The 72,089-nt window shown below is 45.0% G+C and overlaps 3 protein-coding genes, 1 long non-coding RNA gene and 1 pseudogene across 4 annotated transcripts; 2 read left to right on the forward strand and 3 right to left on the reverse strand.

The window, feature by feature from the left end:
- Positions 1-1,700: 1,700 nt before the first annotated feature.
- Positions 1,701-4,217, reverse strand: LOC127326334 (acetylajmalan esterase). Its single transcript, XM_051353209.2, has 5 exons — positions 3,867-4,217; positions 3,556-3,768; positions 3,305-3,453; positions 2,218-2,491; positions 1,701-2,131 (listed from the first exon to the last, which is right to left on the reverse strand). The coding sequence occupies exons 1-5, from the start codon at positions 4,117-4,119 to the stop codon at positions 1,896-1,898; spliced, it is 1,125 nt and encodes a 374-aa protein (XP_051209169.1). The 5' UTR covers positions 4,120-4,217; the 3' UTR covers positions 1,701-1,895.
- Positions 4,218-11,360: 7,143 nt separating this feature from the next.
- Positions 11,361-14,119, forward strand: LOC127326384 (uncharacterized). The gene is made up of 2 exons (XM_051353252.2): positions 11,361-12,419; positions 12,494-14,119. The coding sequence occupies exons 1-2, from the start codon at positions 11,426-11,428 to the stop codon at positions 14,077-14,079; spliced, it is 2,580 nt and encodes an 859-aa protein (XP_051209212.1). The 5' UTR covers positions 11,361-11,425; the 3' UTR covers positions 14,080-14,119.
- A 1,480-nt stretch (positions 14,120-15,599) lies between these two features.
- LOC127326370 (uncharacterized) lies at positions 15,600-25,031 on the reverse strand. Its single transcript, XR_011744531.1, has 3 exons — positions 24,502-25,031; positions 23,495-23,717; positions 15,600-15,769 (listed from the first exon to the last, which is right to left on the reverse strand). It is a non-coding gene; the product is annotated as an uncharacterized lncRNA (long non-coding RNA).
- Positions 25,032-28,993: 3,962 nt separating this feature from the next.
- Positions 28,994-33,509, forward strand: LOC127326362 (uncharacterized). The gene is made up of 7 exons (XM_051353235.1): positions 28,994-29,150; positions 30,764-30,885; positions 31,550-31,589; positions 31,691-31,786; positions 31,884-32,104; positions 32,188-32,277; positions 32,908-33,509. Exons 2-7 carry the CDS (start codon positions 30,770-30,772, stop codon positions 33,269-33,271), a joined length of 927 nt encoding a protein of 308 aa, XP_051209195.1. The 5' UTR covers positions 28,994-29,150; positions 30,764-30,769; the 3' UTR covers positions 33,272-33,509.
- Positions 33,510-36,784: 3,275 nt separating this feature from the next.
- Positions 36,785-42,968, reverse strand: LOC139831390 (late blight resistance protein R1-A-like; annotated as a pseudogene).
- Between the last annotated feature and the right edge of the window lie 29,121 nt (positions 42,969-72,089).

The following is a 72,089-nucleotide window of genomic DNA, read 5'->3' on the forward strand; positions in this document are numbered from 1 at the left end:
GCAACCGGATGCTAATGGTTGCTCAGGACTTTTTTTCAGGCTACTGGATGGCGATATGCTAATAGAATAGCAAATGGATAGCTTTTCTACGTGTTGCATTTTTTTATGGTTGATTCATGTGTCGACCTTAGCTTTTCCTTGATTGTAATAATGGGTATTCTGTAAATTCGTACTCGTTTTAAATAAAGAAAGCCGTGTGCATGTATTGATGCAGAGGCTAGGATGATGCTCCCATATCTAAAAAAACCAATCCTAAACAGGAACAAAAAAACCTAGAAAGTACCAATCTGAATTGCACCATCTATCAGCTAGAGCTGAACCTAAACATCATCATTAGTATGAGTGACTATAAAATCACCCTTTGTTCCCTGAGTATATGACACAACCTTCTCCCCTAATGACCATCTTTCATGTAGTGAATTTGGTCAAGCTCCCTAAACAACATATTCAGATCAGTTGGACCCTCTATCCCTAAGGGTACCCAATTATGGACCCTCTGGAAGGGGAAAAAGCGAGACAGAAAACAAATCCCCCCTCCTCCTCCCGTGTCGCCCCCTAATTAGGACTGAATCAGTCTTTTAGTGATGTTTTATTAAGTCAAAAGTAGTTTTTTTAAGAGTACTGCATATTTTGAGATCACTACTTGATAAACATTTTTGGGTTCATTTTTTTCTGCAGGTTTTTCCTGCTTCTTACGATGTCAAGCATTTTAGACTTGCTACAATATATATGCAGGACAATTTTCCTTGGGAGCGTACTCTAGACAAGCATTATGTATATTTATCTATAGTAGTGAATCCTCTCCTCAAATATGGTTGTAGCTCTTATTTCTAGTGGTCCCTTTGACATTGCATTTTGTAAAGGATTACATCTGACAATGAGGTGAAGGACCTGCAATAACTGAGTTGGTGATATGTTTGAATTTGGCAGGAGTTTGCAACCATGGCTTCCACTAATAATGCATCAGCTCTTGGTTCAAGATCAGTTAGGACTGTGGCGTTGTCAACCCCGATGGTATCATTGTTACTTGCTACTACTTGTTTACTCCTATTATTTTGGCGTTCCAATTTGCGTTGTGGACACCGACGAGTGGGAGTTTCAGAAGTATGGTAACTAAGACCGTCTTTTTTTGCAAATTTGATCAAGTTAGCATTAGTTATATGTTATACAAATTATATCATTAGAAAGTTCAGATGTTCTATTTTCTAACGATATAATTTTTGTATTATATATTTTAAATTATATAGGTTAAATTGATGATCTAGGGGTACGTGCGCGCCTAATAAACTGTGAAGGAGGGAGTAACTGAGACAGTCATGGCCAGGGGGAAGTTACTTCATGGTTTTCGTACTTAATGCTAGCTGTGTGTGCGAGAGAGAATCCAATTGTAATTGCTGCCATTGTAATTGTGATGACATTGCTGTCATAGTTGGTTGATTGATCATTGTGTTGTCATTGTGGTGAGGAATACATTGTAATATTACTTCCTGTAATATTTGTACCTCAATAATTTCTTGCATACATTATTTTCATTTGAGGCAAGTTTGAGTTCCTCCGAAGGTTTAGATTTGAGGCACTATCAAAAGTGTCTTAAAAGCTTCTCGTTTGAGGCACTATAAAAAAATTATCTGCGGGAAGCGGAGCACTTTACAAAAGTGCCTCGAATGTAAATAGAGGCACTCATGAATACGGCATCAAAATAAACGGCATTATAGAAAAGTACCTCAAAATCAAAAATAGATGCAGTTTTTGAAGTGCCAACATGTACATTTCCTGGTAGTATCTCAAAAGTGCCTCAAAATACATTCTTGACACGACTAAATGCAGCACTTTCTATTATGCCTCGATGCGCCGACACTTTTTGGAGGGTTAGCGGCAGTATGGAGTGCATCCAATCAACAACTCCATATCTCCTGAACGCTCTCGCTAGGCTGCGCGAACCCCTCCATGAGGAGCGACAGCGCCATGGCCCTGTAGGCCTGCTGGGTAAGGTGGATGCCATCCCAGCTCACGTGTTGGGCCGGGTCTGCACACGTGCTGGATCCCAGCCCGCCGCACATCAAGTCCATGTTGAAGTTGTACTCCCCGCTCGACCCGCAGCATGCTTTGAGCAGTGATCCCTCGTTAAACCCTGCCATGGAAAACAAGGGCACGCGGCATAAGCTTTTAGATTCGGGCTCATAGATAATGGTTAACTATGCGTCTGAAAATGCCTACCAAGGACTGATGCGTGGTCGAGGAGGTGCAGGAAGGCGCTGTAGTAGTCGGCGTAGACGATGGAGATGTCAGCATTGGTCTTCCGGAGGTTGTCGATGGCTTCCTGGAGCTGCTCGTTGTGGTACGCGGCGAAAGAGTTGTAGCTAGTGAGGCAGCCCCTCTCGTCGTGGTCCGCTGAGCCGGCAACAGAGAAGAGGGACAAATAGCTCGGCGAGCACCCGATGGGGAAATTCCCAGGGATGATGATCTGTGTCGCTCCTAGCTTGATCACCTCCTGATTAATTAGTCATGAAATGTAAATCAAATGCCCATACGAGCGGGTTATATCTATTAATCTTTTCTTAGGGGTGTTGGGTCTGCTCACCAACTCCCATAAAAATCATTGTTCAGTTAAGCTACTTATCATATATGTCACACATTTTTAGTGACGTGATCAGCTAGTAATGAGGGTTGACTGATCACTAAAATACTTACTACTTCGTATGATCCAAATAAGTGTCGCGGCTCAAATTGAAACTAAAGCCAAGACTAGGCGCGCAGCTACAGTATTTGCTTGGGGTCACTTGACCCTCATGGATTTGGCCCAAACAGCTATGCAAATAGTCCAGTACAGAAAAATGATCCCAATGATAAAACAATTTTAACCCAGCGCACATCCTATCAGCTTATGCGCAAGTGCAAATGTGAAATCTTTTGAGCCACTGCTTTGTCTAGGCCCACAAAATGCAACTAATTAGCCAAAAAGTAAATAGCTCCATCGATGTCGGTTCACCATGTTGCATCTTTGCCTGTTAGTGTGAACTGCCCGATCTCTCATCGACCGTCCGCCTGTCCATCGCTGTCACTCGCCACTCTCTATATCTACAAAATCTTAATTGATGAATCTGTCTGCAGCATCTAAATCCGATCTATTGATCTAATTGATCCAAATAAGAGATTTAATATTCAAAATTTAAAATTCTCCTATTATCGTAGGGTTTATGGATGTGTTGATTTTTTCATATAACTTATAATGTATCTGAAGGAGTACTAGATGTTGTTGGTTAGTGCGCGACCATTTTGGAAGCAGAGTACTAATTATACTTGCCTTTGTGAAGTCCATAATGCTCTTCACCACCTGTGGCACGTACGCCTTCACGGCCTCAATGGACCTCTTCTGAAAAAACGCGTAGTTGTAGTCGTTCCCGCCGATCTCCCCCACCAAGAACAAGGCTCCGCCCAGCTTCTTGGCACAGTCTGTAGTTTTAAAAGGAAGGTTATTGCTGAACACCGCTATTCCATCCTTCAGCTGCATCGATCTTGCCTATTTACTCATTCTGTTCTGGCCTGTTCAGTTACCTTCTTGCGAAGGGCATGTGGCGTTGAGGTGCGCCTTGAACCAGTCGAGCTGGGAGCTGAGCGGCATGTTCCCCGGCGGCATAATGATGGCCTTCTGCAGGAGGTACGTCCGGTCGAGCGCCGTCGCGCCCGCTACCGCGAAGTTGACGCCGCTGCTGAAGTCGGCGGTCTTATCCAGGTACGGGTTGATCAGAGGCAGCTTGAGCGCCATCGCTGCTCGCGCGCGCCACAGAATACAGTCATATCAACACAGAGCACAGAAAGCATGAGGGCCGTTACTTACATTAACTGGCAAGATCAAGTTGGCTTACCCAGGTAGTCGATGATGAGGAGGCCGTCGGAGCAGCGGCCGGTGGGCTTCTCGTAGGTCTGGCCGTAGGGGAAGCTGCCGATGGAGGAGAAGAAGCCAACGGGGCCCTCTCGGAGCAGGTTGCCGGTGTCGGCAATGGAGTCGCCAAAGCTGTAGATGGCGTCGACGGAGCAGGCCGGCGCGGCGGAGTCCATGAGAGCCTGCAATAGCACCAAGGTGAGGAGGAGCTTGGCATTCGAAGAAGCAGCTGCCATGCTCGATCGACTGCTGCAGCTTCTATCTATCTGGCTGTGTTGTCAGCTGAGAATGCGGTCGGTTTCGAAGCAGCATGCTTGCTTCTTGTGGTAAGTAATAAGCTTCAGTTGCATCAGGTTCTGGTGGACTGCTTGTCTACTTGGTTGGACGGCTGAGGTCATGCCTGAGCTTGTTGGTGAGCATTTGGTCAACCTAACAAACTAACAATGGAGGCTGGAGGGTAATTAAGACATTTTGGCATGCCACGAGTCAAAATAATGACAAGCTGCCATGAGGGTTAGGTTAGTTTGGATGAAACGTGACTAGACAGATGTTGTATTATCTGTTCGCTCTTGTTCATGAGGTAGTTTTTTGTAGGGCAGTTCATGCGGTAGTTGGCTGCTCCTTTCCTCATGCGTTGGGCTTGTATGAAATTTTTTGTGGAACTCGGCTGCAACCAGCGGCGGGTCCAGGGGTGGACAAGTTGGTCTATGATTTCCTTGTTGCCTACACTAGATGAATACCCGGGAATTGCGGCATGAAATTTAAACATGATTTTACATACGGGTCCATATAAACAATAAATAGATTCAAAAGTATCACTTGTATGACATTATTTTTTCCCTTGAACTATTATGTACATAGTCATAGAAACAACAATAAGGTATGAGATATCAATCGGGTACATATAAAGTTGTCGGATGAAAATATAATTCAGTAAGATTTGGTATGCATTATGTACTAAGAAATTGACTAAGTGGAAGGTAAGGGCAAACCTATCAACAAAGTAGAAAGCAGAAAGTGAAGCACACTGACAAACACAAAATTGCGTAAACAAATGCTGCTATATATTCAAGAAATGTTTAAAACAAATTGGAATAGGTAACCTGTAGTATACCTCTAAACCATACACACCTTTTTTCTACTGGTGTTCCTTCCATTAGGTTATAAATGTACACTTTCTACTAAACATTTAATGTGTTTTCTCGATGATGAGTTGAGATTTTAGAAGAAACTGAAGGATGAAGTGGACAATTGCCAATGCCTCCCTCGTTCCCTGTTCATTGCAAAGCCAAGAATATTTGACTGGAAAATATGCTGCTGCAAATCAATCGTTCATATACATGAACCATGACATTCAAACTATTCATTTGGAGTGAAGGTTGACCCTTTTTTTTAGTGAGGGTGAAGGCTAGCTGTCCTTGCAGTGAACAATGTATTTCTGTTGTTACACAAAATCTCCATGCCGAGAGCATGAGTGAATGAAGCAGATTGAGCCTGGAAAGGCTAAACAAAATATTAGTCATGTATAGTTGCCTTTTTTATATCTTACTTTATTTCTTTTCTCTTTTTGTAGGTTTGGTATGTGTTGTACTCTGTCCGCTGCCTTTGCGGTTTTCTTCTAATATATACAAAGGTACAGACTTTGGCGTGCATTGGCAGAGCCCGCGGTCAGATAATGGGTGTGCATAGTCTCCCAGATATCAATTTTTATATGGATTTTATGATTTATTTAAGATATATTACTCTAAATTTAGCAAATCAAGTCGTTTTGTCAAAAAAATATTGGGACTCCCCAAGTAGATCCGCCTTTTTTTCGAACATAAGTAGCTCCGCCTATGTTGGCGTGTGTTCAAGATAAACCACGAATGAATGACCAATTTCAAAAAAAAAATGTCAGTAGTGTGGGCTCTCCGGCTACCACACAAATAACTTCTAAGTATACCATAGGAGCATTTGCACATACTTGTCTAGTTCTCACTGTTTTGCATTATATTTCTTAACCAAAAGCGTTTTGGGGAACGTCAGATTATATCGTCGCGCACAGCCTCTGCTCGGACCTCCTCGAAGATCATGGCATCGCCCCTACTAGCGCTGCCTCTCCAAGCACGAGCCGCAGCCATTCCAGCGATGACCCGGTGGAGGACATGTGGAGCTCTGCCAGCATGGGGACCCTCGTAATCCTCTCCCACGAAGAAATGATCCTCTGCACCTCTTCGCTTCTCGTCGTCTTAGCCTCTGGTGCGTGCGCGCAGGTCCTGTCGTCGTCAGCATGTGAGGTGAAAGATAGAGATGTTGCGGCGCCGGTGACCGGGTCGGGGGATGGCGAGCTCCCTTGCGTCGATGGTGGCCTGTCGTCCTCCTGTTCACCTGTATCAATAAGCACAATATGAATGGAAGGTGGACATGAGAGAATTCATGGAGCGGCGAAGAAGAAGCGGAGCAAGCGGTGCTTACAGCTGCATGCTATGCGTGGGAGACGACGATTCCTCGTCGGCGTAGTGCCGCAGCACGTCTAGGAAGGGCACAGGGCAGAGCCGCATACCACCATCGTCGAATTCGGTGGCGGCGTCGTCGTAGTGGCCGCCGCCAGTGTCACTGGGGCGCGGCAGCCGCTGGAAGAAGCTCCCGTGAGCTCCCGCAAGAGAAGCAGCCGACGAGGCGCACCACCCTCCTGATAATGCCCCTGCCAAACGCAGACCTCATCCGTGCAGCACTGTCGTTCTTGCAGGAGCTATAGACGGAGCAGCGCGGCGGGGCAGCCTCCTTGGCGCCATAGTTGAGGAGGAGGAACAGCTCCGGCTGCTCCTCGAGGAGCTCACAGAGCCTCCTGCCACCGCACCAGCTGCCGGACATTAACGACGATTCCGCAAACTGCCAAGAAAACGAAGCAGAGAGAGTGTGCACTGTGCTAGCTCTTCTTGCAGCTGTCAGGTGAACAACTCAGGTGTGTGTTCTTTTGTGATCTTGCAGTGGCTGAGGCTCTAATTGAAGCTCCCATGGAGACAATTGATTGAAAATGGCATGCTCAGGATGGCGATTGATCCTCATGTAAAGTTCAGGACTGTCTCTTCTCCTTCTTCACTTTCTAGACAACATGTAAAGCAAAATGGTCTTGGCCTGGCAAAAGTGTGTTCTAGAGAAACAGAGAGAGGGTCTTTTTGTCTAAAATGTGGTCACTAAAACAAGGTCCCCTATTAGGGAACTGTGCTGCAAAGGTGGGTACAAGTTGTTCAATAGTAGGAAGATAAAATACTACTCCATGTTGTTTGCTGATGAGCAGCTTTTTAGAACGATCCATGTGTGCATATAGGCAAGCAAAGGCCAAGATGGATTCAGGCACTTGCTAGCCTTGTTTGGGACAGTCAACCTTCTGGGAAAGAGATGAACTGCACAGAGACCTATAAATGATTCATGTGGAAACAGAAGTCGTGTTCAAATAAACAAATCTCCTGCTGATATGAGAGATAAGAGGCCCATGTGTCATTGTTTAGAAAATCGACATCAGGCCCATGTAAATAAACATGCATCCATCGAGCAGCCTCACCGCGAAATCGTGAATGACCGGCAGAGGTTTTGTAGGAGTGGTAAAAGACCACATGTGAGCCCTTGCATTTCATGTACCTGCACTGGTTGCCTTTCTGTTTTGCAGTCAGTGGTTGCCAGCAGCAGCTTGCCATAGGCAAGCAAGGTACCCATGGATTCATGCCCTTGCTTGCTTTGGGACAGTCAACTTTCACGAGATGAACTTCACAGAAACATATGACAATACAGGGACAAGCACAAGGCTCTGGGCTGAAGTTAATGAAATGAAAATGCCCACAGACACGCACACAGGTGCAGAAGGTTCAAGCAAATCGATCCAAGTGTCTGTAACAGAGTATTAGAAGTGCAGGTAGGCTTCTCGCAGATTTGGAACAGAGTACTAGCAGGCAATGCAACTGCAGGTTTGTGAAATCAATACCATGTCATATTGCCATGCATATATATAAGTGCCACTCATCCACAGCATTCACTCATTCATCAGCTGGGGACGTTCTGTTTGTATGTATGTAGGGAGCATGCACTCCCTGCCAGCAGATGGGGCTCCATGGCACCTCCCTTTGGCTTGCATTACAACGCAGACTCATGGACCTTTTTCCCCTGCTAAGATTAAAAATCAGAGATGCATCAAGCAGCCTCACAGTAGATGACAAAGGTCTATAACTCTATATCAGTAGTAAAAGGCCAAGTGTGAGTCCTTGCATGTCCCTCCACTGGGTGTGAGCTGTGCATTCAGCAGCTGCTGCCCGGACATTCAAGGACAGAGTCACATGAAGCAGAGGATGGTAGATGTTGGTCTTTGCATATCTGCATTTCTTTTAACATGTTGGTGTTTGCAGTTTCGAAATTCACTACGTCGTCATTTTTCTCTTGCAATATATCAAGAATCATTTGCTACTAGTACTTTTTTCGCGAAAACGCAAAAGGTTTGCGTTTCGATTCATTGATAGAAAGGAAGTTTACATTACAAGCCTAAGAAAAGGCCGAACACCCACAGTACACACCCGACACTCAAACTAGACTACGACAAAAAGGCCGAAATCCGTCGAGTGCTCCTCCGGGACACTACAGAGTGAGCTCCTCCGCAAGACAGAACCCTTGCCGATGAAAGTCGCAGTGCTCGCGCATCGTCGAAATTACCAAGAACCTGCCAGCTGCAGCCAAGACGCGTACCACCTGAATCCCGCGAGCCCACCACGGCTCAGCTGGGAGCAATTGCTGCTCCGGCCTCGACCCAAATCCGAGGAACGCCGTCGGCGCAGCGGCTAGCTCCCGGCAACCTTGACAGACGTGCAAGCGTGCAGTCTTCAGCAGCCCGCCAACAAACACAGAGGCCAGCCCACCACTGCTCATCCAGAGGCATGCTCGCGCTGATCGAGGAAGATCCTCATCGCGCAAGCCACCGCGATACTACTCGAGAGGCTAGCGCGCTACCTGCATCGCAAGACACCTCCCATGTGGTCAGCGCTAAGATCCACGAGGAAGACGTACGGCCCGAACTCAAGTTCCCAAGACGACGCCTCCAAGGAGGGTACGACGTCCAAGACGCCGTCGTCGCCCGATTTGGCTAGCCAAATCTGAGGTTTTCACCCGAAACATGAGACCCTAGGCAAGGGAGGTGCCGAAACTCCTCGGTGACGCCACAAGAGGAAAACGGCGCCCTCAGGCGTCGCCGTCACCGGCCCCGAAAGGCAGGGCTTTCGCCCAGAGCATGGTTCCTCACCACTGCAGGCACTATCATCCTTCGCCAAGACCTCCTGTGCTAACCCTTTTCTCTCAAAGCGCTAGCTTTGGCAGCGCAACCCACCGGCAGCACGTCCAGCGCGCCAGGTCGGGGGCAGCCATGCCCACAAAGGGATAGGCTGCCTAAGAGGGGCACTACTGAGCCGCAAGCGGCGCAGTGCCACCATGGGGTGGGTCGCCGCGGACTGCGGGACCGCACACATCCACCTCGTAGAGCATCGCCGGCCACCCGGCATCGTCCACCTTGTCACCGGCGCCGCGCGGACGCCGTGAGCCGCCACGCCAAGATGGCGTAGGGTTCCGCCCAACCCGGCCGCAGCAAGAAGACATGCGCTCGGAGCCGAGAAGGACTCGACAAGGAGGAGGTGCTCGGCCGCACCTGTGCGCCGGAGGGCGGGACGGCCGGGGCCCGCCAAACCCCAGATCGGGCCCAAAGGGCCCGGATCCGAGCCGGCAAGCCCGCGCCGCCATGATGCCAACTCCGGCCGCCCGGACAACTGTCGCCGCCGCCGTCGCCGTTTCCCCGGCCGCCGTCGCTGCCATCCCCCAGCCGCCGTCGCCGTCGCTGGCCACCCCTGCGCCGCCGCCCGCGGACTTGGTGGCCGCCCGAGGGCAGCCGCCGCCTCCGAAGACGGGGTCGCCGCCACGCCACGAAGCTTCCACGCCGCTGCTAAGGCAGCCGCGCCGCCGCGCCCTCGTCGAGCGCGCCGCCCTCACCGGCCGCGTCGGCCCGCGCCCGAGCTTCCGCGCGAGGGGGAGAGGAATCCCCGCCGCCGCCAGCGCCCGGGCTTTGCCCAGCGACGCCCTCCGGCGGCGGCGAGGGGAGGGAGGAGCAGGGGGAGGGGCCTGGGCCGGTGGCGGCTAGGGTTCCCTCCCGTCGCCCACGGGAGCGACGAGGGGGAACGAGCGGCTCTCCTCGTCTGTTTTTCTGTCGATTGCTACTAGTACTTGAAACTGTACTTTCTTACATACAAACGAGGTTTCATGAACATGACAAGTAAAGACTAAAGCTAGAATCGCCCTATGACTCCACGGAACTGGTTCTCAACCCGTCAGCATACTACATCTGTGACAAATGTTTTTATTTTCTCACAGAAAATCTATCTTTCTAACCCAGTTGTTTTAGAAGTAATATAGACGGTCGGAGCGATGTTTTGGAACATGGGTCCATATGTTCTCTATATTTCGAAATGCATCTTACATATATTTTAAATTTTAAAAAAATTGAAACTAAAAGTTTGCACGTACATCTTCACGTGCTACGTGCTCACAAAGTCGTTTCATAAAAAATCGACTTATCATGTGACGTGTGTAAAAAAGACAAAATTCAGTGCTAAAAATAATGCTTTCACAAGATAAACTTTCTCTTTTTTATATAGACCACACAAAATATTAGTTTTTCGTGAAACTTGACGAACGCACGTATATTATGAAGATCTACATGTAGAATTTTTTGTCCAAATTTTTTGACATTTCGAAATATAATTTTTTAGTAGAGGGAGCATACGCACCCGGGAGCCGAATTGAATTTCCGAGGTCTCATATCTTATAAAAGTAGCACACAACAGAATTGGAGGTACTAATGGGACACGGACCAGCCCATCCTTCATTATGTGGCCCAATTTTTTCCCAGGCCATGAAGTTTGCTGGAATCTTCATGGTAGGTATTTAAGAGCAATTCTCAATGTCACAAAATAAAAGAACATGTTCAAGCAGCATCATGAACCATCATGGACAAAACGATACGAGATAATTGTAAAACCAGGAAAGTGTCTTAAGATGTACCTGAGGTAGGTATTCTACTGAAACACAGATGGGCACGATCCTGATCTGCACTTGCACAAGACTCCTGAAAGCAGAGCCTCCAAGAGGCATTTCACCGAAAACCACCACCTGTGCAGCCATCCAGGGCAGTTCAACACTGGACAGGTGAGCACTGACAATTTCAAGTCGCACTGACAACTTCAAGTCCTCAACTGACAAATGTTTGTTCAGCAGTACAAGCTTGAGAAAGACAAAGGGCTACAAAATTAATACAGATGGAGCCATGCCATGATTAGCAGCCAGAGATGCAGATGCCAGGGAAACATCATGCCAAACAACCTGCCAGGTGTGGGGACCCTATGTGCTCCTGCACTGATAAAATCAAGAGATCATCTCAGTACATCCTCACATCGTCTCAAGGGACCTTATTCATGTTCCATACCACCACCAGTTGTGCAAATATCACCAAGCAACCAAGTACCATCCCACAGTCCAATGGAGCCAGACCACAAAAGGCCTTCAGGTTCAACAGAGTACCAGCTGAAGAAGTATCTTCTTCTGCTAGCCACTCTGGTAGCAACGGTGACATATGCGGCAGGGCTCAACCCTCCAGGGGGGGTCTGGCAGGACACACAGGATGGACACCTTGCCGGCGACCTAATCCTTCGTGATACCCACTACCACCGTTACCTTGCGTTCTACTACTGCAATGCGACTGCATTCGCCGCGTCACTTGTGGTATGTCTCCTCCTCCTTGTCCTGGGCAGCAAGACCAAGGCCTGGGCAGCTGCGCTGCGGGTGGTCATGGTTCTCGATTTACTTGGCCTCATGGGGGCTTATGCTGCTGGCAGCTGCCGTGATGTATTCACAAACATCTACTCCTCAGTGATAATGTCAGCCATCTTCACCTACATCGCGATTGCTATCTTCGTCTATGTCTACTCCGTGAAGCAAGACGAGGATACTGCCAAACACAAACGTGATGATCAGCACGAGGTCTTGATGCTACTCGCAACCTTTGTCGCTACCATCACATATGTGGCTGGGCTGAACCCACCAGGTGGCTTCTGGAGCAACGCTGAGTATGGCCACCATGTCAGTGACCCAATTCTGCAGGACCACAACTCCAGCCGCTATCAGGCGTTCTTTGTCTGCAACACCACCGTATTTGTTTCATCCCTTCTTATTATCATGTTGCTCCTTGACAAGAACTTGATAATATCTTTACCTGCAAAGAAGCTCAAGTCTGTACGGTTTGTTGCATTGTATGGGTTTATCGTCGTCGCACTATTTGGCCTTGTTGGTGCCTATGCTGCTGGGAGCTGCAGGGAGCTTGACACCACCACCTATGTTGTTTGTCTGATTGGCGCAGTTCTTGCATACATCTTCCTTCAAGTGGCTATTACGAGAGCCATAACTGAAAATGCTCCAGCCTGGCTGCAAAAAATAAGGAAATTATTCGTTGAGCCAAAAAGGTATGTAAGCACTAGTTATCTCCACCTTTCTATCCACCAACATGACTATGTTTAAATCTGTACTGTGAAATTACCAGGGACAACGAAGCCAAGGCCGCAGCACAAAAGAAACCCAGGGCCAACGACGCACTGGAAAAAGCACGCAATCTTGTAATATTGCTTGCTACTCTCGTCGCGAGCATCACTTACCAAGCTGGGCTAGATCCACCAGGTGGCCTCTGGCCAGATGACCAGGATGGGCATAAGGCTGGTGACCCAGTACTGCTCACAACGCACCCGACGCGGTACAAGGTTTTTTTCTACAGCAACTCAGCAGCTTTTGTGGCATCATTAATTGTCATCACAATGGTCCGGAGTAGTTCCCTTCTTAAGCGGCATACACTGGAGGCAGCCATGTTATTGGATTTATTCCGTCTTATAGGTGCTTATGCCACTGGGCGTTGCAGGGACGTAAGCACCTCTATATACGTTGTCGCCTTGGCTGGAGCTATCTTTGTCTATGTGGTGATCCATATAGTTTTCTTCACATTAGACTACAACGACAAACAGGAAGATGCTAATCTTTTGGATAGTAGGCGTGAGGTGTTGCTTCTCTTGGCAATCTTGGTTGCTACACTCACTTATCAAGCTGGTTTGACTCCACCTGGCGGCTTCTGGTCAGCAGACGACAACTTGGGACACCAAGCAGGATTCCCGGTCCTCCTAGATAACTGCCCTCAGCATTACAGGGCATTCTTCTACTGCAATGCTATTAGCTTCATGTCATCCGTAGCTCTAATTGTCCTACTTGTGAACCCAAATCTATACAGGCCAGCCATACGGTGCTATGCACTCTACGTATGCATGGTGGCGGGCATGTTTGGGCTCATGGGTGCCTATGCTGCTGGAAGCTCCCGCCAACTACGAACTTCCATCTATGTATTAACATTGGTTGCAGCAGTGTTTGCTGTTGTAATCTTGCAAGTGGTCATCTTCTGGATTCGCAACTCGAAAAATAAGACCCCTGGACAAGTTGGCAGCAGCAGCAGCAATGTGTCCCCTGATCCAGCAAATGGGCCCTATGAGCAAGGAGTCGGCAGTGTTGAGTCTTCTGAAATAAGATCCCACAACACAGATATTGAATCTGCTGAACACCTCAAACAGAAAATGGAGAAGGAACTCCAAGACGAAGAGGAAAATGGTGAAGTAAAAAGAAAAAAGGACATGCGGGAGTACTTGATGCTGCTAGGAGTCTTGGCCGCGAGTGTGACCTATCAAACTGGTCTTAAACCACCAGGCGGTCTCTGGCAAGAGAACAACAATGGACACTCTTCTTCCGGCAACTCAGTACTGCACGACATCAACAAACGCCGGTACCACGCTTTCTTCTATAGCAACTCCACTTCGTTTATGGCCTCTATCGTCGTCGTTGTCTTGCTTCTTCCAAGGACCCTGCACAACCACAAGTTGCTACTCTGGCCAATGCACACAGCAATTTTGCTAAACATGCTCGGTCTCCTGGGTGCATACGCAGCAGGCAGCACAAGGGACTTGGCGACATCCAGGAATGTCATCTGTCTAGTCATCCCTGTGCTAGTGTATATTGCAGCCTATGAAGCCTGGTCATTCTATCAAAGAAACACCAAGGTCACAAAGGAGATTCTGCATCAACCAATTAGTGATGAGCAAAGTTAAGGCATCAATTCATTTTTTGTCTGCCTTTTATTTGATTAAAATGCACGAGCTGTATGTGTATTTTGTATATAAGTTCCTAGTTCACATGTATTTTCAATATGGTACTCTACAAAATTTTATAGTTACTTTGTTGTGTTTTTGTATAATTGGGGGAAAAGTACCTTCTAGTTTCTGAATTGCTATTGTGTAAGACTAAGAGCATATAAGTTTTACTGATGCAAAGTTGTGATTTCGAGAGTCTTCATTGGTTCCCCTCTGTGAAAGGCACTTCATGGAATTTTTCAGTTATAAAGACCCCAAAAGGTCATATAGTTGTACAAGGTCAAGGTGGGAGAGAAAAAGAAACATGTTGTGAGAGTTAGAAATGTCTAGCCCTCGCCGAAGCAGAGCAGCTAGACATCAGCATCTTGGACACGATCGGGGGGCATCCAAATCTTCCATACTTTACGGCCTTATATAGAAATTGGATGCATTCTGCTCCCTTGCAGCATTATTAGTTCCAAGGTATGTTATATACCTGGCTGTGTGTATAACTGCGTACTAGGCTCAAGTCTTTGGAATTGTATGTACAGTAAGAAGGAAGGGAAATTTATATGTAGGCACCCCTCCCCCCACGTGATAATCAGCCCGGGAGGCATTATCACCCAAACGCGCAAGACGGCACCCGCAGGTACTCGCCACTAAAGACTGTTGCACACATCATCTTCCAGATCCACCAAACAGAGAGCATGACCAGAGAAGACATGCCCGTGTTCTGCTGTTTTGTAGCAGATTTCATGGTTTCTGACCGCCGCTCGACCAGGTCATCCCAAATAGCTGGAGGTTTTCCTCGTCCAGGGTAACACCTCATACGTACCATCACGAGCTAGAGAAAAAGCACTCCACAAGCAGACGGCACAAAAGCCCTTATCGAGCGAGCAAGAGCAGCAGCGTTGGTGGAATAAATGTGGGACGATTTTAGTTTCTTTGCGTTTCTGTAGCAGCCAAGGGTTGTTTGAAGTTCATGTTCAGCTCAAACTGCACATGCTCAAGCAATCTCATTAACACAAGCCAAGCAGCAATTGAAGCCGATGCCTAAGGAACATACCTGGACTCAGAGTCTGGTAGCGGTAGGTATCACTGTCACAATGGAGCATGGTCCTTGTATGACCTCACCGTTGTGAAGTTAGTTCCCAAAATTCCATCCCAAATTCTTCAACCTCCGTTAAGTAGCCTGTGAGAGGAAATTTTGGCACACACCGGACATGCGGTCCCGGTCGGGCATTTCGCCGAGCGTCTGCCTGTCAATTCGACGGGCAGAGCAGCCAGCTGTGCTAGCCTCATGAGTGCAGGTTCCATGCCAATTTCGAGTCGATGATTCAAGCGCCTCCGGCCTTGTGGGAAGCAGTTAAGTGATCGATCGATTCCGGTGGACTGCGGGAATGTGGTGGGTGCAGAGATTCAGTGCAGCAATTCGGAGAAAATGCAGGCAGGGGGATATACATCGGCTGGTTCAGGGAGGAATCAGGAATGCGTTCATTTGTCCAGGTAGCAGAGAACATCCGGCGGCGGCTTCCAAGCTCGTGTCCAGATTTTTTTAATGATCCATGTGTGCAGATAGGCAAGCAAAGGCCAAGATGGACTCAAGCACTTGCTCGCGCTCTGTTTGGGACAGTCAGCCTTCTGGGAAGGAGATGAACTGCACGGAGACCTATAAATGATTCATGTGGAAGGAGAAGTCATGTTCAAATAAACAAATGGAATCACAATGCTCTAGCTAAAGTGTATGAAATTAAAATGCCCACAAAGACACACAGGTTTAGAAAAGCTTCAATGTATATAAACGAATGGCGTTACTAGCAGAAGAAACCTGAGTGGATATTTTCTTGCGCATCAGTACTACTAACTCAGGTTACTCATTCATTCATCAACAGGGACCGTCATTCTGTAGTTATCCATAATCTCCTGCTGATATGAGAGCTAAGAGGCCCATGTGTCATTGTTTAGAAAATCGACATCAGGACCATGTAAATAAACATGCATCCATCGAGCAGCCTCACTGCGAAATCGTGAATGACTGACAGAGGTTTTGTAGGAGTGGTAAAAGACCACATGTGAGCCCTTGCATTTCATGTTCCTGCACTGGTTGCCTTTCTGTTTTGCAGTCAGCGGTTGCCAGCAGCAGCTTGCCTGGCAAGCAAGGTACCCATGGATTCATGCCCTTGCTTGCTTTGGGACAGTCAACCCGCACGAGATGAACTGCACAGAATACGGGGACAAGCACAAGGCTCTGGGCTGAAGTTAATGAAATGAAAATGCTCACAGACACGCACACAGGTGCAGCAGGTTCAAGCAAATCGATCCAAGTGTCTGTAACAGAGTATTAGCAGTGCAGGTAGGCTTCTCGCAGATATGGAACAGAGTACTAGCAGGCAATGCAACTGCAGGTTTGTGAAATCAAAACCATGTCATATTGCCCATGCATATAAGTGCTACACACTCACATCACCCATTCATTCATCAGCTGGGGACGTTCTGTCTATATGTATACTAGATGGGTAAGCGTGCTTATAATCCTTTTGTGCATTGTATGGTAGGTATGATGGATTTGCATTTCCTTTTTTCGTGCGACCGTGGGTTGTAACACAATGAGTGTCACACGTAATTCTTGTGGTATATGGAGACGAGGGTTATCTACAAAATGGCCAGGTGCAGGCTACATCACTTATTCCTGCCGAGAGAAGTAATAAATAATAATTAGGTATGCATGAAAATCCAACCTTGACACTACCAGAATCAATTCATGGACTGAAATCGAGTGCCTGGCTTAAGGCAAGGTAGGCAGCGCCTTGAGGCCCAATATCCGCCATTCACCTCCATCCTACGACCAGCAACAGTCAATGTCAAAATATTTGGTCCATCCTCACGCGGGCAACGCAAGATAGATTATTGAACTTGGTGTTGCACAATGATTACATAGATGAGGTCAGATAGACTAAACCTTTAGTTTGAGACTTGTGGTGGCCAACTCTTATTTAGTTACCACTACTAGGAAAAGGGCTATAGCTGCACGCAAGTGGTGCCGGCGCACCACCATAGGCATGCGCCGGTGGAACATGTTGCCGGCGCACCAAATAAGCGCCGCGCCGGCGATGGACCTATACTGCCGGCGCACAAAAAAAATTAGTGCGCCGGGGATAAAATTCGAAGAGATCTGGCTGAACAGTAAAAATCTGGGGACCTTACCCCCGGCGCACCTCTATGGTGGTGCGCCGGTGGTAGACAATTTACCACCAGCGCACCACCATAGAGGTGCGCCGGGGGTAAGCTGCCTAGATTTTTCTCTCCACCCCCCCCCCCCGGGAATCGCCTTTTCAGTTTTCGAAAAAATAATAGAAAATGATAGAAAATTCAAAAAATAAAATCCTTTGAAATGCCCATGTAATATGTGATCTAGTTTTAGTAAAAATTTGAAAATTTGAATTTCGATGTATTATGCAAAATGGCGTCATCTTTCGGTAAAACGGGATTTCTGGTTGCATACGACCTCCGATGAAAAACTTTTTTATATCAAAATCGATCTACTCGAAATTTCCTACGGCTGTTTGGAGAAAAAATGGATTCGTCAAATTCAAAACAGAAACAGGACTTTTTTCAGATTTAAGATTTGGGAGAAAAAAAGAAAAAAAATACCCCCGGCGCACCACCCTACTTGGTGCGCCGGCAGTAACCTATGGTATATATATACTCCACACCTGCCTGTGCTCCTCACTTTCACATTTTCCTTCTCTTTTCCTCCTCCTCCTCCTCCTCATCTACTACATCGAGCTACTGCAGCGAGCTACTCCGGCGACCTTTACTGCACCGACGGCCACAACGTCCTCCGGCCTCCTCCAACACCTCCGGCCTCCTCCACCACCTCCGGCCTCCTCCACCACGTCCGGCCTCCGCCACCACGTCCAGCCTCCTCCACCACCTCCGGCCTCCTCCACCAACTCCGGCCACCTCCATCAACTCCGGGCTCCCCCACCTACTCCGGGCTCCTCCACCTCCGGCCTACTCCGGGCTCCTCCACCTCCGGCCTACTCCTCCTCCTCCTACACCGACGCGATGACCTCGGGAGCTTCCGCCATCATCCTGCACCTCCTGTACCTCCTACACCGGCGCAGAGACGACAACCACTGATTAGCTAGATCTAGATCTAGATCTAGATCTAGATTTGATTTTTTTTGTTTTCTTGTATAACCTACCGCCGGCGAACAAGACAGGTGCGCCGGGGATAACGCGAGTTACCACCGGCGCACCAACAGGTGCGCCGGCAATAAGCGATTATCACCGGCCTGTTCCCACCGGCGGGCTCTAAGTGCGCCGGCAATAGGCTTTTTTGGTGCGCCGGCAATAGGCCTTTTCCTTGTAGTGTACCCTCCTCCATGGATTTCATTTGACCAAGTCATAGGTAGTTATGTGTGAGTGGACTGGGTTAGCCGAGTCACTTGTTGAGGTTGTTGATTGCATGTGTGCTTATGCTAATCCAGCCTGTATTGGTTGTTGGTGCATGTGTGTACATCTATTTAAGGAATTGTAATATCATTTGTAGCCAAGGTCGGAAGAGCTGAGAGGAAGAACAAGAAGACGAGCTGAGTAGCAGTTGAACATTTGATCAATCTATTACATCATCACCTCGATCGTCGCAAAGAGAGTAAACTAATGTGTCGTTTATAGCCAAGGACTGCGGATCCACCTTTTTTTTGCATAGGTACGCCATGCTCAGAAGTACATATATTTCCAATGGTACATCGTGATTTTTTTGATAGATCAACTCGAGGTTGGAACTATCTTTTCATATATTAAAATCTGAAAGTTGTATTCTATAGCTGTTACACAAATTCTTATACGGAAATTGTGCTACAATTTTTTCCTTTTCTGCCACACCAGGATCATGGAATATAGTAGATGCAGACAAATGGCGCAATCAGTTATACAATGGTTTCCGAAACTAATTATATACACTTCTTTTACATGAACAAACATGGATGTCGACGATGTCTTCAATTTACCAAATGGCGCAACCACGGGTATTATTGTGTAGATAAAATATATACATGACTACATTACATCGATTAGGTGTTGACTAATTTCTTTATGTAATAGTAACATATTGTATCAATTATAGATATCGCGGGTGTTATCATGTATGTTAGCCCACTGGATCACGAGACATATTTCCCGGTAGGAATGAGAGAGATAGCAATGGTGGACTCCAGTAATCACATTGTGTTATTCCGCATTTTTTATGAACTTGCTGACCACCATAGAGAACAACTATTGATTGGTGAAAGGCATAATTCATTCGTCATGGCAACCTTTATGGATGTTGACCAAACCTCAAGTAAGTCTAAACTATAAAAAGTGATATACCAAATACATAAAGGTATAGCACTTTTTCAGCAACTAAATCTAAACCAAATCCATTTCGCACTATTACTTACTCAATCTTTTTATAAACAGGAGAAGATGAACTTGTTGGATAGTTTAGACTTAGTTGAGGCATGATATAGCACTTTTTATAGTTTAGATTTACTTGAGGCTTGGTCAACTTCCATAAAAGTTGCCATGACTAATGAATTATGCCTTGCACCAATCGATAGTTGTTCTCTATGGCGCTCAGCAAGTCCATCGAAAATGCGGAAGAACACAATGTGATTACTAGAATCCACCACTGCTATCTCCCTCATTCCTACCGGGAAATATGTCTCGTGGTCTAGTGGGCTAACATACATGATAACGCCCGCGATATCTATAATTGATACAATATGTTATTACAAAAAAAAATCAACACCCAATAATGTAACGTAGTCATGTATAAATATTTTATCTACACAATAATACCCGTGGTTGCGCCATTTGGTAAAATAAATTGAAGACATCGTCGACATCCATATATGTTCATGTAAAATAAGTGTACATAATTAGTTTCGGAAACCATTGTACCAGTGATTGCGCCATTTGCATGCATCTACTATATTCTATGATCCTGGTGTGGCAGAAAAGGAAAAAACGTAGCTACCATGTAATGGTGGCATGGGGACCATTGTTATATATAGATATAAGAATTTGTCTAACAACTACAAAATATAATTTTCAGATTTCAATATATGAAAAGATAGTTCTAACCTCGAGTTGATCTATCAAGAAAAATCACAATGTACCATTGAAAATATATGTACTTCAGAGCATAGCGTACCTATGCAAAAATCGGTGGATCTACAATCCTTGGCTATAAACGACACAGTAGTTTACTCTCCTTGTGACAACCGAGGCGACGATGGAATATATCGATCAAATGTTCGAGTTGTTACTCAGCTCGTCTTCTTGTTCTTTCTCTCAGCTTTTCCGGCCTTGGCTACAAATGATGTTACAATCCCTTAAATAGACGTACACACATGCACCAGCGGCCAATACACGCATGCAGTAGCCCAGTCCACTCACAGATTGCTGGATTAGCACAAGCACACATGCAGCCAACAACCTCAACAAGTGACTCGGCTAACCTAGTCCACTCATACATAACTACCTATGACTTGGCCAAATTAAATCTGTGGAGGAGCGTAACTAAATAGGAGTTGGCCACCACAGGTCTCAAATTAAAGGTTTAGTCTGTCTAACCGCATCTATGTAATCATTCTGCAACACCAAATTCAATAATTTATCATAATATGTACTCAGTTTAGAACACATAACGGTCCATCTAGTATTACAAAAACATGGAATACAAATGTTATCAATTTAGAACACATGACCTGCAGGGTCCATGTTTTCATCATTCATACGGACCCTTGACTACTTTTTGAACTCCCGTGATTGACGGCGGCGCTTTAAAAAGTCATTTATTTTTGCATACCGTTCTCTACCACCTAAAAAACAAAACTTGTTTGTGTACACATCTGAGGTTTACGGATCAATAATTACTCTTCAGTGAATAGTGGCCGAGCTAAAGGTATATACATGTTAGAAAAAAAACATAGGTTCCTACATGTGTGGGACTGATCGGCTACTCGAACAAGTAGAACATGGACAGCTGGCCCCCTTTAGGGTTGGCTGGGTAAGGCCCACTCCCCCCACCCCACCTCAAACCCTAGCCCCCCCCCTCCCCCCCTCCCCCCATAAAACCTTAGGGGGTGGCCGCCCACTTAGTGGGATGCACCCTTTTATTAATAAATGAATATATATTTAATATAAATTCATTAAACTAATATATAATACATATTATTTAACTCCTGATGATCCGAGATACCTCTTGTATCACTCCGAACTTCTCCCGGAACACTTTCTGGTTCTCTCTTCTCTATTCTCCGATGTTTCCGATGAATTCAAAACCATCTTAAATTTTGTTGAACCCTTAAGTGTGTTTCCCGACGGTTCGAGAATGATGCAGACATGATCGAGACACTCTCCGATCAATGATCACCATGATGTTTTGGAGAACAATAGTGACCCTGTGTATTCTATGAAGATGTGATCGTCGTTTGAATCATTACGCCGTATCCCATTCCCTTTGTTACTTTGATAGCGGCACTCGTCCAAGACTTGATCATCGGTATCACCATACCTAGTTCGATCTCGTTATCGACAAGGCTATTCAACTCGTTCCCGTGCAACTCTATCCTCGTGACCTAGCCATGTGTTGCAACCTGAATGTAATCTCACCGAGTGGGCCCAGAGTATCTTCCATCACGCGGATGAACAAATCCCACTGTTGACACATATGCCTCAAGTCATCCCATTGGAATACCTAACTACACCTTTATGACCACCCCGCTATGGTGTGGCGGTTGATGCAACCAAAGCAACCGCCGGTGACGGTGATTAGATATGATCTCACAGTCTAAGGATTAGGTTACTACGCTTTCATAAATATCGTAACGTGAACTTCGTGACTTGATCGTGTTACAATACTTATATTTGGGAATGTCCATCATATCATTCACCCAATGATATGACCCCACTGTGAATGATGTGTATGTCTATAATCGGGAAACCTCGATCATCGAATCACAACGAGCTAGCTAGCATATATGCTCACTAGGGACACTGGTTTGTTTACAATACCATAGGTGTATCAATGTTTCCGATTGATAGAGTTATAGCATGGCACAAAACTACTATGAACTATTGATATATAATAATAAGCACTATTTATTATATGCCTCTAGGGCACTATATCCAACATAATAATAATATATTATCATAAAAGCTTGTTGGAAAAGAAAAGAAGATGCACTACTATTAAGTTTCTTATTCCTCTAATCAAAGAGACAAAGAAAGTGAGCCAGAATTGCAAATTAAATACTAAATATAGTTATAGAAGATAGTCAGAGAAACATTTAAAGTGATCACATTGCAGCACTAATTAGAGATGCTTAGTAGTTTGCCACATAACATGATAAGACTCTTTTCAAAACTACAAGCTCATTGATTTGAATCTCCGAAAATAAATAATCATATATAAGTAAACAACAGAAAAAAGAGCAACAATAGGCACCCCCTTACTGAAGTAAAACTCTCCGCAACAATATATTTTATCTAACCGGATGCTAATCTTGTTTTTATGCATTATCAATCATAAATAGTTTTTGCTAAGAAAGAAATAGAAATTCTTGGTATGGAGAAAAAAAGGTAGTTAGTACTTCATGGCTATCATATATGCATTTCTTCCGGTCTACACATAATTAGCAATTTAGCATGACAAAAGAGGTAATAACATAATCATATTAGAAGAGGATATGAACAGGTATAACTTCCACAAGAGTTGCACAATTCAGTAATCTAAGTAATGCCTCCTTAATGAAAACATACAACTCTATTACATTAGACGAAATTTTACGAATGTTGGGAGCACCATAGAACCACCAAACACAAAAGATATCAGCTCACCTGACTAATTTCTAATCTGAAGCAGAAGAATAAAAAGCCACATGTTGTACCCGCAAGGGATTCAATTATTGTAGGATCAGTACCTAATTAATCTACAACGGATTTTTCCATTTCCAAATCAAAAACTATTTTCTCTTAATAAATAATTGTTTGTTGTAGACTACTTTCGGCTTCTAGGCTAAAGTACCATCCTATCTATGCATCTGACAACAATATAGTATTGGTTACCAACCGTATTAGTGTGAAAAAGGCGAATAAATGTATCACGAACTATCAACACATTGTCAAGTAGAATCTACAGTAGGGAGTTTAACCTGGAACTTGCACTGATTAGCCCTCACAGGTAATTTTACCAAGTGTGCATTGCAACTTCACAGAATATCTCAAAATGATGTTCATGCATTAATATACAAATAAAAATGTGCCGGAGTGTATCAGCTTTTCCGAATAAAATTCACACAGCACAAAGGACCGACTGGGAAATGGACAGAGTATTAATTACCTCAGGTCATTAAACACCTGAAGCAGCCGAACGATCTTGGCATTGGCATGCACTTCTTCGATTTTTGGCTGTCGGCGCCCAAAGAACACTGAAGATGGTGGCTGCACGAACACGACGTCGGTTAGATTTCCTGCAACTTTCAGGTGTCGCCGGAGTGGAGGTGAACGCTTGCCAGCACATGGAGCTCCATGGCACCTCCCTTTGGCTCCATGGACCTTTTCCCCTGCTAAGATAAAAAATCAGAGATGCATGAGGCAAAAAAGCATGCATGCATCAAGCAGCCTCACAGTAAATGACGGAGGTTTATATCAGGTAGTAAAAGGCCAAGTGTGAGTTCTTGCAAAAAATAAGGAAATTATTTGTTGGGCCAAAAATGTGTGTAAGCACTAGTTCTCTCCACCTTTGTATCCTCCAACTTAGTGATGAGCAAAGTTAAGGCGTCAATTCATGTTTTGTCTGCTTTTTATTTTATTAAAGTGCACGAGCTGTATGTGTATTTAGTACATTAAGTTCCTAGTTCACATGTATTTTGCATATGGTACTCTACAAAAATTTATTGTTACTTCGTGTTTTTGCATAATTGGGGGAAAACTACCTTCTAGTTCCAGAACTGCTATTGTGCAAGACTAAGAGCATATAAGTTATAGTGATGCAAAGCTGCGAGTTCGAGAGTCTTCAGTGGTTCCCCTCTGTGAAAGGCGCTTCAGGGCTTTCTATAGCAATGGATGCATTCTGCTCCCTTGCAGCATTATTATTTCCAAGGTATGTTGTATACTGGGCTGTTTGTCTAACTGTGTACTGGGCTCATGTTTGTGGAATTGTATGTACAGTAAGAAGAAGGAGGGGAAATTTATATGTAGGCACCCCCTGCCCCCACATGATAATCAGACCTCAGACATTATCACCCAAGCGCACCTTGATAATCAGCTAAAACTGGACATGCTCAATCAATCTCATTAATTAACACAAGCCAAGAAGCAGTTGAAGCCGATACCTAAGGAACATACCTGGACCCCAACATTCCATCCCGAATTCCTCAACCTCCGTTACGTGGCCTGTGAGAGGAAACTTCGGCGCAATTCCGCCGAGCGCCTACCGGGCAGAGCAACCGGCGGTGGTAGGCGACAGAGCCGTGCACTGTGCACTGGCCTCGTGGGAAGCAGTCACGCGATCGATAGATCGATCGAGTCCGGTGGAGTGCGGGAATGTGGTGCGTGGGTGCAGAGATTCAGCGCAGCAATTCGGAGAAAGCGCAGGCAGGGGAATACATCGGCCGATTCAGGGAGGAAATGCGTTGATCTGAGAGAAGTTCGCCGGAGCAGAGAGGGCAGCGGGCGGCGGCTGCCAGGCCACCAGAGTCTGGGGTGCGAGGGCCGATGGGTTGCGTCGCGGGCCTTCCAGATGTGATTTTGAGAACTGCAGGATGAGATTGTGCTCAACACTCACACTCTGTATTCCTTGTCGTGTGGTTACACATTTATACAGGGATCGATAGATCGTGCCGTCGTGGACAAACCCACTCAGCTACAATGGTGCACACTCTGAACTGAACTACCTCCTACAGATGAGGCCGCACCTCCTATAGACTAGGTCAGCTAGTTACAATCTGAACGTTACATGCAGTATACATGAGTTTAGAGCATCTCTCGCAGACTGAACATCGGGAGGCACTATGTTCAGGCTGGAGCGAAAATCAGAGAACACCACTGACGGCAGGCCCTTGGTAAATATGTCCGCGAACTGAGAGGAGGTAGGAACATAAAGGACCTTGGCTTCCCCGAGAGCGACTCGATCTCTGATCAAACGCAGATCGATCTCAGCATGTTTTGTGCGCTGGTGCTGGACTGGATTTGTCGATACAACATTGTCGCAGAAGACGATGGTTGCGCGATGAGGAGGGTGTCGAAGCTCTGTCAGAAGTTGGCACATCCAGCAGGACTCAGCGATGCAGTTCGCAACTGCCCGATATTCCGCCTCCGCACTTGAGCGCGATACCGTTGGCTGCCGTTTGGAGGACCAAGAAACATGCAGAAGCCCGAGGTAGACTTGCGTGTATCTGGGCAACCGGCCCAATCAGCATCACTGTATGCTATCAAGTTTGGCGATGAAGAACGATACAGTTGCAGCCAATAGTGTGAAGTGTCACAGAGGTATCGCAGAACCCTTTTGATCAACTGAAAGTGAGGGGCTCGCGGGGCATGCATGAAGAGACAAATCTGTTGAACACTGTATGCAATGTCTGGGCGGGTAAGAGTTAGGTATTGAAGGGCTCCAGCGAGGCTGCGATAGAGGGAAGGATCGCGAAAGGGGGCACCGTCATTTGCAGACAGATTGGAGCGCGTGGAGATGGGATGGCACTGGAGCATGTTGGCGCGGTCGAGTATCTCGAGTGTGTATTGTTGTTGGGAGAGAAAGAGACCAGTCGTGTTGCGGTGAACATTGATCCCCAAGAAGTGATGGAGCTCGCCTAAATCACACATGGAGAATTCTGTGTGCAGAGAGGTAATTATGGAGCGAAGGAGAGCGGGATGGCTGGCTGTTAAGATGATGTCGCCGACATACAATAGGAGATAGGCGGTGTGAGTGTCTCAGTGAAGGATGAAGTGGGATAAATCACACTTGGATGCTGTAAAACCGAGTGTTGGGAGGTAATTGGTGAAACGAGTGAACCAAGTGTGTGGGGCCTGCTTGAGTCCGTACAAGGATTTGTGGAGGCGACAGACATGAGGGTTGTTGACAGTAAACTGTCTCCTCTAGATCGCTGTGCAGGAATACGTTCTTCACGTCAAGTTGATTGATGGCCCATCCTTGTGTGACAGCAAGAGAGAGGACGACCCGCATCATCGCCGGTTTGACGACTGGGTTGAACGTCTCACCGTAGTCCACGCTGGCCTGCTGTGTGAAGCCCCTCACCACCCAACGGGCTTTGTATCGCGCAAGACTGCCATCGGGGTTCAATTTATGCCGGAAGATCCACTTCCCCATCACGAGATTGAATTTGTGTAGCGTCCATTCACCCCCTCTTGTCCGCTACGATCCATTCAATTGGTATCAGAGCAAGGTTTTCTTGCTCGGGCTTTACCGCCTAAGAAATGGCCGGACAAGAGAAGGTTGTGAATGGGTCTCCTTCCCTTGAGCCACCCGCTCCATCATCTACCATCGATAGCACAACGGCTACGTTGGATGACCTCAAGAAATTGGAGTCATCCATCGTTAGCCAAATAAAGGCAATGATGATGGAGTTGGTTGCTCAAAAGCCAACTCTTATCGAAGATCCTAAGGCAAGTGCCGCGGATCCCCCACCAAAAGCTAATCAATTTCCTCTTGTTGATTTTGTCGCGTAATCGACAAAAGATTCCCAAAAGGAATGGCTTAGGGAGACCGGCACTTCAACAAAGGGCAATGCCACATGGAAGATTCTTGGCGCCACTCAAAGATTGCAATATGGCTCGCTGTGTGTGGGCGCTCGTCGGCGAGGAGATTACAAAGCACATCACATTGAATACGACATTGAATGCGCGACAATGGTGGTTTTGTGATGCGGGGATCTCTAGATCATGCTTGTTTCGTCAAGATGTTGGTCACATTATGGGCAGTATGGATAGCCCAACGTCAAGGCAATACATGAGGGACAATTTCAAAGCCCTTTTAGCACATTTGATTTTGTGAAGAAGTTTCTAAATGATCTAGGTAAGATCATCCTAGAAAGTCGGATATAATACTAGGTCCACCGCGCCGAGTTGGTCGTTGGTCCAAACCAGCTGCAAGCTTGATGAAAATTAATGGTGATGGAGTTGTAGCTCCGGATGAAAGCCATGGTGCAGTGAGTGTTGTTTGTAGTCCTTAGTGGATCTTGGAGTTAGGGTTCCTATGGTGGAATCTTGGAAGAAGTGCACCTATGGAGGCTAGCTTGGTGTTGTGCTAGCCCCATAGGTTGTTGGGAGCCTCCTAGTGTTGTGGAGCTCGCCCCAACCTTGTGAAGGAACCACCGCCTCGACCGGTGTCTTAGTGGAGAAGGGGGAGCCCCTTCGTGGAGCTCTCTCGAGGAAGAAGGTGAGACCTTCCTTCGTGGTGTGGCTGCCTAGCCTCTTGTGTGAGGCTAGCACCTCCTCAACGCAGACGTACTCTCTTTTGTGAGGGGAACTGCGGGAAACAAACCTCGCCTCGTCTCCGCGCCATCCGGTTGTCCCGCTCCTTACTCTTACTATCATGCTTGTTTCCTTTACTTGTCGCACTTGCCTAGGATCATACTAGGAACATCTCCACCACTAAAGCTATCACCTTTACCTTCCGCTTTGCTAAAAACTGAAAAAGAATTAAAATTTGTGTAGCGTACATTCACCCCCCTCTTGTCCGCTACGATCCATTCAATTGGTATCAGAGCAAGGTTTTCTTGCTCGGGCTTTACCGCCTAAGAAATGGCCGGACAAGATAAGGTTGTGAATGGGTCTCCTTCCCTTGAGCCACCCGCTCCATCATCTACCATCGATAGGACAACAGCTACGTTGGATGACCTCAAAAAATTGGAGTCATCCATCGTTAGCCAAATGAATGCAATGATGATGGAGTTGGTTGCTCAAAAGCCAACCCCTATCGAAGATTCTAAGGCAAGTGCCGCGGATCCCCCACCAAAAGCTAATCAATTTCCTCTTGTTGATTTTGTCGCGCAATCGACAAAAGATCCACAAAAGGAAGGGCTTTGGGAGACCGGCACTTCAACAAAGGGCAATGCCACATGGAAGATTCTTGGCGCCACTCATAGATTGCAATATGGCTCGCTGTGTGTGGGCGCTCGTCGGCGAGGAGATTACAAAGCACATCACATTGAATACGACATTGAATGCGCGACGATGGTGGTTTTGTGATGCGGGGATCTCTAGACCATGCTTGTTTCGTCAAGATGTTGGTCACATTATGGGCAGTATGGATATCCCAACGTCAAGGCAACACACGAGGGACAATTTCAAAGCCCTTTTAACACATTGATTTTGTGAAGAAGTTTCTAAATGATCTAGGTAAGATCATCCTAGAAAGTCGGATATAATACTAGGTCCACCGCGCCGAGTTGGTCGTTGGTCCAAACCAGCTGCAAGCTTGATGAAAATTAATGGTGATGGAGTTGTAGCTCCGGATGAAAGCCATGGTGCAGTGAGTGTTGTTTGTAGAGACTATACTGGTTTGTTTTTTCAAGGATGATCCAAGGTATTAGTGACCTAACTGCGTTGGAGGCCATGTCATGTGCTCTCATGCTAGCTGAGGATCCGGGGGTGTCAAAGTTGATGGTGTCTTTAGATAGTTTTTGGAAATATGTGCTACTAATCTTATACTACTAAATAGTATTATTGTAAATATCTTTTTCTCTTTGTCAGGCATTGGTGTCATCGTTTTCATCAGGAATAAAATCTGGAATGGCAGAAATGCCCTCTCACATTTGACGAAATTACCTCAACCTGCCACCACCGTGTGCCCAGCTGACCCGAGCCCAGTAGTACAAACCCAAGCCCATATCAAAAACACTGTCTCGGCCCTCTCTCCCGTGCCACAAGCGGCTAGGGTTTCACCTCCCGCCGCCGCCGCCGCCGCAGCCGTCTACCGAGCTCCTCCGCCAGCAGATCTACGCCGCCTCAACCTTCTACCCCGGCTCGCCGCTGCCCAGGTCAGGGCCTCGTTCTCCAGCTTCCCACCGGCTACCTTAAGGCCGGACCTGCCCGCATCTTGGCTTAATTTCTCTTCTATCTCGCGTCGCGAGATGCTACCATTTTACCTAGGGCGCGCGCGTGTGTATGTATGTAGAACAATTTCTCTAGGTCGCCTGGCTGTATGCTGCTGCTCACGGTCACAGCGTGTTTGGCAACTTCGGGGGATTTGGAGCGGGGCTCCCTTGAGGGCGGTTCCGTTGAGAGTTTGATTATTAGTCATAATCCCATGTTTGGTGTGTCGCGAGAATTACTGCTGAGAATTCGACAGCAAGGTTCATGCATTCTAGCTGTTCTGATGTCCTTGGTCGCCTCTACCTGGAACTGACCTGAGGCGCACGACCATGGAAAAGAGCAGCGTCCTCAACTTTGCTCTGACCTCTGAGGAGCAGGCGGAGATCCACTTCTCCTGAACTACAACCAAGAGCAACCTCGGGAAAGTGTGCTGCACCACCGCATCATTCTCGATCAAGGAGAATCTGCCGTACGCCCGTCTCCCAAGCGGTCACTTGTGCATATTGCAGAAACTTGCCGGTGCCGTCGACACTTCTCGTTCAGGCGGCCCGCTTCTGTGTGCGGCAGGCGGTGAAACCATGACAATTTTTTTTTCAATTCTCAACTATGAAGCGCAGATACTTTGCTTTTCTGCCGTACCGGTATCGGATACTGCTCGGATACGGGATACTGCCCGGATACTTCCCGATACGTATCCCGTACGTATCTTCTAATTTTTTAATTAAAGAAAAATAAGAAAATTATGGACACATGAGGGATACCCAAAGGATACTCGAGTGATACTCGAGGGGTACTTGAGCCAGCCCACCGTCCACTCATCTTCTACCACTGATCCTCCCACTTCACCCCATCCCTATCGAACAATTGATTTTTATCTATGAATTCATTCCTTCTCCATTCAGATAAGCAATGACTAGTGCTAGTACATCCCATCAAACAGATCTTCAGTTGGGAGCTCGAGCTAGAGCATGTACAACGGCAACAACTACATGAAATGCATCCCAACTACTAGCTATTGATTCGTGTGATTTCTAGAGATGAATTTTACTTCTTTAATTATTAAAATATCTATGTTGGATGTGGAGGAAAACATCCACATCCATGTTAATCCTATGAGAAATATTTAATTTCTTTATTTTTCTAAATATTTACATATATATGAACGTATCCCCGTATCTACATTTTTGAAAAACTGCCGTATCGCGGTATCCTCGTATCACGTATCAGATACGTATCCAAGTATCTGTGCTTCCTAGATTCTCAATCCCCAATCGAATTACCTGCTCCTACCAGGGAAAAGATCAAGGGGAGTTGAGGTCCTTAATTCCCCTTCCCTTTCCCTCCTCAACCCCCATTACAATGAACCAATCAACGGATTTCCTACTTCTAACTCCACCCAACCAAACACGCTGTCAAGTTAGATTTGTGGTAGATCAGTTCAGTTGCTTCTGCGCGAGATGGGGCTTGTTCTGCCTTGCTGGTTGTTTATTGTTCCTATGCATGATTTTGGTGGTTGCTCTAACATTTCAGATATTTTTGTTTGCTGTTGTGGCTGCAGCGCAAGATGCCTCGCTACGATGAGCGCGACCGCTACAGCGGTAGCACGAGGCTCTACGTGGGCCGTCTCTCCTCGCGGACACGGACCAGAGACCTTGAGGACCTCTTCGCCAGATATGGGAGGTGAGCAGCAAGTTGGGCGCCTAAATGTTCCTGTGTTCATTGAGCAGGATTCTTTCAGTCAAAGCTGTTTTTTTCTTTCTTGCATTAGGAGGGATAAGGCCCTCCACAAATATCAGAAGTAGTACTAGTTTCTTATACCGTGGTTGGATGGATCTTGATGGGTTGCATATCACACCTATGTGAATTCTGTGTGCCTAGCTTGCAGTCAAATAGGCACGTGCTTTGCTTCTGGTATTCTAAAAGCATGTAGTAGAACAGAAATTCAGAGGCAACTGAATTTTCTCCACATGGTTACATTGAGGCAATGCTATTCCATACAAGACGTCTAAGCCAGCACCTTGTCATTGTTCTCCCACATTAATTTTCTTGCCATCAAATATATCCACAAGCCGTTCATGTTAATAATTTGGATGATATTGTTGAAGGTTCTGGGGCTTTCCCAACCTCGGAGTCCATGGTGGATTGGTGGGAGGGTGCCCTAGGTGGAATCGGTGGCTATTCTCCCGAAGTTGCTAGCAGACTTTGGCGAATGTTTTGATAAAATCTATTGACTGTTTTAAATGGAGGTCGCAATCGCGCCTGGTGTTTAGTTCGGTATGCATGGTGATACATTTCTCTACTTGCGTCTTGACGGTGTTGCTATTTCTGGAAACTATTTCCGCAGAGTGCGACATGTGGATATGAAGCATGAGTTTGCGTTTGTTGTAAGTAACTGCTCTCTTTCACCTTGTTTTTAACGTTTTAGTTCGCATATCTGCTGTTTCACATTGGTGCCACTCCTTTTCTTTGCTAAATCATACTGCAGGAGTTTAGTGATGCCAGGGATGCTGATGATGCAAGGTACAACCTTGATGGGCGTGACTTTGATGGAAGCCGCATGATTGTTGAGTTTGCTAAAGGGGTAATCCTAATGTTTCTCACCTATGATATATGTTTGCGTAATGATGCAGATTTTTTGTTTTCACGCTTTCTGATTACAATCTTCATTTTAATGTTAGGTTCCCCGTGGCCAAGGAGGGTCTGGGTCCCGTGACCGTGGTGGTGACCGTGAATATATGGGTCGGGGACCTCCTCCTGGTTCTGGCCGTTGCTTTAACTGTGGAATTGATGGCCACTGGGCTCGTGACTGCAAAGCTGGCGACTGGAAAAATAGGTGCTACCGTTGTGGAGATGGTGGCCATATAGAAAGGGACTGTCAGAACAGCCCTAAGAACCTAAAGTATGTCCTGAGGTGTCTTTTCTTGTTATAATTTTCTGTTATAAATAGAGCATATATGAATTTAGTCCCCTTGATAAAAACAGGCGTGGAAAGAGTTACTCCAGATCTCCATCACCTCGTCGCGGAAGGGTCCGCGATAGGAGCTACAGCAGGAGCCGTAGCAGGAGCTACAGGTATGTATTTGTTTTGGAAATTTACGTGCTTCCTTTTGTTGATTTCTATGGCATGATTTGCTTGTCGTAATGATCCGTGGAGTCTGAAGTTTATGTACACGGGACTGGCATGGTTTTTCTTCCAAACTATGTGTCTAGGATCTACTTCGTCCAACTGTCATGATGTTTCTCTCGTGCATGCTGTCTGTACGAACTGTTCTCCTCTTAAGCACATCTTAGGTGCCTATCAGATCCGGTCTAGTTTCATTTGCTGCTATTATAGTATTATGTGTGCATAGTTCTACCTCTGCTCTAAAATAAGTGTCGCAGTTTTGTTTGTAGATCCATCCGTATCTAGATAAAGTTGTGACATTTATTTTGGAACGGAAGTCGGTTGAACGTAGGAATTAACTTTTATGTAGAGTCATGCTTATTCTGCAACACTGCATAATAGAACTTCTGTCTTAAGTTGGTTTACCTTATGTGGACCAGGGGTTTTCAGTTTTATCTAGATGTTGCTTTTTAAACAAAATATGTGTTAAAAGATAATACAAATAAGGTAAAAAATGGGTGGTACTGTTATTTCCCCTTGGCATGTTATCTGCATTTTGTATGTAACACTGACAGTATAACATCCATTGCCCTACACAGCCGCTCTGTTTCACCAAGGAGGGATGAGAGGCGGTCAAGGAGCCCCCGCGACAGCCGCAGCCCAAGCCCAAGGCGTAGCCCCCGCGACAGCCGCAGCCCTGCGAAGAGTCCCCGTCGCGACAGCCGCAGCCCTATGAAGAGTCGCAGCCCTTCACCCGCCAAGGGCAGGGCCCGCAGCCCTACCCCCAACGGCAGCAGGAGCCCTGCGCCGAGGGACAACAGCAGGAGCCCAGCAAGGGGTGACCGTGACATGAGCCCTGCCGCAAATGGCCGTAGCCCTAGCCCAAGGGGCGGAGAGGACAACAATGGCGGCAACGACCGTGCCGCTTCTCCTGGAGGAAGCGCGTCGCCAGGTGGGGGTTAAGAGGGGGAATGGTAGCGTGGCGGCTTGCTCCTGTGCTGGCTATGCTTTTCTTATGGTCATGTTGAAGAAAGACTTAACTGTATGAGTTTTTATTTGAATTTGTACAACTCTGCATTCTGGTATTGGTACTTTGCGGGAAGACTAATGTCTGTTGTACTAAGTTGCACTGGGATAATTTTGGTTCATCTGTATTTTATTAGACTAATAATGTTGTGTGCTTATTATGATATTTCGAGTATCTTCAATGTGTTGGGCACAATGGGTTGATGATTTTGCTTCATCTGTATTCCATAATGTTTCGTGCTTATTATGATCTTCTGAGGATTGTCAATGTTATGGGCTCGAGGGATTAATGGTGAGACAATGCTAATGTGGCAGGAAGATTTGATGCTTGATGGTGTAGATGGGATCGAACCCAACAGGTGTACTGTAGTTTGTTCATGCCCCTGCCGAAATGACAATATTTGATGGTGTTTTGGCATGACAACCCCCCCCCCCCCCCTTCTTTCCCTGTTTATCTCTTCATTAAGCTATTAATCAAGATATTGTTCTAATTACGGAGGAGTTTGGCTTCTTCTGTTCCTCCTACCTTTCGTTGGCACGTCCCAACCGTGAGTAGCTGCTGACCCAACATGGCTGCTGTAGCCGAGCCCTCGGACACCCTACACATGCGAAGAAGGGGGCTTACAATCAAAGGCAGACGAACTGTGGGGGTCATCAAATCTCCTGTTTGTTGGTAACCACGAGAGCTAAGCGCTTGGGTGAAATAATACCGTATACAATTATTTAATTATTTATTTTCAGACAATGTTGTCCAACCACTTCTTCTTAACTAATAGATTTATTAATAGACTGGGATAAAGCTTTTGGCTCTGTTTTTTTAAAGTATGCAAACTTAGGCGCATTTGAATCCATACGCCCTTTCTTGCTTTTATTTGATGACAACGGCAACATACAAAGCATGAAGAAATAGAGATTTCAGTTTCAAAAAAAAAAAAGAAAAAAAAAGAAGAAATAGAGATTCGAAACAAACAAGTCACAATACAGTCAGACTGTTTCGAAACATTTAACTGGGCAAATGAGAACCAAGAAAGGTTATCATTCTTCCGTAGAAGATCATCCATCTTCACCGGCGTAGCCACGCCTCCACCGCCTCGCATCCATCTTCGCCGCCGCCCCTACCTCCTGACCCACGCCCGAGATCCTCGCCGTCGTCTGCTTCTCTCGAGCGCGCTCCACTTCGCCGATCTTTTGTCGACGTGGTGTCTCAGGGCGCCGCTGGTCCCATGGCCGGGCCGTCCCGTTCCGTGCCTTTATGCAAGGAAGGAACATCCTTGATAGAGTGGCGGTCTTGCATGAGACGGTACATGAGATGCATTCTAAGAAATTAAATGGGGTTATTTTAAAACTAGATTTTGAAAAGGCGTATGATAAAGTTAAGTGGTCGTTTCTACAGCAAACACTCAGGATGAAAGGTTTTTCTCCAGAGTGGCGCGCTCTGATAAATGATTTTGTGTATGGAGGTAGTGTCGCAATCCGGGTTAATGATGACACCGATCACTATTTCCAAACACGAAAAGGGTTACGCCAAGGGGATCCGTTATCACCGATGTTGTTTAACATTGTAGCGGATATTCTGGCTATACTCATAGAGCGAGCTAAGGCTGATGGCCAGATTGAAGGAGTGATTCCACATCTAGTTGATGGTGGCTTATCTATACTTCAATATGCCGATGATACAATTCTGTTTATGGAGCATGATCTTGAAAAAGCTCAAAATTTGAAATTAATTTTGGCGCTTTTGAGCAATTGTCAGGATTGAAAATCAATTTCCATAAAAGCGAATTGTTCTGTTTCGGTGATGCCCAAAATGACATGACTCTGTATATAGAGTTGTTTGGTTGCGGGCAAGGCCAATTTCCGATTCGTTATTTGGGTATTCCGATTCATTATCGGAGACTTACAATCGCGGAATGGAAATTAGTGGAAGAAAGACTACAAAAACGCCTTAGTAGTTGGAAAGGCAAGTTGCTGTCCCTAGGTGGAAGATTGGTACTCATTAATTCGGTACTCACAAATATGGTACTGTATATGCTATCATTTTTCATCCTACCAAAAGGAATTCTGCATAAACTCGATTACTATCGTTCCAGATTCTTTTGGCAAGGGGACATCAAGAAAAAGAAATATCGACTGGTTAAGTAGAGTATAGTTTGTAGTCCCAAAGACCAAGGAGGGCTTGGAGTTCATGACTTGGAAGTCAAGAATTCAGCTCTACTGGGTAAATGGCTGTTTAAGCTCCTCACTGAGGATGGGACTTGGCAGACTATTCTTCGGAGAAAGTATATCGGTTCGAAGACATTATCCCAAATGGTTTGGAAACCAGGGGATTCTCACTTCTGGGCCGGGCTAATGGCGACAAAAAATGATTTTTTCCGCCATGGCACTTTCTCAATCAGGAATAGAGCACAAATACGGTTCTGGGAAGATGCTTGGCTTGACAATGCACCCTTAAGTGAACAGTATCCAGCTCTTTATAGGATTGCTCGCCGTCAAGGTGATACCATTGCTACTGTAATGACTACCTCACCTCCGAATGTGACGTTCAGACGGGTTTTACTTGGACAAAGGCTTGTGGCATGGAATACCTTAATTGAACGGCTCGGACATATTCAATTATCGGACGAACCAGACGAATTTAGATGGAACCTTCATGCCAATGGTGCTTTCTCTGTAAAATCTTTCTACAACGCGATCCTTCTTTCTGATTTACCAGTTGATAATAATAAGAAGATTTGGAAGATGAAGATACCATTAAAAATTAAAATTTTTGGATGGTATCTTCGTCGAGGGGTAATTCTCACCAAAGACAATCTTGTTAAGCGTAATTGGCATGGGAGTACTCGATGTGTTTTCTGTCATCAGGACGAAACAATCAAACACTTATTCTTCCAATGCCAGTTCGCGAGATCTATATGGTCAGTCATCCAAGTAGCGTCTACCCTGTATCCTCCAACTAGTGTTGCCAATGTCTTTGGCAATTGGCTTCATGGTGTCGATTCAAGGTTTAAGTTGCTTCTTAGGGTGGGGGCGCTAGCAGTTATCTGGGCGCTTTGGCTATGTAGAAATGACAAGATTTTTAATGATATAAATTGCTCTTTGTTGCAGGTCATCTACAGATGTACATGTATTCTCCGTTCGTGGTTACCTCTTCAGCGAGTGGAGAACCGAGACCTGTTTACGGAGGTCTGTACACGGTTGGAGGATACGGCGAGGGATACTTTTTCTCAACATGGGTGGCAGCATAGTCTACGGATAGATGCCCCACCTACTCCTTAGGCGTTATATGATTCATCGTTCCGATATGTATCTCGCCTAGTTTTTTTTTATCTTTTTTTTTTTAATCTTTTTGAACCTGAGACAACATAACGGCTGTGTGCATCCTGGTTATGCAGAGGCTGGATGTAATTGCTTATAAAAGTAATGAAAGCATCCTTTATCGAAAAAAGAAGATCATCTGAAGGTTGGCAGGTAATGGGGGAGCCGATAAACTGGTTTGAATCGCCGTGGCACACGCTTGTAGCCTATCAGCTCTAGTTCTGTGGCCGCATCGTTGCTTCCTTCAAGTGCCACCTCCATTAGGTTTGGTCGGAGCTTGCGAATATCTTTTATCTCTTGGTCGGTCGTAGGCCAGCGGAGCGTTCCATCCAGTTGTGTCGTCTGAAGGTTTTCGAGGCACCTTCCTACGAAGACACATTTAGGGATAATATCACCTTTCAGCTTCAAGTGGCCAAGGAGATGCATCTTTGCGAGAGCATTGTCAAGTGCAGCACCGTGTGTAGCATCCACGAATCCATGCAGCTCCAGTGATCGGAGGTTGGTCATCTTGTGAAGTGGGCAATTCTGTTGACTCCAATTACTGGACATTGCAGGATGTACACCATGTAGCGTTTGCAGCTCACCCAGTTTTTCCTCGAGTGACTCTGGCAGAGTGAGGATTTCTGCGAGCACATGCCGCAGCACCTTAATCCTCCAGAATCCTGGGTCAATCGTCTCCACTTTGGTCTTCCTTATGTCCAGTGTCTGCAGGTTGAGCAATCTTCTTATGTCCGATGAGAGAGCCTTGAGGTGGCTGCTGCGAACAAGAAGATATCGCAAGTGGATCAGGTCACCGATTTCCTTGGGCAATTTCTCCAGCTTCAGTCCCACTATGGAGATTACACGGAGGAATTTGGACTCATTAAGGAACTTGATGTCGTCCATATCTTAATTTTTTACATCGGCTCCACCAGCGCATCTCCACCGTGAAGTAGTGTTGCCACTGTCATCGGTGTTGGCACTACTCTTGTCTCCTTCGGCGACGTTGCATATGAAGGAACACAGCTTAGGGAACTTGTTTCTAGGCATGGTGTATCTGCTGTCAAAACTCTTGAAAGCGATTCGGCGAGCAGACTGTGGAACAAATGCATCGTGTGTTAGATAATCTTGCCTAATTAAGTTTGAGTCTAGTTAGATTGTGTTAGTCACGTCGTTTGGAAAATCATCAAGTTCCCAAGTAGTTGTCTTAGCCGTGTAGTACTACAACAGGTTGTGTCCTAGTATACGTATTGTTTTAGTTCACGTTGGATTAGGATTCCGTGTAGGTTTAGTACGTGATTTAAAGTTCTGATCGGTTTAGGTGTTTTAGGTCGGTCAGCTCGTGTATATATACATGAGGACCTGCGTGAGTTTGTAATCGTAAGTTGTAACGTGGGAAAATCAGAAAATAAAAAAAAGGGAATTTGAGGGTGCGACACGCACCCTTGGCGATAAGATTTTTCTTGTGTGTGTGTTCGTATAGTTTGATGTGATTGATCCGTGGGCAAATCCCAACAATTGGTATCAGAGCGAGGTCGAAGATTTGAAGCCACGCTTGCCCCGGGGAGGCGACCCGACTAGCGCCTCGGGGCGGGCGATCGTCGTTCGGCGGAACGACAAGGAGGAGACGGTGGAGAGTTGTCGTCGCAAGGTGGTGGAGCTGCGGATGATCGTTGACGGGAGAGGTGGTGCCGAGGTGCGGTGCCGGGAGTCTCGTCAAGATCGTCTTCGGAGGAGTCGGATGAGTCAAAGAGTCAAGTGTGTGCACGTCTACACGTGCGGTCATCGTCGTGTCAGTGAGTCGTCGTTGTTTCCAAGTGCTCGTCTCCGTGAAGATTTGTTGCAGTTGAAGCGTGTCAAGTGTGTGAGGTGTGCACGGTGTTCCGTGAGTTATGTCCATGTCCTCGTGGAGCGTCCTGGTTGCGGCCAGCAGGGTTTGGTGCGATGCCGAAGGCGGACGGTGGTAGGGAAAGCTACCGTAAAGCGAGGAGGTGTGTGTGCAGTAGGAGGAGAAGCTACTGTGCGCAAGTACAAGAGGAGTATGGTGCGAACCGAGTGTGAGGACCGCAATAGCGCTGGCACATATGTGCGAACCGAGTGCGGGAGGCCGATCAATGGCGGTGGCAAAGCATAGCAGAGCAGAGGTGCACTGCATGTTTCCTGCGTGGTCATACTGACTGTACGGACATGACAATGAAGATGATGAAGACGTGACGTGAAGCTGCGGAGGTCAAGATCGGGAGGAGCACGAGGAGATGGCAAGTCAAGATTAGGGAGAGATTGTTAGATAATCTTGCCTAATTAAGTTTGAGTCTAGTTAGATTGTGTTAGTCACGTCGTTTGGAAAATCATCAAGTTCCCAAGTAGTTGTCTTAGCCGTGTAGTACTACAACAGGTTGTGTCCTAGTATACGTATTGTCTTAGTTCACGTTGGATTAGGATTCCGTGTAGGTTTAGTACGTGATTTAAAGTTCTGATCGGTTTAGGTGTTTTAGGTCGGTCAGCTCGTGTATATATACATGAGGACCTGCGTGAGTTTGTAATCGCAAGTTGTAACGTGGGAAAATCAGAAAATAAAAAAAGGGAATTTGAGGGTGCGACACGCACCCTTGGCGATAAGATTTTTCTTTTGTGTGTGTTCGTATAGTTTGATGTGATTGATCCGTGGGCAAATCCCAACATCGTGCATGTCGTGAATCTCAATGAAGCCAGCTTCACGAACCTCTGACCGCAGGAACCCATGGAGTCTCATATGCACTCTGACATTCTGAATGCCACGGCTGGCATTTGCATGCACGATCTGAACAAGGCATCTTGAGACGAGCTCCTTAAGGTAATCTTCACCCTGCTCCTCCATAGTCTTGCCCAGCTCCGGCTTCACGACGAACCCCTCGGCAACCCACATACGCACCATCTCATGGGCGGATATGTAGGTATGCCTGGCGAAGGCGGCGAAGTAGAGAAAGCATGACTTGATGTCTTTGGGGAGGTCATCGAAGCTTGCCCAAAATACCCTGTCGATCACTGTTCCTGTGGTTGTGGAGAGCTTAGCTTCCATTCTTGCAGCAGGGTTCACACACTTCTCCTCGGGCAGTTCAGGTCCAGGTCCTTGAGGGCTGAGCTCTTGCAGCTTTGCCTCCCACTGGCCATGCTTCTCTTTGAATCGGAGGAGTCCAGCCAGAAGAACTATAGCAAGAGGATAACCCCCAGTTATTTTGTACACTGTCTTGTTGTACTTGGTCTTCTCTTCCCTTTCATGCTTCATGCTTGGCTCTGCATTTCCCTTTGTGTTTTTCTCTCCACTAAATGCCCTTGAGCAGAACAGTTGTCCACTTCTTGCTTCATCCAAACGGCTCAACATAAGGTTCTTGTTGGTGCGACCTTGGTTCATGGTATCAGCATGCCGTGTGACTTCTTCACTCTCGGTATCCAATATGAGCACCACTGCCTTGTCATCTGGGAGGCATGCCTTCAGGCAGTTGAGGAAGTTTATGGAGGATATGCCACCCACAACCAGCAGCAGATACTTCTTACTGGAGGCAGCTTGGTTTCTAGGGGTCAGGAGCCAACGCAGCTTCGCGGCGGTATCATCGTTAGGGAGATCCACCGGCTTCTCAAAACCTGGATTATATAACTTCAGACACTGATATGCCTGCTGGTAGACTCCATTGAGCAGAACTTCCGTGTTGGAATCTGGTGGCATATTGTATCGAGCATACACTTCGAAATTTTTCCTCAACTGAAAAAAGACATTATCTGCCAGTGTGAACTTTCCAGCACCACTCTCGCCTAATATAAAGATGAACACTTGGATATGATTCGTTTCATCATACACCATATCATTAATGGCCTTCATATCATCGTTCAAACCCACGGGGCTATCAAAGAAATCATCCCGCCTATTCATTTAGTACTTCTATTAGTGCCCAAGGATTAATTGACTCCAAATATTAAATAACGTACAACACAAGTACGTTAGATATAGTTTGAAGTTTTTGCTGTAAAACAAGAAAATGGTCTACATAAGCAAACAATCGTAGCTTCATGAGATTTGAGACAGCAACATATATGGATACCAAGTCTATGGATAGCATAGTTCTGCTAAGTATCTACCAAAAGTTTTTGTATTCAATATTGTTTCTGTAGAAAGTAGAACTAGTAACTGAATGAGAAGGGTATATCAGTTGCAAATTAAAATTTTGTGTAAATCTGAAAATGACCTCATATTTATGTATGTGCATTTCTCAAACAGACTGCAAAATTTCATCCTCAAACTCAAATGTATTTATAAATGCAGGAAAACTATGATGGGAATATTAAAACTAAGAGATAACAATATTACACAGAAAATTTGTCTTTTTAGTTGTTATAAAAATTCATTGAATTGACACTAAAATTTTTCATGGCACCACTAATCATTCCTATGCACTAGTGTATTTGTTTCACTTCTTTTGACAAGTGCCAGTCTTATAAATTTCCCCTACAACCATAAACAGATGATGATATATATGTTTGTCCATCAGGTTGTGTTAATGCACTACAAGAACATACCATCCTATGTCTCCCGACTTTTCACATGATCCCGCTCTTCTCTCCCAAACAAAATTCTAATGAAGGTACAACCAAAATTGTAAATGTTTACGTGGTATCTTCATAGAGGTGTTTTTTCTTACGAAAGACAACCTCACAAAGCGCATCCAACAAGTGAGTACAAAGTTTTTTTAATGTCACGATGACAAGAATATACACCACTTGTTTTGACATGGTCCTGGATCTTTTACTGGGGTATCTAATACTATGAGTACTAGACCAAGGTGGAGCGTCAGGAATCTGACCCCAATATGGGGTTCTTTCCCCTGTTGAGACTCATACTTGAACCACAACATTTTTTGATAAAGGGATTATATTAATATTAGGAAGATACCAATTACATCCAGCTACGGCAACCACGGTATCGTTGACCAACTATGTAATCACGAGTAGAGACACCACATTGCACACATCTATTCAGAATAATAAAAAGACGGCGGTACAAAACATCTTGTGTATACATTTTGCATAACTTGGGTGTGTTTTCTATCGAATTCTCAACATTTATCTATGAGTACTTGCTCCAGCTTGTCATATGAGGTTTCCCCCCAACCAATAAGTCAAGGTAACCTTGATATTCATTTGGTGAATTGGGCATTGTTCAAGATAATCCTGTTGTGTTATAGAGTGATAACCGATGTAGACAAACCCGATGTTCTACACTTTGATGAAGCATGTTGATGTGGACTATCATTTTGTCTAGGAGAGAGAGTTGTTAGCATAGAACCATCACATTGACACCTAAATCTTCATTTTGGTACCACTTTGTGTTTCGGACGCAAAAAACTACCAGATTTTGACGATGTTTTCTCAAATGGCCCTAATCCTGAATTGATAATGAATTGACACCGTTTTCAAGGTGGACTAGAGCCCACCTGTCAGTCCAGTTAAAAAAGTCAAATAACACAAAAAATAAATAAAAATAAAAAAAGTAGAGGATGAGCCGGAAATTCAATTCGGCTCCCGGGTGCGTATGCTCCCTGTACCAAAAAATCATATTTCGAAATGTCAAAAAATTTGAACAAAAAATTGTACATGTACATCTCCATAATATACGCGTGTTCGTCAAGTTTCACGAAAAACCAATATTTTGTGTGGTCTATATAAAAAAGAGAAAGTTTATCTTGTGAAAAGCATTATTTTTAGCACTGAATTTTGTCTTTTTTACACATGTCACATGATAAGTCGATTTTTTATGAAACGACTTTGTGAGCACGTAACACGTGAAGATATACGTGCGAACTTTTAGTTTCAATTTTTTTAAATTTAAAATGTATGTAAGATGCATTTCGAAATATAGGGAGCATATGGACCCATGTTCCAAAACACCGCTCCCAGGATGAGCCCCCAATCGTATCCCCCCCCAGCCGCGTCGCCTCGTGGCCGAGCCCACCGCAGCCTTGCCGTGCCCGCCCTCCTCGCCACCCGTAGCCGCGCTTGGCTCGCCTCCGAGCACGCGCACCGACGCCTTGACGTGCCCGCCCTCCACGCCACCTAGACCAGCCGCAGCTGCGCGCGTCTCGCCGCCGAGCCTGGCCGCCGCCGCATCGCCGTGGCCGCCTTCCGCCACCGTGCTCGGTCTAGAATGGCCTCTGCCGTGCTCCTCCCACCGACGCGGTGCTCGTGCCCCCACCGACGCCGTGCTCCGTCGAGGCAGCCCACTGACGCGACACCGTGCTCCGTTGAGGAGGCGTCCTGGCTGGCCATTGGGGAGGTCCTCGGGGAGGAAGAGGATGATGGCGGTACCCATGCTCCAGCTACCCCTTCGGCGGAGCAGAGCGGGGAAGGGGGCGGTGAGGGGCGCGGTGGCGGCGATGGCCTGCCTCTGGCTCGCTGCCAAGCGGCTACCCCTTCAACGGAGCAGAGCGGGAGCGGGGGCGTGGCGGCGGCTACCCCTTCGCTGGAGCAGAGCGGGGGCAGGAGGGGGGCGGCGTCGGCACTCGCTGTCGGGTTGCGGTGGCGACCTGCATCGTCGGAGTACGCCGGCGGCAGGGTGGAGGTGCAGGGAGGCTGCGGGGCAACCGGAGCTTTTCACTTTTGATTTTTTCCAAATATTTAGGGTGTTTTTAATTATGCTGACATGTGGGGCCTAGTTTATTGGAAGAAAATTTTGCCACGTCAGCTTTACATGTGGACCTGGCCTGTCAGAAATCATGTCAATTTGCGCTCAGACATGGTTTAGTGCTATTTGAGAAAACCTCGTCAAAATCTGGTGGTTTTTTGCGCCCGAAACACAAAGTGGTACCAAAATAAAGATTTAGCTACGAATGTGGTGGTTTATGCTAACAACTCTAGGAGAGAAGATGTTAAAGTTACAATTTTGTTGCCTCTGAAGGCCATATAGAGGATAGTTTCACTAAACCGATTGATGCACACCAACTTTTATTTATGGTTCGCAATCGTGACCTCAATCTCTATATGAGGGGGAGGGGGAGGGGGATGATGCGGTGTCTATATAACGTGTGTATCATTTTTTATATTTAACATGTGCGTGATTGAATGATAACTAAAACTAGGTAACCTCGATTGAGCACGAGTTGACAAAACGAGCTCTTGAGAGCATAATACAAGTAAGTACAAGATCGAACCCGGCTCTAATACCTTTCCCATGCTTTGCATTGAACATGCCGAACAATTTCTCTTTCTCTTGGTTCTTTTGCAAGCATGATAATGTGAGTCTTACCGTTGGTGTTGCCACAAATACGAGGACCAATTTCTCTTTCCGATGGTTTGTGTGCACACATGTTGGCACAATGCTTGTTGTATGACTTGATGATATCATCATACACTCCGAGAATCTCAAGGACCATGTCATACATGTGAGAGATACCTTATGCATCTTGTGCCACTTGTTACACAAAAAGTTACTCTCCTTTGGATTTCTCATTTCATCTATGGCAATGGAAATGAATTCTTTGAAACTTGAGGATACCCATACTCGGCTCACGCCAACCATAATCACCCAAGCTAGAAGTCTCCATAACTTTGTCATTGCACATACAAATTTTGACCACAATTTTACCGCCATTACTTGCCTTTTGATTGTTCCATTTGTTTGGGACAGTGCTACACAACACATTTTTGACACCTTACAAAGGAAACTTTTACATGCACAAATTTTTGCCCTACCACATTTTGAATATATCGACACTCTTTTGGTTCCCATTTTTGCCAAATGCCTCTTTGAGAAACGACTTGATGCTTCGTATTTGATTGAGAGACTCTTGTTCGCCGATCACAAAATTGGCATCCACAAGCTTTCCATTCGCAAGTTGTTTTTTCCCAAGTTCTTCTTCGATCGCGACTTTATCCCTCACCACTACATGGGAGAACCGTCATGGACTACAACAAGGACGCCCACACCACGACGAGCATCCATAAGGATACAAGGGAAATTATAAAAGAACATGTCCTTCACCAGGCTACAAGGATCAACGTCTACATCATCGACAAACAAATTTCCACGTACTTGGTGAGCAAGACATTCACCATCTCGGACCTCTCGCCACAACATGAAGATGAGGAGGAACAAGAGTCGAGGATGAATCTTCCCCAAGGGGGGGGGGGAGATGATGCAGCCCCGCCTATCGTCGACGCTACACCATGGCCAAGGAGTCCCCCAAGTGGACCAACAACACAAACCCCCGCCATATATGTCAAGGTACCAACGTCGACAAGGACCAAGAGAGAAGGAACTCCCATGGTGCAAGGAAGAGAGAAGAAGAAGAAGGAAAGAAGAGAAGAAGGAAGAGGAAGGAGAGGAGAGAGGAGGAGGTCCATCCGGCCCAGGATCCGGCCGACCGGGCCCCAGGCCGGACCAACCGGTCACAGGTCCGGTTGACTGGGCGGCAGACCGGATCCGGCCGGTCGAATCCGGATCCCAGGCCGGTGCCATCCGGAAGCAGTCCAGGGGCTCCGGGAGCCCCACCCGGTCACCATCCGGCCCAGCATCCTGTTTGGACCGGATGGGCCGGCCCCAGACCTGGTCCAACCGGCCCCCTGACAGGATTTCGCGTATCTGTCTCGACCAGATCTTTCTGGGTCGGTTATTCTTGTACCTCTTCGGCCCGAGTCGCCCTTTAAACCTATATAAGTGCCCAGGTCGCCCACCCCTGCTCTGGAGACAAGATATGGCTTAAACATGACTTTGAGCTTTGTCTCCCTAGGGTTAGATCCCCTTTGTATCAAGGCACTCTTGTTGGAGATATGGATTTAGTTGTGTGAGATTCTAGTGTTGCCCACTCTCTCTCCCACTCCTCGATTCATCTCCCCCACTGATCTTTCACCCCGGAATTCTACCTCGTGTCTCTTCCGGGTTGATTCTATCGGAGTGGTCCATCGAGCCACGGGAGTAAGATCCGATTGTATCAGGTTGGTGTGCGTGTGTTTGTTCTTCTTGTTCTTCGAGTTCTTCACCTCTCCCTCTTTTCCCCTCTTGATTTTGGGTCAATCGCGAGATCGGGCCACAACCGAGCCCTTAGGGCCTTCATCACCAACAAACTCCACCGCACCAAGACTACAACCCACGGGGAACTCAACGACGGACCGGCCACCTAGCACAGCATGAGGAACTAAAGGAGGGGGGTCTTGCGGCGACGCCTCCAAGAAGGTGAATGGTGCAAGAATGCGTCATTGTCGTCGGCAGAAACAAAGGTCCTGCAAAGTTTTTACCCAAACCCGAGAGCCACCATCTGTGGAGCTCGGGCTAGGTCCTGGCCAAAAACACAACATCTTCTCCTGGCATTGGGATAAGCACACCGGCAAGAACTACGACCAGACACCGCCCTAGAAAAACCCCCCAAGGCGCTTGGAAGGACATCAGCTACCGCAACAAACCTTGTAAAAGAAGCCAGGCCGATGCTGCGAGTTGATTGCGACACCAGCGGGAGATCACATGGCGATCCACAAGACACTACTAGAGAAGCATGCAGAAAGTGAGGGCCCCAGGGAGAGCAGATTGTGGTGGAGGGACAGAGTCCATCACTTCGAACAGGAGACATCATTGGGACGCCTTCAACAAGGGAGCGACACCCACAGGTGACGCCGTCACCGGCACAGGCCACTGCCATGTGCAGCTTTCGCCTAGGTCCAAACCCGATCAAAATTCCGACCGCCATCGCGAGGACGTAGAGCAGACAAGGCAGAAATCATTGGCGCGCCCCAACAAAAGCCGCACTATGAACTAGCCCCACTAGACTCATCCGTAGGGTGAACACAAACGCTGGTTGGCAATGCCCAGCCGGACCCAGATCTTGACGTCAATGACGCTAAATCGGTGGTAACCCAACGACCTCACCATCCCTAGGCCACCAGCACCTGCACTAGCACGAACAAACTGCTCAAAGGGAAAACCAGACTATCGCCACAGGAGCAGCAGCAGTACTGGGCACGCTGCCAACCCAGCAAGCATGCGCCGGCCCAGGGACCCATCCCGAATAGCCAACAGGAACCTCGCCCCCAAACGATGTTGATGTCTACGCACGCTTCTATTCCTGTAGACAGTGTTGGGCCTCCAAGAGCAGAGGTTTGTAGAACAGCAACAAGTTTCCCTTAAGTGAATCACCCAAGGTTTATCGAACTCAGGGAGGTAGAGGTCAAAGATATCCCTCTCAAGCAACCCTGCAATTAAGATACAAGAAGTCTCTTGTGTCCCCAACACACCTAATACACTTGTCAGATGTATAGATGCACTAGTTCGGCGAAGAGATAGTGAAATACAAGTAATATGGATGATTGTAAGTAGTAATTGCAATCTGAAATAAAAATGGCAACAAGCAAACATGTAGCAGAACTTGTTGGAAACGGTGTTTCAATGCTTAGAAATAAGGCCTAGGGATCATACTTTCACTAGTGGACACTCTCAACAATGATCAGATAAATAAATAAATGCTACTCTCAAATACTCTCTTGTTGGATAACAAACACCATTCATTGTGTAGGGCTACAAAAGCACACCTCAAGCCGGAGTAAACAAGCTCCACAACTTCATAAAGGAATCACACACGATGCGCACACTGTCACCGTCACACCGTGGAGAGTGAATCCGGAGTTCATATTAAAGTAACCTCTAGAGTGCATAATAGACCGTTGCAATTTAGACCGAGTACTAACATAGCATACACACTGTCAACAATAGCTATGAAAGGGGGAATAGATCACATCAATACTATAATAGTAATAGTTAACTTCATAATCTACAAGAGATTACAATCATAACCTACGCCAAGTACTACATGATGCACACACTATCAACTTTACATCATGGAGGAGGAATAGACTACTTTAATAACATCACTAGAGTAGCACATAGATTAATAGTGATACAAAGCTCATGATCACATAAAGATCACACCATGGGAGAGAGATATGAACCACATAGCTACCGGTAGATCCCTCAGTCTCGGGGGAGAACTACTCCCTCCTCATCATGGGAGTCAGCAACGGCGATGAAGATGGCGATGGAGTCGATGGAGATGGCTCCCGGGGCAATTCCCCGTCCCGGCGGCGTGCCGGAACAGAGACTTCTGTCCCCCGAACTTGGCTTTGCGATGGCGGCGGCTACGTAACTTTTCGTGGTGGAAGACCGATCGTGTTAGGGTTTTCGCGACGGACAGAATATATAGGCGAAAGGGCGGAGTCGGAGGAGCCAGGGGGTGGCCTCCCCACCTGGTGGCGCGGACAGGGAGGGGCCCACGCCCAGGTATTTTGTGGGGCCCCCTTGGCCCCCCTCCGACACTTCTCTGGCTCTCTGAGTCCGTCTCGGTAAAATAGAAGGTTTGGCTTTTGTTTCGTCCAATTCCGAGAATATTTCCTGTGTAGGATTTCTGAAACAAAAAAAGCAGAAAACAGGAACTGGTGCTTCGGCATCTTGTTAATAGGTTAGTACCGGAAAATGCATCAAAATGATATAAAGTGTATATAAAACATGTGAGTATTGTCATAAAACTAGCATGGAACATAAGAAATTATAGATACGTTTGAGACGTATCAAGCATCCCCAAGCTTAGTTCCTACTCGCCCTCGAGTAGGTAAACGATAACAAGGATAATTTCTGAAGTGACATGCTACTATCATAATCTTGATCAATACTATTGTAAATCATATGAGATGAATGAAGTGATTCAAAGCAATGGTAAAGATAATGACTAAACGACTGAATCATATAGCAAAGACTTTTCATGAATATTACTTTCAAGACAAGCATCAATAAGTCTTGCATAAGAGTTAACTCATAAAGCAGTAAATTCTTAATAGAAGGTTTTGAAACAACACAAGGGAAGATATAAGTTTCAGCAGTTGCTTTCAACTTCAACATGTATATCTCATGGATAATTGTCAACACAAAGTAATATGATGAGTGCAAATAAGCAAGTATGTAGGAATCAATGCACACAGTTGACACAAGTGTTTGCTTCTAAGATGGAAAGAAGTAGGTAAACTGACTCAACATAAAGTAAAAGAAAGGCCCTTCGCAGAGGGAAGCAGGGATTACTCATGTGCTAGAGCTTTTATTTTGAAAACATGGAAACAATTTTGTCAACGGTAGTAATAATTCATATGTGTTATGCATAAAACATCCTATAAGTTGCAAGCCTCATGCATCGAATACCAATAGTTCTCGCACCTTGTCCTAATTAGCTCGGATTTCCATGGATTATCATTGCATTACATATGTTTCAACCAAGTGTCACAAAGGGGTACCTCTATGCCACCTGTACAAAGGTCCAAGGAGATAGATCACATTTGATTTCTCGTTTTTGATAAATCTCAACTTGAGGACATCCATACTGGGACAACATAGAAAACAGATAATGGACTCCTCTTTAATGCTTAAGCATTCAACAACAGATAATATTCTCATAAGAGATTGAGGATTAATGTCCAAGCTGAAACTTCCACCATGATACATGGCTTTGGTTGGCGGCCCAATGTTCTTCTCTAACAATATGCATACTCAAACCATTTAATCATGACAAATCACCCTTACTTCAGACAAGACGAACATGCATAGCAACTCACATGATATTCAACAAAAGTGTGACAGTTGATGGCGTCCCCAGAAACATGGTTACCGCTCAACAAGCAACTTATAAGAAATAAGATACATAAGCGACATATTCTTTACCATAATAGTTTTTAAGCTACTTTCCCATGAGCTATATATTGCAAAGATAAGGAATGAAATTTTTAAAGGTAGCACGCAAGCAATTTACTTGGAATGGCAGAGAAATACCACATAGTAGGTAGTTATGGTGGACACAAATGGCATAAGTTTTGGCTCAAGGTTTTGGATGCACGAGAAGCATTCCCTCTCCGTACAAGGCTTTGGCTAGCAAGGTTGTTTGAAGCAAACACAAGTATGAATCGGTACAACAAAACTTACATAAGAACATATTGCAAGCATTATAAGACTCTACACTGTCTTCCTTGTTGTTCAAACACCTTTACCAGAAAATATCTAGACTTTATAGAGACCAATCATGCAAACCAAATTTCAACAAGGTCTACAGTAATTCTCCACTAATAGGTTCAAACTACATGATGCAAGAGCTTTAACATGATCTATTTGAGAGCTCAAAACAATTGCCAAGTATCAAATTATTCAAGATAATATACCAATTACCACATGAAGCATTTTGTATTTCCAACCAAATAACAATAAGTGCAGCGGCTTTCAGCTTTTGCCATGAACATTAAAGTAAAACGAAGAACACAAGTGTTGAAATGAAAAAGCGGAGCATGTCTTTCTCCTACACAAGCATGATAGAATAAGATTTATTCAGAGAACTAAGATAACAAAACGAAAATAAAAGCACACAGACGCTCCAAGTAAAGCACATAAGATGTGACGGAATAAAAATATAGTTTCACTAGAGGTTACCTGATAAGTTGTTGATGAAGAAGGGGATGCCTTGGGCATCCCCAAGCTTAGATGCTTGAGTCTTCTTGAAATATGCAGGGATGAATGATACGTCTCCGACGTATCGATAATTTCTTATGTTTCATGCCACATTATTGATGATATCTACATGTTTTATGCATACTTTATGTCATATTTATGCATTTTCCGGTACTAACCTATTAACGAGATGCCGAAGAGCCGATTCTTTGTTTTACTGCTGTTTTTGGTTTCAGAAATCCTAGTAAGGAAATATTCTCGGAATTGGACGAAATCAACGCCCAGGGGCCTATTTTCACACGAAGCTTCCAGAAGACCGAAGGAGAGACGAAGTGGGGCCACGGGGCCCGCGCGGCCCTAGCGTGTGGGGCCCCCGTGATGCCTCCTGACCTGCCCTTCCGCCTACTTATAGCCTTCATCGCGAAACCCCCAGTACCGAGAGCCACGATACGGAAAACCTTCCAGAGACGCCGCCGCCGCCAATCCCATCTCGGGGGATTCAGGAGATCGCCTCCGGCACCCTGCCAGAGAGGGGAATCATCTCCCGGAGGACTCTTCACCGCCATGATCGCCTCCGGAGTGATGAGTGAGTAGTTCACCCCTGGACTATGGGTCCATAGCAGTAGCTAGATGGTTGTCTTCTCCTAATTGTGCTTCGTTGTCGGGTCTTGTGAGCTGCTGATGTCTACGCCCCCTCCTTTTCCTGTAGACAGTGTTGGGCCTCCAAGAGTAGAGGTTTGTAGAACAGCAGCAAGTTTCCCTTAAGTGGATCACCCAAGGTTTATCGAACTCAGGGAGGAAGAGGTCAAAGATATCCCTCTCATGCAACCCTGCAACCACAAAGCAAGAAGTCTCTTGTGTCCCCAACACACCTAATAGGTGCACTAGTTCGGCGAAGAGATAGTGAAATACAAGTGGTATAAATAAGTAGTAGCAACGGCACCAGAAAAGTACTTTGCCCAGGACAGTAAACAAGCAGTAGTAACGCAGTAGTAATGCAGTAAAACAGTAAACAAGCAGCGATAGCAGTTTTTAGGAACAAGGCCTAGGGATCATACTTTCACTAGTGGACACTCTCAACATTGATCACATAACAGAATAGATAAATGCATACTCTACACTCTTGTTGGATGATGAACACCATTGCGTAGGATTACACGAACCCTCGATGCCGGAGTTAACAAGCTCCACAATTCAATGTTCATATTTAAATAACCTTAGAGTGCATGAAAGATCAACACGACTAAACCAAGTACTAACATAGCATGCACACTGTCACCTTCACACTATGTAGGAGGAATAGATCACATCAATACCATCATAGCAATAGTTAACTTCATAATCTACAAGAGATTATAATCATAGCTTACGCCAAGTACTAACACAGATGCACACACTGTCACCATTACACCGTGCAGGAGGAATAAACTACTTTAATAACATCACTAGAGTAGCACATAGTTGAATTGTGATACAAAACACATTGCAATCATAAAGAGATATAAATAAGGACTTCACTATGCCATTCATAACAGTGAATAAGTATTCTGTGAAATATAGCCTAAGAGACCCACACGGTGCACACACTGTCACCTTTACACACGTGGGACAAGGAGTCTCCGGAGATCACATAAGTAAAATTCACTTGACTAGCATAACGACATCTAGATTACAAGCATCATCATATGAATCTCAATCATGTAAGGCAGCTCATGAGATTATTGTATTGAAGTACATAGGAGAGAGATGAACCACATAGCTACCAGTACAGCCCCGAGCCTCGATGGAGAACTACTCCCTCCTCATGGGAGACAGCAGCGTTGATGAAGATGGCGGTGGTGTCGATGGAGGAGCCTTCCGGGGGCACTTCCCCGTCCCGGCGGCGTGCCGGAACAGAGACTCCTGTCCCCCAGATCTTGGCTTCGCGATGGCGGCGGCTCTGGATGGTTTCTCGTACCGTGGCTTTTTTCGTATCGAGGTTTTAGGTCCAGGGACTTTATATAGGCGAAGAGGCGGCGTCAGGAGGTCGAAGGGGCGCCGACACTATAGGGGGGCGCGGGCCACCCCTTGGCCGCGCCGGCCTAGGGTTTGGTGGGCCTGTGCCCCCTCTCTGGCGGTTCTCGTGTGTTCTAGATGCTTCCGGGCAAAATAGGAACCTGGGCATTGATTTCGTCCAATTCCGAGAATATTTCGTTACTAGGATTTCTGAAACCAAAAACAATGAGAAACAGAACGGCACTTCGGCATCTTGTTAATAGGTTAGTTCCAGAAAATGCACGAATATGACATAAAATGCGCATAAAACATGTAGATATCATCAATAATGTGGCATGAAACATAAGAAATTATCGATACGTCGGAGACGTATCAGCATCCCCAAGCTTAGTTCCTGCTCGTCCCGAGCAGGTAAACGATAACAAAGATAATTTCTGGAGTGATATGCCATCATCACCTTGATCATACTATTTGTAAGCATATGTAGTGAATGCAGCGATTAAAACAATGGTAAATGACATGAGTAAACAAATGAATCATATAGCAAAGACTTTTCATGAATAGTACTTCAAGACAAGCATCAATAAGTCTTGCATAAGAGTTAACTCATAAAGCAATAATTCAAAGTAGAGGCATTGAAGCAACACAAAGGAAGATTTAGTTTCAGCGGTTGCTTTCAACTTGTAACATGTATATCTCATGGATATTGTCAATGTAAAGTAATATAACAAATGCAATATGCAAATATGTAGGAATCAATGCACAGTTCACACAAGTGTTTGCTTCTTGGGATGGAGAGAAATAGGTGAACTGACTCAACAATAAAAGTAAAAGAATGGTCCTTCAAAGAGGAAAGCATCGATTGCTATATTTGTGCTAGAGCTTTGATTTTGAAAACAAGAAACAATTTTGTCAACGGTAGTAATAAAGCATATGAATTATGTAAATTATATCTTACAAGTTGCAAGCCTCATGCATAGTATACTAATAGTGCCCGCACCTTGTCCTAATTAGCTTGGACTACCGGATCATCACAATACACATGTTTTAACCAAGTGTCACAATGGGGTACCTCCATGCCGCCTGTACAAAGGTCTAAGGAGAAAGCTCGCATTTTGGATTTCTCGCTTTTGATTATTCTCAACTTAGACATCCATACCGGGACAACATGGACAACAGATAATGGACTCCTCTTTAATGCATAAGCATGTGGCAACAATTATTATTCTCATATGAGATTGAGGATATATGTCCAAAACTGAAACTTCCACCATGAATCATGGCTTTAGTTAGCGGCCCAATGTTCTTCTCTAACAATATGCATGCTTAACCATAAGGTGGTAGATCTCTCTTACTTCAGACAAGACGAACATGCATAGCAACTCACATGATATTCAACAAAGAGTAGTTGATGGCGTCCCCAGGAACATGGTTATCGCACAACAAGCAACTTAATAAGAGATAAAGTGCATAAGTACATATTCAATACCACAATAGTTTTTAAGCTATTTGTCCCATGAGCTATACATTGCAAAGGTAGAGGATAGAAATTTAAAGGTAGCACTTCAAGCAATTTACTTTGGAATGGCGAAGAAATACCATGTAGTAGGTAGGTATGGTGGACAAAAATGGCATAGTGGTTGGCTCAAGTATTTTGGATGCATGAGAAGTATTCCCTCTCGATACAAGGCTTAGGCTAGCAAGGTTGTTTGAAGCAAACACAAGCACAAACTAGTACATCAAAACTTACATAAAAGACATATTACAAGCATTATAAGACTATACATCGTCTTCCTTGTTGTTCAAACACCTCACTAGAAAATATCTAGACTCTAGAGAGACCACTCATGCAAACCAAATTTTAACAAGCTCTATGTATTTCTTCACTAATAGGTGCAAAGTATATGATGCAAGAGCTTAAACAAGAGCACAACAATTGCCAAGTATCATGTTATTCAAGACATCATACCAATTACTACATGTAGCATTTTCTGTTTCCAACTATATAACAATTAACGAAGCAGTTTCAACCTTCGCCATGAACATTAAAAGCTAAGAACACATGTGTTCATACGAACCAGCGGAGCGTGTCTCTCTCCTACACAAGCATTTATTCAAACAAGAACAAAAACAAGAAACATACAGACGCTCCAAGTAAAGTACATAAGATGTGACCGAATAAAAATATAGTTTCAAGAGAAGGAACCTGATAATTTGTCGATGAAGAAGGGGATGCCCAAGGCATCCCCAAGCTTAGACGCTTGAGTGTTCTTGATATATGCAGGGGTGAACCACCGGGGCATCCCCAAGCTTAGAGCTTTCACTCTCCTTGATCATAGTATATCATCCTCCTCTCTTGACCCTTGAAAACTTCCTTCACACCAAACTCAAAACAACTCATTAGAGAGTTAGTGCATAATCAAAAATTCACATGTTCAGAGGTGACACAATCATTCTTAACACTTCTGGACATTGCTCAAAGCTACTGGAAGTCAATGGAACAAAGAAATCCATCCCACATAGCAAAAGAAGCAATGCGAAATAAAAGGCAGAATCTGTCAAAACAGAACAGTTCATATTGACGAATTTTATTGAGGCACCAGATTTGCTCAAATGAAAATGCTCAAATTGAATGAAAGTTGCGTACATATCTGAGGATCACTCACGTAAATTGGCATAATTTTGCTGAGTTACCTACTGAGAATTTTGCCCAGATTCGTGACAGCAAAGAAATCTGTTTCTGCGCAGTAATCCAAATCTAGTATGAACCTTACTATCAACGACTTTACTTGGCACAATAAAACACTAAACTAAAATAAGGAGAGGTTGCTACAGTAGTAAACAACTTCCAAGACACAAATATAAAACAAAATACTGTAGCAAAATAAACACATGGGTTATCTCCCAAAAAGTTCTTTCTTTATAGCCATTAAGATGGGCTCAGCAGTTTTGATGATGCACTCGCAAGAAATAGTATTTGAAGCAAAAGAGAGCATCAAGAGGCAAATTCAAAACACATTTAAGTCTAACATGCTTCCTATGAAAAGGAATCTTGTAAATAAACAAGTTCAAGAAGAGCAAAGTGACAAGCATAGGAAGATAAAACAAGTATAGCTTCAAAAATTTCAGCACATAGAGAGGTGTTTTAGTAACATGAAAATTTCTACAACCATATTTTACTCTCTCATAATAACTTTCAGTAGCAACATGAGCAAACTCAACAATATAACTATCACATAAAGCATTCTTATCATGAGTCTCATGCATAAAATTATTACTCTCCACATAAGCATAATCAAATTTATTAGTTGTAGTGGGAGCAAATTCAACAAAGTAGCTATCAAATATAGGAGGCATATTGTAATCATAATCAAATTTACTCTCCATAGTAGGCGGCACCAAAAGGCTACTATCATTATAATCATCATAAATAGGAGGCAAAGTATCATCAAAGTAAATTTTCTCCTCAATGCTTGGGGGACTAAAAAGATCATGATCATCAAAACCAGCTTCCCCAAGCTTAGAATTTTCCATAGCATTAGCAACAATAGTGTTCAAAGCATTCATATTAATAACATTCCCATTAGCAAGCATATAAAGTTCCATGGGTTTTTTAATTCTCTCTTCAAACACATCATGTCCTAATTCAAGATAAAGTTCATAAAGATCTCTCATATTTTTGTTGTTTTCCATTATGCCTAACTAGTGTAAACAAGAAACAAAAAGATGCAATTGCAGGATCTAAAGGAAATAGCTTCGAGCACAAACACAATGGCGCCCGAGAAAAATGTTACACTGGAACCAGCGTATGAGTGCCTTTTACCTTTCCTCCCGGCAAGAACGGCCGGAAAATAGCTTGATGTCTACGCCCCCTCCTTTTCCTGTAGACAGTGTTGGGCCTCCAAGAGCAGAGGTTTGTAGAACAGCAGCAAGTTTCCCTTAAGTGGATCACCCAAGGTTTATCGAACTCAGGGAGGAAGAGGTCAAAGATATCCCTCTCATGCAACCCTGCAACCACAAAGCAAGAAGTCTCTTGTGTCCCCAACACACCTAATAGGTGCACTAGTTCGGCGAAGAGATAGTGAAATACAGGTGGTATAAATAAGTAGTAGCAACGGCACCAGAAAAGTGCTTTGCCCAGGACAGTAAACAAGCAAATAGTAACGCAAAGAAACAAGAAACAAGCAGCGATAGCAGTAATTAGGAACAAGGCCTAGGGATCATACTTTCACTAGTGGACACTCTCAACATTGATCACATAACATAATAGATAAATGCATACTCTACACTCTTGTTGGATGATGAACACCATTGCGTAGGATTACACGAACCCTCAATGCCAGAGTTAACAAGCTCCACAATTCAATGTTCATATTTAAATAACCTTAGAGTGCATGAAAGATCAACACGACTAAACCAAGTACTAACATAGCATGCACACTGTCACCTTCACACTATGTAGGAGGAATAGATCACATCAATACCATCATAGCAATAGTTAACTTCATAATCTACAAGAGATTATAATCATAGCCTATGCCAAGTACTAACACGGATGCACACACTGTCACCATTACACCGTGCAGGAGGAATAAACTACTTTAATAACATCACTAGAGTAGCACATAGTTGAATTGTGATACAAAACACATTGCAATCATAAAGAGATATAAATAAGCACTTCACTATGCCATTCATAACAGTGAATAAGTATTCTGTGAAATATAGCCTAAGAGACCCACACGGTGCACACACTGTCACCTTTACACACGTGGGACAAGGAGTCTCCGGAGATCACATAAGTAAAATTCACTTGACTAGCATAACGACATCTAGATTACAAGCATCATCATATGAATCTCAATCATGTAAGGCAGCTCATGAGATTATTGTATTGAAGTACATAGGAGAGAGATGAACCACATAGCTACCAGTACAGCCCCGAGCCTCGATGGAGAACTACTCCCTCCTCATGGGAGACAACAGCGTTGATGAAGATGGTGGTGGTGTCGATGGAGGAGCCTTCCGGGGGCACTTCCCCGTCCCGGCGGCGTGCCGGAACAGAGACTCCTGTCCCCCAGATCTTGGCTTCGCGATGGCGGCGGCTCTGGATGGTTTCTCGTACCGTGCCTTTTTCGTATCGAGGTTTTAGGTCCAGGGGCTTTATATAGGCGAAGAGGCGGCGTCAGGAGGTCGAAGGGGCGCCGACACTATAGGGGGGCGCGGGCCACCCCTTGGCCGCGCCGGCCTAGGGTTTGGTGGGCCTGTGCCCCCTCTCTAGCGGTTCTCGTGTGTTCTGGATGCTTCCGGGCAAAATAGGAACCTGGGCGTTGATTTCGTCCAATTCCGAGAATATTTCGTTACTAGGATTTCTGAAACCAAAAACAGCAGAAAACAGGAACTGACACTTCGGCATCTTGTTAATAGGTTAGTTCCAGAAAATGCACGAATATGACATAAAATGTGCATAAAACATGTAGATATCATCAATAATGTAGCATGGAACATAAGAAATTATCGATACGTCGGAGACGTATCAGCTGCCTAACATGATCAAGATCATCTATCTGTAATGCTATATGTTGTGTTTGTTGGGATCCGATGGATAGAGAATACTATGTTATGTTGATTATCAATCTATTACCTATGTGTTGTTTATGATCTTGCATGCTCTCCGTTATTAGTAGAGGCTCTGGCCAAGTTTTTACTCTTAACTCCAAGAGGGAGTATTTATGCTCGATAGTGGGTTCATGCCTCCATTAAATCTGGGACAGTGACAGAAAGTTCTAAGGTTGTGGATGTGCTGTTGCCACTAGGGATAATACATCGATGCTATGTCCGAGGATGTAGTTGTTGATTACATTACGCACCATACTTAATGCAATTGTCTGTTGTTTGCAACTTAATACTGGAAGGGGTTCGGATGATAACCTGAAGGTGGACTTTTTAGGCATAGATGCATGCTGGATAGCGGTCTATGTACTTTATCGTAATGCCCAATTAAATCTCACTATACTCATCATATCATGTATGTGCATTGTCATGCCCTCTCTATTTGTCAATTGCCCAACTGTAATTTGTTCACCCAACATGCTATTTATCTTATGGGAGAGGCACCTCTAGTGAACTGTGGACCCCGGTCCATTCTTTTAATCGAATACAATCTACTGCAATACTTGTTCTACTGTTTTCTGCAAACAATCATCATCCACACTATACATCTAATCCTTTGTTACAGCAAGCCGGAGAGATTGACAACCTCACTGTTTCGTTGGGGCAAAGTACTTTGGTTGTGTTGTGTAGGTTCCACGTTGGCGCCGGAATCCCTGGTGTTGCGCCGCACTACATCTCGCTGCCATCAACCTTCAACGTGCTTCTTGGCTCCTACTGGTTCGATAAACCTTGGTTTCTTGCGAGGAAAACTTGCCGCTGTACGCATCACACCTTCCTCTTGGGGTTCCCAACGGACGCGTGCTGTACGCGTATCAAGCAGATTTTCTGGCGCCGTTGCCGGGGAGATCAAGACACGCTGCAAGGGGAGTCTCCACATCCAATCTCTTTACTTTGTTTTTGTCTTGCTTTATTTTATTTACTACTTTGTTTGCTGCACTAAATCAAAATACAAAAAAATTAGTTGCTAGTTTTACTTTACTTACTGTCTTGTTTGCACTCTATATCAAAAATACAAAAAAATTAGTTACTTGCATTTACTTTACTTATTTCATCATGTTTCCTTTTAATTTTACTGTAAAAGATATACCGGTAGGACAAGGGTCTATAATTGGAAGAGATAATATAGAAGAATTTTTCACCCATGTTAGTATGCATGAAGATCTTAAAGATATACCACTAGCAAAAGCTGTCCCTACCTATGAAGATGCCTCTGTTTGTTTGGTACGCATGATGGAAGCTAGATTTATTAGTCTCAACCCCATGATACAACACATGTTTCTTACACTTTCTGATATGGAGAGGGGAGAGAAGAGAGATTTTATTCTAAAAGTCCTAGTGCGAGAATTTGAGGATATAGCCAAAAAAGCTAGAAAAGTTTTTAGTAAGCATGAGAGGCTTGGTATGATCACCGATTTTAAAAGAACACTTGAAAAGATGGATATGGATAGAATTAAGTACACTAATAATGTTAATGATGGTGGGGAGATTAAAGCACCAATACCTTGCAAGCTCCTAGCTATGCATGAAGCTCTAGATGATAATTATGCTTGGCTTGTCCCTCAAAATTTGTTTGATGAGAGTAGCAAGCCCAAGACTAATGAAAAGGGAGCCTCTGAAACCTATGTATCCAAAATACAATGCATGGTTGAGAAAACTCCAAACCCCGCTGTAGATGCATCACCTCTTGATAATACTTGATATACACTTTCTGCTTCTAGCTGAAAGGCGTTAAAGAAAAGCGCTTGTGGGAGACAACCCATGTTTTTACTACAGTACCTTTATTTTATATTTGAGTCTTGGAGGTTTTTACTACTGTAGCAACCTCTCCTTATCTTAGTTTTGTGCATTGTTGTGCCAAGTAAAGTCGTTGATAGTAAGGTTCATACTAGATTTGGATTACTGCGCAGAAACAGATTTCTTTGCTGTCACGAATCTGGGCCTAATTCTCTGTAGGTAACTCAGAAAATTATGCCAATTTACGTGAGTGATCTTCAGATATGTATGCAACTTTCATTCAATTTGAGAATTTTCATTTGAGCAAGTCTGGTGCCTCAATAAAATTCGTCTTTACGAATTGTTCTGTTTTGACAGATTCTGCCTTTTATTTCGCATTGCCTGTTTTGCTATGCTTGATGGATTTTTCTATTCCATTAACTTTCAGTAGCTTTGTGCAATGTACAGAAGTGTTAAGAATGATTATGTCACCTCTGAACATGTAAATTTTGATTGTGCACTAACCCTCTAATGAGTTGTTTTGAGTTTGGTGTGGAGGAAGTTTTCAAGGATCAAGAGAGGGAGATAATACAATATGATCAAGGAGAGTGAAAGCTCTAAGCTTGGGGATGCCCCGGTGGTTCACCCCTGCATATATCAAGAAGACTCAAGCGTCTAAGCTTGGGGATGCCCAAGGCATCCCCTTCTTCATCAACAACATTATCAGGTTCCTCTAGTGAAACTATATTTTTATTCCATCACATCTTATGCACTTTGCTTGGAGCGTCGGTTTGTTTTTGTTTTTGTTTTGTTTGAATAAAATGGATTCTAGCATTCTTTGTATGGGAGAGAGACACGCTCCGCTGTTGCATATGGACAAATATGTCCTTAGGCTTTACTCATAATATTCATGGCGAAGGTTGAATCTTCTTCGTTAAATTGTTATATGGTTGGAATCGGGAAATGATACATGTAGTAATTGCTAAAATGTCTTGGATAATGTGATACTTGGCAATTGTTGTGCTCATGTTTAAGCTCTTGCATCATATACTTTGCACCCATTAATGAAGAAATACATAGAGCTTGCTAAAATTTGGTTTGCATAATTGGTCTCTCTAAGGTCTAGATAATTTCTAGTAAAGAGTTTGAACAACAAGGAAGACGGTGTAGAGTCTTATAATGTTTACAATATGTCTTTTATGTGAGTTTTGCTGCACCGGTTCATCCTTGTGTTTGTTTCAAATAGCCTTGCTAGCCTAAACCTTGTATCGAGAGGGATTACTTCTCATGCATCCAAAATCCTTGAGCCAACCACTATGCCATTTGTGTCCACCATACCTACCTACTACATGGTATTTCTCTGCCATTCCAAAGTAAATTGCTTGAGTGCTACCTTTAAATTTCTATTCTCTACCTTTACAATATATAGCTCATGGGACAAATAGCCTAAAAACTATTGTGGTATTGAATATATACTTATGCACTTTATCTCTTATTAAGTTGCTTGTTGTGCGATAACCATGTTCCTGGGGACGCCATCAACTACTCTTTGTTGAATATCATGTGAGTTGCTATGCATGTCCGTCTTGTCTGAAGTAAGGGAGATTTACCGCTATAATGGTTAGAGCATGCATAATGTTAGAGAAGAACATTGGGCCGCTAACTAAAGCCATGATCCATGGTGGAAGTTTCAGTTTTGGACAAATATCCTCAATCTCATATGAGAAAATTAATTGTTGTTGAATGCTTAAGCATAAAAGAGGAGTCCATTATCTGTTGTCTATGTTGTCCCGGTATGGATGTCTAAGTTGAGAATAATCAATAGCGAGAAATCCAATGCGAGCTTTCTCCTTAGACCTTTGTACATGCGGCATAGAGGTACCCCTTTGTGACACTTGGTTAAAACATATGTATTGCGATGATAATCCAGGTAATCCGAGCTAATTAGGACAAGGTGCGGGCACTATTAGTATACTATGCATGAGGCTTGTAACTTGTAGGATATAATTTTCATAACACATATGCTTTATTACTACCGTTGACAAAATTGTTTCTTGTTTTCAAAACCAAAGCTCTAGCACAAATATAGCAATCAATGCTTCCCTCCGCGAAGGGCCATTCTTTTACTTTTATGTTGAGTCAGTTCACCTATTTCTCTCCACCTCAAGAAGCAAACACTTGTGTGAACTGTGCATTGATTCCTACATACTTGCATATTGCACTTGTTATATTACTTTGCATTGACAACTATCTATGAGATATACATGTTACAAGTTGAAAGCAACCGCTGAAACTTAATCTTCCTTTGTGTTGCTTCAATGCCTTTACTTTGAATTATTGCTTTATGAGTTAACTCTTATGCAAGACTTATTGATGCTTGTCTTGAAAGTACTATTCATGAAAAGTCTTTGCTTTATGATTCATTTGTTTACTCATTGCATTACCATTGTTTTGATCGCTGCATTCATTACATGTGCTTACAATAGTATGATCAAGGTTATGATGGCATGTCACTCCAGAAATTATCTTTGTTATCGTTTACCTGCTCGGGACGAGCAGGAACTAAGCTTGGGGATGCTGATACGTCTCCGACGTATCGATAATTTCTTATGTTCCATGCCACATTATTGATCATATCTACATGTTTTATGCATACTTTATGTCATATTTATGCATTTTCCGGCACTAACCTATTAACGAGATGCCGAAGAGCCGATTCTTTGTTCTGCTGCTTTTGGTTTCAGAAATCCTAGTAAGGAAATATTCTCGGAATTGGACGAAATCAACGCCCAGGGGCCTATTTTCACACGAAGCTTCCAGAAGACCGAAGGAGAGACGAAGTGGGGCCACGGGGCGCCGCCACACTAGGGCGGCGCGGCCTACAGGGGGCCCGCGTGGCCCTAGCGTGTGGGGCCCCCGTGACGCCTCCTGACCTGCCCTTCCGCCTACTTATAGCCTTCGTCGCGAAACCCCCAGTACCGAGAGCCACGATACGGAAAACCTTCCAGAGACGCCGCCGCCGCCAATCCCATCTCGGGGGATTCGGGAGATCGCCTCCGGCACCCTGCCGGAGAGGGGAATCATCTCCCGGAGGACTCTTCACCGCCATGATCGCCTCCGGAGTGATGAATGAGTAGTTCACCCCTGGACTATGGGTCCATAGCAGTAGCTAGATGGTTGTCTTCTCCTAATTGTGCTTCATTGTCGGGTCTTGTGAGCTGCCTAACATGATCAAGATCATCTATCTGTAATGCTATATGTTGTGTTTGTTGGGATCCGATGGATAGAGAATACTATGTTATGTTGATTATCAATCTATTACCTATGTGTTGTTTATGATCTTGCATGCTCTCCGTTATTAGTAGAGGCTCTGGCCAAGTTTTTACTCTTAACTCCAAGAGGGAGTATTTATGCTCGATAGTGGGTTCATGCCTCCATTAAATCTGGGACAGTGACAGAAAGTTCTAAGGTTGTGGATGTGCTGTTGCCACTAGGGATAAAACATCGATGCTATGTCCGAGGATGTAGTTGTTGATTACATTACGCACCATACTTAATGCAATTGTCTGTTGTTTGCAACTTAATACTGGAAGGGGTTCGGATGATAACCTGAAGGTGGACTTTTTAGGCATAGATGCATGCTGGATAGCGGTCTATGTACTTTGTCGTAATGCCCAATTAAATCTCACTATACTCATCATATCATGTATGTGCATTGTCATGCCCTCTCTATTTGTCAATTGCCCAACTGTAATTTGTTCACCCAACATGCTATTTATCTTATGGGAGAGACACCTCTAGTGAACTGTGGACCCCGGTCCATTCTTTTAATCGAATACAATCTACTGCAATACTTGTTCTACTGTTTTCTGCAAACAATCATCATCCACACTATACATCTAATCCTTTGTTACAGCAAGCCGGTGAGATTGACAACCTCACTGTTTCGTTGGGGCAAAGTACTTTGGTTGTGTTGTGCAGGTTCCACGTTGGCGCCGGAATCCCTGGTGTTGCGCCGCACTACATCTCGCCGCCATCAACCTTCAACGTGCTTCTTGGCTCCTACTGGTTCGATAAACCTTGGTTTCTTACTGAGGGAAAACTTGCCGCTGTACGCATCACACCTTCCTCTTGGGGTTCCCAACGGACGCGTGCTGTACGCGTATCAATGAACCACCGGGGCATCCCCAAGCTTAGACTTTTCACTCTTCTTGATCGTATTATATCATCCTCCTCTGTTGATCCTTGAAAACTTCCTTCACTTCAAACTCAAAACAATCTCATTAGAGGGTTAGTGCATAATTCAAAATTCACATGTTCAGAGAGGACACAATCATTCCAAACACTTCTGGACATTACCCAAGGTTACTTAAATTTAATGGAGCAAAGAAATCCACTCAAACACAGTAAAAGAGGCAATGCGAAATAAAAGGCAGAATCTGTCAAAACAGAACAGTCCGTAAAGACGAATATTTTAGAGGCACTTAACATGATCAGATGAAGAAGCTCAAATTGAATGAAAGTTGCGTACATATCCGAGGATTACTCATGAATTTTTTCAGATTTTTTAGACTCTCCTACAGAGAGATCAACTCAATTTCGCGACAGCTAAAAATCTGTTTCTGCGCAGGAATCCAAATCTAGTATCAACTTTACTATCAAAGACTTTACTTGGCACAACATTGCAATAAACTTAAAGTAAAGATAAGGAGAGGTTGCTACAGTAGTAACAACTTCCAAGACACAACAAAACAGTAGCAAAATAAAAACATGGGTTATCTCCCAAGAAGTGCTTTCTTTATAGCCATTAAGATGGGCTCAGTAATTTTAATGATGCTCTCATAAGGATGAGAGTTGAAGCAAAGAAAGCATCAAAAAGCAAGTATGAAACAAATTTAAGCCTAACCCGCTTCCTATGCATAGGAATCTTGTACACAAATAAATTCATGAAGATCAAAGTGACAAGCATTGGAAGATAAAACACGAGTAACTTCAAAATTTTCAGCATGTAGAGAGGTGTTTTAGTACCATGAAAATTTTTACAACCATATTTTCCTCTCTTATATAATTTCCAATAGCATCATGAACAAACTCAACAATATAACTATCACATAAAGCATTCTTATTCACATGCATAAAAGTATCATTACTCTCCACATAAGCATAATCAATTTTATTAGTAATAGTGGGAGTAAAACTACCACAACCATCATTGTAATCATCATAAATTGCAGGCATGGTATAATCATAATAAATTTTATCCTCCATAGTAGGTGGCACCAAAATACCACTATCATTATAATCATCATAAATGGGAGGCAAAGTATCATCAAAGAAAATTTTCTTCTCAAAAGTTGGGGCACTAAAAATATCACAACCAGCTTCCCCAAGCTTAAATTCTTCCATAGCATTAGCAATAATATTGTTCAAAGAGTTCATGCTAATAACATTGCTACAACTATTTTGCAAACAAAGTTCCATGGGTTTTTTAATTCTCTCTTCAAACACATCATGTCCTAATTAAATATAAAGTTCATAAAGATCTCTAATTTTGTTGTTGTTTTCCATTAAGCCTAACTAGTGAAATAAAAACAAGAAACAAAAAGATATAATTGGAGAATCTAAAGGAAATAGCTTCGAGCACTCACACACCGGCAACAGTGCTAGGAAATAGCTTAGTAGTCGGAGGATGTGAATACCTTTTACCTTACCTCCCCGGCAACGGAGCCAGAAAATAGCCTGATGTCTACGCACGTTCTATTCCTGTAGACAGTGTTGGGCCTCTAAGAGCAGAGGTTTGTATAACAGCAACAAGTTTCCCTTACGTGAATCACCCAAGGTTTATCGAACTCAGGGAGGCAGAGGTCAAAGATATCCCTCTCAAGCAACCCTGCAACTAAGATATAAGAAGTCTCTTGTGTCCCCAACACACCTAATACACTTGTCAGATGTATAGGTGCACTAGTTCGGCGAAGAGATAGTGAAATACAAGTAATATGGATGATTGTAAGTAGTAATTGCAATCTGAAATAAAAATGGCAGCAAACAAACAGTAGCAGAACTTGTTGGAAACGGTGTTTCATTGCTTAGAAATAAGGCCTAGGGATCATACTTTCACTAGTGGACACTCTCAACAATGATCACATAAATAAATAAATAAATGCTACTCTCAAACACTCTCTTGTTGGATAACAAACACCATTCATTGTGTAGGGCTACAAAAGCACACCTCAAGTCGGAGTAAACAAGCTCCACAACTTCATAAAGGAATCACACACGATGCGCACACTGTCACCGTCACACCATGGAGAGTGAATCCGGAGTTCATATTAAAGTAACCTCTAGAGTGCATAATAGACCGTTGCAATTTAGACCGAGTACTAACATAGCATACACACTGTCAACAATAGCTATGAAAGGGGAATAGATCACATCAATACTATAATAGTAATAATTAACTTCATAATCTACAAGAGATTACAATCATAACCTACGCCAAGTACTACATAATGCACACACTGTCAACTTTACATCATGGAGGAGGAATAGACTACTTTAATAACATCACTAGAGTAGCACATAGATTAATAGTGATACAAAGCTCATGATCACATAAAGATCACACCATGGGAGAGAGAGATGAACCACATAGCTACCGGTAGAGCCCTCAGCCTCGGGGGAGAACTACTCCCTCCTCATCATGGGAGTCAGCAACGGCGATGAAGATGGCGATGGAGTCGATGGAGATGGCTCCGGGGGCAATTCCCCGTCCCGGCGGCGTGCCGGAACAGAGACTTCTGTCCCCCGAACTTGGCTTTGCGATGGCGGCGGCTACATAACTTTTCGTGGCGGAAGACCGATTGTGTTAGGGTTTTCGCGACGGAAAGAATATATAGGCGAAAGGGCGGAGTTGGAGGAGCCAGGGGGTGGCCTCCCCACCTGGTGGCGCGACCAGGGAGGGGCCCGTGCCCAGGTATGGTGTGGGGCCCCCTTGGCCTCCCTCCGGCACTTCTCTGGCTCTCTGGGTCCGTCTCGGTAAAATAGAAGGTTTGGCTTTTGTTTCGTCCAATTCCGAGAATATTTCCTGTGTAGGATTTCTGAAACCAAAAACAGCAGAAAACAAGAACTGGCGCTTCGGCATCTTGTTAATAGGTTAGTACCGGAAAATGCATCAAAATGATATAAAGTGTATATAAAACATGTGAGTATTTTCATAAAACTAGCATGGAACATAAGAAATTATAGATACGTTTGAGACGTATCAGATGTCAAAACCGATAGAGAGCCCCAAGAACGCCGGACTCCGATGGCAGCGAACAGCCAGGTCACCGGATCCGGGCCCTCTGGACCCAGATCAGGTCCAAGAGCAGACCAACATGGCCAAAAATCCCGGATCCCGCCACCACACACCAACCCTAGGCGAACCAGCCGCCGGTGGACCAAGCAGCGCCGCGCGCGAGGACTCCACGCTGCAGCCGCCAACCACATGGTCCTCCACGGCCGGAGCAGCGCCAGCCCGAGCCGGATCCAGCGCGCCTCACCGTTGCAAGGGCGAGACCTGCCCCATCGGGCCCTCCAGGCATGCGGTGGGAGGATAAACCACCGCTGCAAGTACCGCCCGGGCTTTGCCCGATAGCTCCCTCCAGCGGCGGCGGCGGGAAGGGTGGGTGTAGAGTAGGGGAGAAGGGGGCACCCTAGTCGCCCCGCTGGGGTAGCGACGGAGCGAGAGTGGGGGGGGGGACTACTCCCGCGCCAGGTTTGGTGTTAACACCGAGGAAGCCTTCGTGGAAGAGCGGAGTTTTCATTTTTACCATGTAAATGTAATAAGTTAGCTCATGATTTAGCAGCTTTGGGTGGCACATGGCAGGACACAATTTCTCTGTGGCCGGAGTCGTTACTAGTTGAAGTATGTGGTTTGGTGGCCAGCGCTTCTGCCTGAGTCAAGTGGTTAATGGAATATGAGGTTCGATCTAAAAAATTAACTTATCTCTCCTGCAGACTTTTCCCCATTGTCACCATGAAGTGCCAAAATCAACCAACTCTGCCCATCGCAGTCCGCCCACCGCATTCCGCCCAATCAATCCGCCTGCCATTGGGAGAATCATCTCTTCTCTCTCTCGCCGTCCTCCTCTCCTCCCTTCGCCATGACCTCGGCTGCGCCCCACTCTCTTGTGGGCCTCCACCTCCATGAGCATGCCTCACTGCCTCCCACTAAGGGCCTCTCCACCCTCCACTCCAATGGCGGCTACCTCATCCCCCTCCCTCTCCTTTTCTTCGTTTCTCCATGGCCATCTCCCCTAATCGCCAGGACAATGGGTGCCATTATTGGGTGATGCTAACAACTCCGACCGCCTTGCTACAATAGTGCACTACTAGGAAAAGACCTAGCCGTAGGATTGCTATCAGTGGCGCACCACTACACAGGTGCGTCACTGCTATATAGCAGTGGCTCACCAAAAAGTGTTGCTCCACTCGTAGTTAATTACCAATGGCGCACTACTATAGTCCTACGCCAATACTAAATGTGAAACTAGGTCATAGATTGGTCTAGAGTTACCAGTGGCGCACCAAATATAGGTGCGCCATTGCTATTTAAATAGCAGTGGCGCACCAAAAAGTGGTGCTCCACTAGTACTCAATTACCAATAGCGCACGTATATACAGGGCGATACGGTGCGCCACTGTCCTCGAATATTAATAGCGAAGTAGAGTGGTGCGCCACCGGCCACCGCACATGCATGCCGCGTGCGAGTTCCCACGACACATGCCTTTCCCATCGTCCGCTTCATGCCTATGCTTGGGGCCCACCCACGTGTGAATATCTCCCGTGCCTTATCTCTTCACCACCGCATGACGCAACCATCACAGAGACACATCGCACCTGCTTCTTCCTCCTCGAAACAACCATCTCCAAGATCCACTTTCTCTCTCCCCCAAACCCACCAACTTCTGCGCCGCCCTCCTTCCCCAACAAACATATTTCTGCAGATCCCCAACCCGGCGAGCGAGGGCGGACGACGATACCGCATTTCGGACCTCCCCGACCCCTCCTCCCTCGGCCTCTGCTTCCCGGCCACCATCTCACTGCCATGGAATGCCATGGGAGGCGCCGCATCAACGCCGCGGGAGGGGCCGCGTGAATGTCGCGGGAGCTTCGACCTAGGCTCTGCCTCTACTACGCCGCCGCCTGCGGGTCCGAGGACCTCCTCGACGGCGGGCCCGGCCGCCACGGCGCGCGTGGGGGCCGCCAGCGCGCATGGCCAGCTCGTCGCCATGGAACGTCGCGGGAGGCGCCGCGTGAAATTTCCCTGGGCAACGAGAGAGGGCAGTGGGCAAGATAAGCCGTACGTCTTCTACCTCTAGCCTTTGGCTAAGTTCAAGCTTTGTAGCTCCGTGGTTGAGATCGAATAAATAGTGTATGTTGGACTAGATCCTCTTGTGGTGTGCTTCTCCCCTTATATTGGCACATGTCTACTAAAGCCACCAGGATCTAAATTATATTGGCAGTCAGATCAGAAATTTGTGGCTAAGATTTTAAATCATAAGAGTGATTTTTTTAAACAAATATGGGACACATATATGTTCCAACTAGTACAATATAAAGTCCAACATGTTATTTAATCCGTCTGATCGATCACGTTTAGCTTCAAGGTAACATACATGAAACATACTCCAGAGCTGGCCGATGTAAAAAAAACTCCAATTCTGATCAATCAAAAAAACTCCAAAGCTGATCAACAAAACTGTTTTTTGTTTGTTTTAACACCAAAGATATGTTGATCAATTTACAATTGGAACCTACTTACAACAAGACGTGATTTTATCGGCCCGATGGATCACGTTTAGTTTCTAGGTAGCTACAAAGTGAAATAAAGGAGAACGCTGCGTCGATTCGCTGCTTCCTCTTTCCACGCTGTCGTACGAGGTTTTTTTCGTGGGCACGCGAAAAGCGTGCCAAAATCTTTATAGAAGGGAGCAACAAACATTTACAAGACACCGAAGGGGATGCAAACATCTGCCCTTGGCCGATCCACACACACGCTAGGCACACTCAACACCTACTCTCGCATCATGACTCGTACGAGGTGAAGTAAAGGAAAACCAGCGTCATTCCCTGCCCCACCCCCGCCGGCCGCGGAACACCTGCTCCAATGCTGCGCGCGTTTCGTCCTCTTCCCTCCAGCTGCAAGAAAATAGTCAGTTGGTACGAGTAGTAGAGTATTGATACGTCTCCAACGTATCGATAATTTCTTATGTTCCATGCCACATTATTGATGTTATCTACATGTTTTATGCACACTTTATGTCATATTCGTGCATTTTCTGGAACTAACCTATTAACAAGATGCCGAAGTGCCAGTTGCTGTTTTCTGCTGTTTTTGGTTTCAGAAATCCTAGTAACGAAATATTCTCGGAATTGGACGAAATCAACGCCCAGGGTCCTATTTTGCCACGGAGCTTCCAGAAGTCCGAAGAAGAGACGAAGAGGGGCCACGAGGGGGCCACACCCTAGGGCGGCGCACCCCCCCCCTTGGCCGCGCGGCCCTGTGGTGTGGGGCCCTCGTGCCGCCTCTTGACCTGCCCTTCCGCCTACTTAAAGCCTCCGTTGCGAAACCCCCAGTACCGAGAGCCACGATACGGAAAACCTTCCAGAGACGCCGCCATCGCCGATCCCATCTCGGGGGATCCAGGAGATCGCCTCCGGCACCCTGCCGGAGAGGGGAATCATCTCCCGGAGGACTCTACGCCGCCATGGTCGCCTCCGGAGTGATGTGTGAGTAGTCTACCCCTGGACTATGGGTCCATAGCAGTAGCTAGATGGTTGTCTTCTCCCCATTGTGCTATCATTGTCGGATCTTGTGAGCTGCCTAACATGATCAAGATCATCTATCTGTAATTCTATATGTTGCATTTGTTGGGATCCGATGAATAGAGAATACTTGTTATGTTGATTATCAAAGATATGTCTATGTGTTGTTTATGATCTTGCATGCTCTCCGTTATTAGTAGATGCTCTGGCCAAGTTGATGCTAGTAACTCCAAGAGGGAGTATTTATGCTCGATAGTGGGTTCATGTCTCCGTGAATCTGGAGGGGTGACAAGAACCTCTAAGGTTATGGATGTGCTGTTGCCACTAGGGATAAAACATTGGTGCTATGTTCAAGGATGTAGTCACTAGTTACATTACGCGCAATACTTAATGCAATTGTCTGTTGTTAGCAACTTAATACTGGAGGGGGTTCGGATGATAACCTGAAGGTGGACTTTTTAGGCATAGATGCAGTTGGATGGCGGTCTATGTACTTTGTCGTAATGCCCAATTAAATCTCACTATACTCATCATAATATGTATGTGCATGGTCATGCCCTCTTTATTTGTCAATTGCCCAACTGTAATTTGTTCACCCAACATGCTGTTTATCTTATGGGAGAGACACCTCTAGTGAACTGTGGACCCCGGTCCAATTCTCTATACTGAAATACAATCTACTGCAATACTTGTTCTACTGTTTTCTGCAAACAATCATCTTCCACACAATACGGTTAATCCTTTGTTACAGCAAGCCGGTGAGATTGACAACCTCACTGTTTCGTTGGGGCAAAGTACTTTGGTTGTGTTGTGCAGGTTCCACGTTGGCGCCGGAATCCCTGGTGTTGCGCCGCACTACATCCCGCCGCCATCAACCTTCAACGTGCTTCTTGGCTCCTCCTGGTTCGATAAACCTTGGTTTCTTTCTGAGGGAAAACTTGCTGCTGTGCGCATCATACCTTCCTCTTGGGGTTGCCCAACGAACGTGTGAAATACACGCCATCAAGCATATTTTCTGGCGCCGTTGCCGGGGAACGAAGAAAAGTTACACCACAAAGATTTTCATCTCCCACGTCAACAGCATATTTTCTGGCGCCGTTGCCGGGGAGATCAAGACACGCTGCAAGGGGAGTCTCCACTTCTCAATCTCTTTACTTTGTTTTTGTCTTGCTTAGTTTTATTTACTACTTTGTTTGCTGCACTAAATCAAAATACAAAAAAATTAGTTGCTAGTTTTACTTTATTTGCTATCTTGTTCGCTATATCAAAAACACAAAAAAATTAGTTTACTTGCATTTACTTTATCTAGTTTGCTTTATTTACTGTTGCTAAAATGGCCAACGCTGAAAATACTAAGTTGTGTGACTTCACAACCACAAATAATAATGATTTCTTATGCACACCTATTGCTCCACCTGCTACTACAGCAGAATTGTCTGTTGTTAGCAACTTAATACTGGAGGGGGTTCGGATGATAACCTGAAGGTGGACTTTTTAGGCATAGATGCATGCTGGATGGCGGTCTATGTACTTTGTCGTAATGCCCAATTAAATCTCACTATACTCATCATGATATGTATGTGCATTGTCATGCTCTCTTTATTTGTCAATTGCCCAACTGTAATTTGTTCACCCAACATGCTGTTCGTCTTATGGGAGAGACACCTCTAGTGAACTGTGGACCCCGGTCCAATTCTCTTTACTGAAATACAACCTACTGCAATACTTGTTCTACTGTTTTCTGCAAACAATCATCTTCCACACAATACGGTTAATCCTTT

This window comes from Lolium perenne, chromosome 5 (assembly GCF_019359855.2).
Source record: "Lolium perenne isolate Kyuss_39 chromosome 5, Kyuss_2.0, whole genome shotgun sequence".
NCBI lineage: Eukaryota > Viridiplantae > Streptophyta > Magnoliopsida > Poales > Poaceae > Lolium > Lolium perenne.

Excerpts from the sequence above, each read along its gene's own strand:
- LOC127326362 (XM_051353235.1), top strand. The coding sequence starts at position 30,770 with ATGCCTCGCTACGATGAGCGCGACCGCTACAGCGGTAGCACGAGGCTC. Across the intron at positions 30,886-31,549 it reads CTCTTCGCCAGATATGGGAG|AGTGCGACATGTGGATATGA; the intron begins GTGAGCAGCAAG and ends CTATTTCCGCAG. Across the intron at positions 31,787-31,883 it reads TTGTTGAGTTTGCTAAAGGG|GTTCCCCGTGGCCAAGGAGG; the intron begins GTAATCCTAATG and ends TTTTAATGTTAG.
- LOC127326334 (XM_051353209.2), bottom strand. The coding sequence starts at position 4,119 with ATGGCAGCTGCTTCTTCGAATGCCAAGCTCCTCCTCACCTTGGTGCTA. Across the intron at positions 3,454-3,555 it reads CACATGCCCTTCGCAAGAAG|ACTGTGCCAAGAAGCTGGGC; the intron begins GTAACTGAACAG and ends TTAAAACTACAG. Across the intron at positions 2,492-3,304 it reads GCATTATGGACTTCACAAAG|GAGGTGATCAAGCTAGGAGC; the intron begins GCAAGTATAATT and ends CTAATTAATCAG.
- LOC127326384 (XM_051353252.2), top strand. The coding sequence starts at position 11,426 with ATGGAGCCAGACCACAAAAGGCCTTCAGGTTCAACAGAGTACCAGCTG. Across the intron at positions 12,420-12,493 it reads AAAAAGGTATGTAAGCACTA|CCAAGGCCGCAGCACAAAAG; the intron begins GTTATCTCCACC and ends GGGACAACGAAG.